The sequence below is a fragment of the Cannabis sativa genome, chromosome 3 (assembly GCF_029168945.1).
Source record: "Cannabis sativa cultivar Pink pepper isolate KNU-18-1 chromosome 3, ASM2916894v1, whole genome shotgun sequence".
Classification (NCBI taxonomy): domain Eukaryota; kingdom Viridiplantae; phylum Streptophyta; class Magnoliopsida; order Rosales; family Cannabaceae; genus Cannabis; species Cannabis sativa.
The window spans coordinates 42,769,433-42,839,116 of record NC_083603.1 but is presented as its reverse complement, the minus strand read 5'-3'; the positions used below and the strand labels follow the sequence as shown (position 1 = coordinate 42,839,116).

At 33.4% G+C, this 69,684-nt stretch overlaps 8 protein-coding genes, 2 long non-coding RNA genes and 1 other non-coding gene across 17 annotated transcripts; 3 read left to right on the top strand and 8 right to left on the bottom strand.

Annotated features, from left to right (window-relative positions):
* Positions 1 to 9,180: 9,180 nt before the first annotated feature.
* On the top strand, positions 9,181 to 11,118 carry LOC115711444 (omega-hydroxypalmitate O-feruloyl transferase). 2 transcript variants are annotated; one of them, XM_030639787.2, is made up of 3 exons: positions 9,181 to 9,484; positions 9,566 to 10,047; positions 10,158 to 11,118. In XM_030639787.2, the coding sequence occupies exons 2-3, from the start codon at positions 9,607 to 9,609 to the stop codon at positions 11,013 to 11,015; spliced, it is 1,299 nt and encodes a 432-aa protein (XP_030495647.1). In that variant the 5' UTR covers positions 9,181 to 9,484; positions 9,566 to 9,606; the 3' UTR covers positions 11,016 to 11,118. The 2 variants fall into 2 exon arrangements, with proteins under 2 accessions (XP_030495647.1, XP_030495648.1); XM_030639788.2 differs by lacking the exon at positions 9,181 to 9,484 and having other exon boundaries at positions 9,496 to 10,047.
* A 352-nt stretch (positions 11,119 to 11,470) lies between these two features.
* On the bottom strand, positions 11,471 to 13,717 carry LOC115711445 (F-box/kelch-repeat protein At3g23880). 2 transcript variants are annotated; one of them, XM_030639789.2, is made up of 3 exons: positions 13,529 to 13,717; positions 12,910 to 12,945; positions 11,471 to 12,813 (listed from the first exon to the last, which is right to left on the bottom strand). In XM_030639789.2, exon 3 carries the CDS (start codon positions 12,800 to 12,802, stop codon positions 11,594 to 11,596), a length of 1,209 nt encoding a protein of 402 aa, XP_030495649.2. In that variant the 5' UTR covers positions 12,803 to 12,813; positions 12,910 to 12,945; positions 13,529 to 13,717; the 3' UTR covers positions 11,471 to 11,593. The 2 variants fall into 2 exon arrangements, with proteins under 2 accessions (XP_030495649.2, XP_030495650.2); XM_030639790.2 differs by lacking the exon at positions 13,529 to 13,717 and adding an exon at positions 13,080 to 13,408.
* A 1,570-nt stretch (positions 13,718 to 15,287) lies between these two features.
* On the bottom strand, positions 15,288 to 16,776 carry LOC115708880 (F-box protein CPR1). The gene is given in 3 exon segments (XM_061112561.1): positions 15,288 to 16,300; positions 16,302 to 16,566; positions 16,645 to 16,776. Coding segments are annotated over 2 exon segments (1,233 nt in total). The 5' UTR covers positions 16,522 to 16,566; positions 16,645 to 16,776.
* Positions 16,777 to 26,508: 9,732 nt separating this feature from the next.
* Positions 26,509 to 30,533, bottom strand: LOC115709048 (G-type lectin S-receptor-like serine/threonine-protein kinase At4g27290). Its single transcript, XM_030637077.2, has 7 exons — positions 28,906 to 30,533; positions 28,696 to 28,815; positions 28,415 to 28,560; positions 28,100 to 28,310; positions 27,768 to 28,005; positions 27,535 to 27,685; positions 26,509 to 27,051 (listed from the first exon to the last, which is right to left on the bottom strand). The coding sequence occupies exons 1-7, from the start codon at positions 30,191 to 30,193 to the stop codon at positions 26,740 to 26,742; spliced, it is 2,466 nt and encodes an 821-aa protein (XP_030492937.2). The 5' UTR covers positions 30,194 to 30,533; the 3' UTR covers positions 26,509 to 26,739.
* Positions 30,534 to 31,190: 657 nt separating this feature from the next.
* On the bottom strand, positions 31,191 to 38,365 carry LOC115709795 (common plant regulatory factor 1). 3 transcript variants are annotated; one of them, XM_061111180.1, is made up of 14 exons: positions 38,160 to 38,359; positions 36,648 to 36,907; positions 35,363 to 35,535; positions 35,095 to 35,157; positions 34,899 to 34,994; positions 34,674 to 34,754; positions 33,636 to 33,671; positions 33,393 to 33,547; positions 33,156 to 33,204; positions 32,988 to 33,036; positions 32,475 to 32,674; positions 32,296 to 32,373; positions 32,064 to 32,189; positions 31,191 to 31,964 (listed from the first exon to the last, which is right to left on the bottom strand). In XM_061111180.1, exons 3-14 carry the CDS (start codon positions 35,423 to 35,425, stop codon positions 31,728 to 31,730), a joined length of 1,233 nt encoding a protein of 410 aa, XP_060967163.1. In that variant the 5' UTR covers positions 35,426 to 35,535; positions 36,648 to 36,907; positions 38,160 to 38,359; the 3' UTR covers positions 31,191 to 31,727. The 3 variants fall into 3 exon arrangements, with proteins under 3 accessions (XP_060967163.1, XP_030493871.2, XP_030493872.2); XM_030638011.2 differs by lacking the exon at positions 36,648 to 36,907 and having other exon boundaries at positions 38,160 to 38,365; XM_030638012.2 differs by lacking the exon at positions 36,648 to 36,907 and having other exon boundaries at positions 33,393 to 33,544; positions 38,160 to 38,363.
* LOC115711830 (small nucleolar RNA snoR83) lies at positions 36,011 to 36,150 on the bottom strand. Its single transcript, XR_004010700.2, has one exon. It is a non-coding gene; the product is annotated as a small nucleolar RNA snoR83 (small nucleolar RNA).
* On the top strand, positions 37,023 to 38,305 carry LOC133035366 (uncharacterized). The gene is made up of 2 exons (XR_009686611.1): positions 37,023 to 37,245; positions 37,392 to 38,305. It is a non-coding gene; the product is annotated as an uncharacterized LOC133035366 (long non-coding RNA).
* A 2,343-nt stretch (positions 38,366 to 40,708) lies between the features above and the next one.
* On the bottom strand, positions 40,709 to 42,197 carry LOC115710339 (F-box protein At4g22390-like). Its single transcript, XM_030638710.2, has one exon. The coding sequence runs from the start codon at positions 42,079 to 42,081 to the stop codon at positions 40,891 to 40,893; it is 1,191 nt and encodes a 396-aa protein (XP_030494570.2). The 5' UTR covers positions 42,082 to 42,197; the 3' UTR covers positions 40,709 to 40,890.
* Positions 42,198 to 51,079: 8,882 nt separating this feature from the next.
* Positions 51,080 to 52,444, bottom strand: LOC133035365 (uncharacterized). Its single transcript, XR_009686610.1, has 3 exons — positions 51,791 to 52,444; positions 51,544 to 51,690; positions 51,080 to 51,441 (listed from the first exon to the last, which is right to left on the bottom strand). It is a non-coding gene; the product is annotated as an uncharacterized LOC133035365 (long non-coding RNA).
* Positions 52,445 to 57,273: 4,829 nt separating this feature from the next.
* LOC115709732 (pre-mRNA-splicing factor ATP-dependent RNA helicase DEAH7) lies at positions 57,274 to 65,739 on the top strand. Of its 3 annotated transcripts, none has more exons than XM_030637914.2 (19): positions 57,274 to 57,611; positions 58,528 to 58,598; positions 58,911 to 58,965; positions 59,255 to 59,390; positions 59,528 to 59,749; positions 60,080 to 60,138; positions 60,401 to 60,689; positions 60,936 to 61,103; positions 61,187 to 61,332; positions 61,530 to 61,627; positions 61,753 to 61,861; positions 61,940 to 62,117; positions 62,239 to 62,468; positions 62,547 to 62,723; positions 62,876 to 62,947; positions 63,062 to 63,238; positions 63,423 to 63,484; positions 63,586 to 63,738; positions 63,823 to 65,739. In XM_030637914.2, the coding sequence occupies exons 3-19, from the start codon at positions 58,960 to 58,962 to the stop codon at positions 65,420 to 65,422; spliced, it is 3,882 nt and encodes a 1,293-aa protein (XP_030493774.2). In that variant the 5' UTR covers positions 57,274 to 57,611; positions 58,528 to 58,598; positions 58,911 to 58,959; the 3' UTR covers positions 65,423 to 65,739. The 3 variants fall into 3 exon arrangements, with proteins under 3 accessions (XP_030493774.2, XP_030493773.2, XP_030493775.1); XM_030637913.2 differs by having other exon boundaries at positions 59,252 to 59,390; XM_030637915.2 differs by lacking the exons at positions 57,274 to 57,611; positions 58,528 to 58,598; positions 58,911 to 58,965; positions 59,255 to 59,390 and having other exon boundaries at positions 59,588 to 59,749; positions 60,046 to 60,138.
* Positions 65,740 to 67,393: 1,654 nt separating this feature from the next.
* LOC115709734 (2-hydroxy-palmitic acid dioxygenase MPO1) lies at positions 67,394 to 69,122 on the bottom strand. The gene is made up of 4 exons (XM_030637916.2): positions 68,665 to 69,122; positions 67,982 to 68,044; positions 67,793 to 67,864; positions 67,394 to 67,695 (listed from the first exon to the last, which is right to left on the bottom strand). The coding sequence occupies exons 1-4, from the start codon at positions 69,007 to 69,009 to the stop codon at positions 67,579 to 67,581; spliced, it is 597 nt and encodes a 198-aa protein (XP_030493776.2). The 5' UTR covers positions 69,010 to 69,122; the 3' UTR covers positions 67,394 to 67,578.
* Between the last annotated feature and the right edge of the window lie 562 nt (positions 69,123 to 69,684).

Here is a 69,684-nt window from a genome sequence, read left to right as displayed (position 1 = left end):
GTCTTCTCCGGCGCCGGCGAGCTCCAAAGTTTTTCTACAGCCCGTTTCGATGCGTCTTTTCGATTGGAAAATATTCCTAAGGATCCCAGAACCTCAAAGGAGTCAAACACCACTGATATTTCGTCTCGAAATGGCCGATTTGAGATCGTCTTCTCCAAACACGGTACACCGGCAAAAATGGTGTCCAAAACTGTGATTTTTCGTTTCAGAGCCTTTTACCCCGTTTCTTCACGTCAAAACTGATCTTTGGGGTCCCATAAACTTAAACACAGCCTCCTTTGATCTCCGAAACAACTTAAACACATTCAAATTCGGGTCCGTTTCAAGAACCGTATTATTGAACGTAAATGATGGTGAATTCGTACAGTTTAATTTCCAACCTCTAAATCACATTCTAAAAGCTTTATGAGAGGATTTAGAATCCAAGAAACGATTTAGAGCAGCCCACAAACTCTCAAACGACAAACTCGAAATCGCACCTTTTTCTTCACGGTTCGGTTTCGTTCTCTCTCTCCGTCTCTGCCTCTCACCCCGTTTCTAAACCCTCCAAACCCTAAACAATCATATAAACATCTTATATATAATCCTAACCCTAATATAACCCTAGATTAACAACTCAAAAATTTAAAAACAAAAAAAATAATATATATATATATACATACCTTACGTTAAACAATAATATATAATAATAATAAGAATAAGAATAATAATAATAATAAGTAATAATGATAATAATAATAATAATAATAATAAATAATAATGATAGTAATAGTAATAATAATATTAGTATTAATAATAATAATAGTAATAATAATAATATTATTATTAATAATAATAAATTAAACTATAATATATTTACCCATATTTTTATTATTAATTTACCTACAATAATATTCACAAATAATAAAATATTAAATTATCTCCAATAATTTAATTATTTATCTAGCATTACACACACCATCAAAATAAAATAACAAAAATAAACGAACTAAAAATAATAAAAAAATATTGTCACTAAGAAAAAAATTCATACTCCACCAAACTCATAAATATTCAAAATAATAAATTATCCCCATTGACAAACAAAATAAACTAAAAGTATATATATAAAAAAAAATTAATCAACCAAGAAAGCGGATATTACAGTATAGAGTTTTGACTCAAGTTGCTACAGTGATATCCTGGATTCAAGCCTTACTCAGTGAGTTCAATTTTCCAATTTTAAATGTTCTCATCAGTTGGTGTGATAAAATGGGAGCAAGCACATTGGTAGCAAATTCAGTCTATCATACTCGGACTAAGCACATTGAACTAGATATGCACTTTATAAGAGACAAGGTGCTGAAGAAACAATTAGACATTAGATACATACCTTCTCATGATCAAATTCCTAACTATCTACCTAAGAGCTTAACAAGTCACAATTTTCATTTCCTCGGTGACAAACTTAAAGTGGTTGGGACTAGTTTGAGAAGGGGTGTTAGGAAATGAGCTTATTAGGATTATATCCTCACTATTCTTCCTGCTAGATGACAATCATGCTGACATTATATCGTTAGCACTGTGTAGTCCCAAAAATAACAAATTGTACAATTATCAAAAGTTTGTTACGAATATTCTCTCTGTAAATTCTGTGTATAATTCTTTTTTGGTAATTTTCATTTTTTTTTTGAAACAAAGATTGCAACTTTCATTAAAGCAAATCAGCTAACAAAATAGCTTCCAAACCAGAAGGGACAAACCCCCTACTGGAAATACGATCAGGACATGAACCAGAAGAACATGCTAACCAGTTAGCCGCTTGGTTCCCAGATCGTTTAACAAACTGAACTGAAATATGAAAATTAGAAAAGGACTGTATAAGATTAATACAATCCGAAATAATAAGACCAAGAGGAGAAAGAATGTGGCTCTTGCTATTGGTAATTTTCCTTTACTCTATTATGTACCCAATATCTTTCTATAAAATAAATTCGCTTGCTCTATGATTCAATGAGGTGAGCTTTTAATCATTGTGTGACTTTTTATCTTCTTTCTATTTTTCCTCTGTTTTCTCTGTTTTTAATCTAATATGACATTGTATTAAATTTTATGGTCTTAATAATTAATACAATATAATATTTTATCTAAATATAGTATTACTTGTTATTTAATGCAATAAGACTCTTATACAACCTACCAAACGATAGTCACTAGTTGTGACTAAAAATCAATATTTAGATATAATTGCATGCTAATTTGTTTTAGTTACTACAAGAATCACACAATTTATTATTTTTTTAATAGAAATTTTTTTTATTAAAAGGCACAAAGCCAAAAAGATCAAAAGATCAATACAAAATCAAAGATTATAGGCAAGGCGGTAAGCTAGGCCGCCAACACGAGATAATTCAAAAGATAAAGCCAAACGTGCAAGTGAATAAGCTATAGCATTTTGAGCCATTTTACAATGAGAAAGAGAAATGAAAGAAGAAGAATGTCAAACATATAAAATATCATGAATAATAATACCAAATTCAGTTGGACACTTATTTTTCATATTAATAGCTTGGACAAGACGAAGGCAATCCGTAAAAATAGTGATGAATTTTTACCCAATTTTTCTTCTTACGATAAGTAGCACATTGATGGAAAAGAAAAAATAGAATTCTTACTACAAGAATCACATTTTAATTACTTATAACAAATTATAATTTTTATGATTAAATTTTATATTTTTTTGGTAATGTACTTACGAATATATAATAGTGTATTTTTAATTAATCACAATATTTGTTTTTCACTTTTATAACAAATTTTGTAGTAGTGAAAGTAAAAATAATAATAGTGATATGTCATTCTTTGATAATTCACAATGGTAAAGTATCATCACAAAGATCGAACAAAACACAACAACAAAATTAATGAATCAACATGAAGCTATATTTAGAAAGCTACAATGTAATTGAATTTGTGTGTAATTGGAGGTGTTTGTCTAACTATGTAATTACATTATAACTGTGTAATTGGAAGTAATTGAGGGGTTCCAATTACACTCTCCAATTCTCATGGCCCCCGTGAGAATTGAATGTGTAATTACACTGTGTAATTACTAAAAACTTTCCATATTAAACATTAGCTACTAAAAAATATTATTTTCCCATGTAATTACTAACTATTTTGCCAAACAAGATATTAGGAATCTATATGTAATTACCACCTCATATCCAAACACACCTTGCATTTTAAAATATAGTATAATTACTAAACTGTGTAATTACCCTACCTAGTAATTACACAGTTACTTCCAAACACACAAGGAAAAAAAGGGGGAGACAAATTAATTTTCATGTTTGTTATGGAAAATTTTGTTTAATCAATTCCTTTTTTGTACAATTTTTCTTTCCATACTAAATATTCAAAATTATTTTTTTTAAAAAAAAAAAATCTACATTTTTTTTTATATTTCTTTTTTTTTCACCAAAATTTAACTTACAAACATTACTTACATTAGGATAGTTAAACATGTTATTTATTATGATCATGTGATCAATTATATAAATACATGTAATTAGAGTCTTGTGATCTGTAAGACGAGATCGAGTAAGTTGTACAATCCCACATTATCTAAAAAAGGTCAAATACTATGATATTAGACTATATAATTGTGAGACTACATAACTGATGAAAAATTAATGGATTGATGGGTATTAAGATGCATTTTCTTTTCGGTAGCTAATTACTTAAAAAATCAAAATTAAGTATGTTTTGACATTGAGCAATCTTAGAATGGATAATTTTTAAAAAAGTTTTTCCCGAGAGCGTGCGAATAAAACTAGTGTTAGTTTGAACGTGTAAATTAGTCGCTACAAATTTTGTAACCCCTATTCTTTATTGTTTTGATACTATTTATAAAGGTTAAATTATATTATTGTAGAAAATCAAATGATGAGACGAATAAATTAAGGGATAGTTACACGTAATTAACCTATTGATTTATTGCAATTTGATATGTGTCATTGTTAAGTGTAAATATGGTTAGTTCTCAAGTGGTCCTTAAAAATGGGATTATTGATCTATTTGCTTTTTTGTGTTTTCGGAAGGTAGATAGTTAATATTTTTTCTTTAATTTTTTATTGTATCACTTTCAAATAACATAGAAAAAAATTAGCATAAAATTTAATATACGTGCCTCGCACGTAGTTTTTGCTATATATATATTAAAAAAAAATAAAAATTACCATAATTTCTATCTTTGTAATTTTGTTTTTGGTTTTTTTTTTTAATAAATTATTATATAGATTATACTTATGGGATTTCAAAAGTTCTTATGTTAAATATGACACTTTTAAGTTTGACCAATTTATATAGTATTTTTTTATTTTAGGTCTTTTTATGGTATTTGATATGCCATATATATATGTAAATTATGTTTTTAAATCCCATAGGGAAATTTGATTTTCTATACTTAGAAAATCAAAAAATTTGATTCCTAAACCAATAATTTAAACCCTAAAAAAACTATACCTTTTTTTTTCAAAACCCCAAAAATACCCCCAAACTCTCACAGCATCTCTCTTTCTCTCTCTATCTCGGCCGGTCCCAAGAATCCCACACCCCAGGTCCGATGGTCGGACCATGGGGTCCGATGGGGTCCGGCCATCGGACCTCTCTCTTCCTCTCTCTCTCAAATCGCAGGAAAAAAAAAAAATTTCACAGACGGTCGGACCTTGGGGTCCGATGGGGTCCGACCAATCGGACCCATCGGACCTCTTTCTTCCTCTCTCTCTCAAATCGCGAAAAAAAAAAAAAAAAATTCACAGCCGATGGTCGGACCTTAGGGTCCGATGGGGTCCGACCAATCGGACCCATCGGACCCCAAGGTCCGACCATCGGACCTCTCTCTTCCTCTCTCTCAAATCGCGGGGAAAAAAAAAAAAGTTTCGGACGGTCGGACCTCTCTCTTCCTTTTTTTTTTTTTTTTTGCTTTCGATGGCCGAGGCGGTGAAGAGGGGGCCTGGGATTCGTGGTCGACGGGGGTGAGGGTGGTTCGGGTTGGGGTTGGCGTGGGTGAGGGTGGTTCGGGTGAGGGTGGGCGGTTGGGGTGAGATAGAGGGAGAGAGAGATGATGCAGAGAGAGAGAGAATATTGTGAGGGGGGTATTTTTGGGGTTTTGAAAAAAAAAGAATAGTTTTTTTAGGTTTTAAATTTTTGGTTTAGGGAAAAATTTGTTTGATTTTCTAAGTATAGAAAATCAAATTTCCCATCCCATATTTAATGTTTTTATTTGTTTAGGTAGTTTTATTTGTCAGTGGTGTAGGAAAAGTCGTCGGAGTTTGCTGCCGGTGCCGAAAAAATCACCAGAGTAGCTTTCGGTGCCAAAAAAGTCGTTGGAGTTGCTGCCGACACGAAAAAATACGTCGAAATTGGCATTGTCGCTGGAAAAATTACTGAAAAAATACCAAGAAACTGGTTTCTCGATGAAGAAACTGGTTTCTCGATGAAGAAACTGGTTTCTCGATGAAGAAACCACTTTCTTGGTGATTTTTCCAGTGACAATGCCAATTCCGACGACTTTTCTGACACTGGCAGCTACTCCGGCGATTTATCAGTCATCGACAACAAACTTTAGAAAAGTCATTAGAATTGGCATATTCGCCTAAAAAAATACCAAGAAACCAGTTTCTTGGTAATTTTTTCGGTGATTTTTCTGACGACAATACCAATTCTGACAACTTTATGGCATCGGTAGCAACTCCGACGACTTTTTTGACACCGATAGTTACTTCAACGACTTTTCCGGTACCGATAGCAAAATCTGGAAAATTCGTCAGAATTGGCATTGTCACTGGAATTGGCATTGGTGATTTTTCTGGTAATTTTTCTAGCGACAATGCCAATTTCAGTGACTTTTCGGTGCTAGCAAAAATTTCGGCGACTTTCCTAATGGCGTCAACAACTCCAACGATTTTTCTGGTGCCGACAACAAACTCCGGTGCCTTTTTCAGTACTGGTGACAATTTTGGCGATCACTGTAGTTTCATTTGTTTTTTTTTTTTAAAAAAAAAAAAATATGATGGGAATTTTAATATCTTTCATGGTAATTCAATCTCATATATGTTAAGTTTTTATTTTAAATAACTTATTTTTTCTATTTAAGTTTCCTTACCATATTTATCTAAACTAGCTTTATTTTTTTTCCATATTTATGGAATTACCCCTACTATATATTATAGTCAGGGCAGACCTTGAGAATATATGGACCTAAGGCAAATTTGATTTTGGCGCCCTCTAAAATATATATAAAAAAATAGGGTTAATTTCACAAATGCACAAAAACAACAAAAAAACAACAAAAATACGGTTTCACGGAATTTTAAATATTTTTACGATTTTTTTGATTTTATTTACATAAAATACGGTCTTTTTATGTTGAAACTTTGTTCATTTGTTGTTAATTTTTTGTTGTTTTTTTGATGTTATTTTCATGTTACTTTTATGTTGTTTTCTTGTTGATTTTATGTTGTTTTCGTGTTATTTTTTGGAAAACCGTAAAAATGTAAAAAAAATATTCTTTGAACGTAAAAATGTAAATATTTTACAAAAAATGGTGCCTTATGTAATTATTCCAAAAAAATATTGAAAAAGATTGTTATGGGATTCGAACCCATGATATTATATAATATGTCATACACCTTAACTAACTAAACTATGAATATTTGTTATTTACAATACACTTAATATTACTTAAATAAAAGCCTAATAATTTTCTTTTATTTTGGCCCCCAAAAGGTGTAGGCCCTTGGCACGAGCTTAGCCCGCCTATACCTAGGGCCGACCCTGATTATAGTTTAACTCAAAAAAATAATTTAGTCAATTTAAGCATTCCAATTATGTTTCTTGACAAAGTAAACAAGATAAATCACTATCATTTCATTTCCAAGAAGTTTTAGTAAACAACATATTACGAATATTGATTCCGATTATTTTTCATTTATTCTGTTACATTTTTTCATTAATTTATTTTGATTTTGAATACTGGACGGTAAACGTGCCACTAGTTCCTTTTATTACGATTCTTAATTCTATTTGCTTACTCCTCCCCTAGATCCCTACTATTTTTTTTTCTATTACCTAAATATAATTAATCTTTTTACTTTTTAAGAAATCATCCAATTTTATTAATAACAATCAATTAAAATAATAGTCTACAACCCAATCCCATTAAAAACACAACCAGTATTAGAATCAGAGAAATGAGCCAACTAATTACCGCTTGATTCTCAGATCGGTTTGACAAAAGAAACAAAAATAAAGTCAAATGAAAAAGATTACAACATTACAGTTAACCTTAAGAACACCTATATTCAATTTCCTCCACCGTTCAGAAGACACAACAATAGATCTGTTGCAGCAGTTTATTCAACCCTTTAACTTGAGTACTCAACTATTGTGCAAGGTACGTAACATCACTACTAACAACTCCTTTAGCCACAAATATTTTTTTTTTAACCACTAACAACAATTTGATGGCAACACATCAAAGAACAAAGAAGAGGAACCAACAACAAATAAAACAAAACAAAACCATGTCACAGAAACAAGACTAATCGCAATAACCTAAACAAAAGACACTCAAAATCATATCGCAGAGACAAAACTAATTACATTTGCAAAAATCTAATCGCAGTAACAAAATCACAGACCCTAGCCAAGCCACACCTAAGCCCAAGGAAGGCTGGCGAGCCTGTTAGAAAAATTAATAATAAACCCAAGATCTATTTGTATATAACATAGAACACAATAGTAATATATAATAATTAGGTATGTGTACCTGATTGATCCATAGCAATTATCTCTGTTTGATCCACAGCAGTTACTCCACTTTGATAGTGCAATACTATCAACTAAGTCTTCCTCCCTAGATCTCTAAATCAGAAGCAGTTTATTTATCTGATTATCAAAAGGTATACAATTGTGATGAGACAATATGTATTTATAGAGTTAGGGAGGGGACTTAGCTACAAAACCCTAGTTGGGTTGGGCCTGCTCATCAAAGGCTTCAGTCAACTAGAAAAGCCCACACTTCTGCTTCACCTAGACTTTACACACAGATGCTAAGCCCATTAACAATTGATCACTAACAACATGGGCTAACACAGCAAAGAACTATCCAATCAACCCAAGTTTTAATAAAACCAATAAAACTTAATGTGAGCCCAAATAAAAAGTCTAACAGAGCCTGATTGGAGAAAAAAACAACCTCAGGCGACTAAAAATTTAGAAAAATAAACTCTAGCAAACGATATTAAATATTTAAAGAAACTCTAGCACGAGATTATTAATTTAATAATTTTATTTCTATTAAGTACTAATTCATCTTTTATTAATCTAAAGGTAAAATGAGAATTTTTTCTCAAAAAAAAAAAAAAAAGGTAAAATGAGAATTAAATATTTGTTGACAACGACATAAAAACTACCAAATGTAAATAACTATTCCCTTGCGATATTCACAAGAGGAGGACAGTAAAATTTGGTATATGAGCAATATTTTGTCAACGATATATAGATGAATTATTATTAGCTGTTTTCATTTTATTGCCCAATGAATGTGATATTTTTGGAAAGTTGGATTAAAAAGTTTCAACAAAACTGGTAAACTATACATTTAAAACAAAACACTTATTTCTTTTTTGGAAAGAAAAATCAAATCAATCATTTAGTGACAATAGAAAAAGAGTTTTGTTTATTGTAAAAAAAAATGATCAAAACCCTCCATTTAATTGCTTCTTAGTAAAGAATATCTTTAGTCAAATTAATCAAAGGGTCTAATCTTAATATTCTTTTTATCCTAAGTCAAATATGATCAAAATGGTATATTTGTGATGTGTGCTACAACTACTACCTGAAACATTTCTATTGTGTAAAAAAGGGTGTATTTTTATTTCATTAGAAAACCATAAAAACAAAAAAGGTTTGGTTTTAAATAATCATAACAAGTAGACCAAGAAACCTAATGGATTTATTTTTGTATTTTTGGATGCCAACCACACCAACCAAACACCCCAAAGAAAAACTCATCATCTCTTATGCTAAACTCCTAAGCTGGTGAGGTTTTGGTTCTTTGGGCAGTAGCCTACCACAATCCATATGAGCTTTAGACATAACATAATAGAGAAGGACCATTGTTCAAAACCAGACTCAAAAGAAAAACCATATATACAAATGAATTAAAATCCAAATGCTGTCTTTTTCATGCACTACTCTTATGGTTAAGCCTTTTTTCCTAATTTGAAGGGATTATTATTTCATTATTATTGATTTATCTCCAATGAGGAATGAGCATCTGTACCCTCCCAAGTTTTAATTTTTATTGTTAACCAATACAAGAAAATGGTGGTCAAATTTTCAATCTTAGTTCTCTTCTCTCTATATAATTCCAGCTCCCCATTTATTAATCTAAAACACAACATAACATAACATAACATAACATCATTCAGTTCAGGTAAGTTTCATTACCATAATCCATATTGGCATTCTGAGTTTTCATACTTATAAAATTCTGTTATGTTCTTATTTTGAATAGGTTGTTTGAGTGTGAAGGGGTGTTCTTCTTTTCCTTTTTTAATGGAGAAAGTTAGTGACAAAACCTTTGAGCTTAATGTTAAGCTAGAAGAACCAACTTTGGTTGCACCTGCAGATGAGACAGAGAAGGGTCTTTACTTTCTCTCCAACCTTGACCAGAATATCGCCGTGATTGTTCGAACTATCTACTGCTTCAAATCGGATTTGAAAGGCAATGAGGAGGCTGTGAAAGTTATCAAGAATGCCTTGTCAAAGGTTCTAGTTCATTATTATCCTCTAGCTGGAAGGTTAACTATTAGTTCAGAGGGAAAATTGATAGTGATTTGTAATGGGGAAGGTGCTGTGTTTGTTGAGGCTGAAGCTAACTGTTCTATTGAAGAGATTGGTGACATAACCAAGCCTGATCCTGTCACTCTTGGAAAGTTGGTTTATGATATTCCTGGTGCCAACAACATACTTGAGATTCCTCCTCTAGTTGCTCAGGTTTGCATTTTTCATTATCTAGCATTCAAAACAGATAACATAATTGAAACAGAGTTCACTTTTTAAGTTTCTCTTAGTTTTTGTTCAGTGATGAATCATTGTATGTTTAGGTGACTAAGTTCAAATGTGGAGGCTTTGTTCTTGGGCTATGCATGAATCATTGTATGTTTGATGGGATTGGAGCTATGGAATTTGTCAACTCATGGGGTGAGACTGCAAGAGGCTTACCTTTGAATGTGTCTCCATTCCTAGATAGAAGCATACTTAAAGCAAGGAACCCTCCAAAAATAGAGTATTCCCATGATGAATTCGCCGAGATCCAAGATATATCAGAAACCAGCAAGCTCTATGAGGAAGAAATGCTTTATAAGTCCTTCTGTTTCAATCCTGAGAAACTTGAAAAGCTCAAGAAAAAAGCCATAGCAGATGGGGTTTTAGAGAAGTGCACAACATTTGAAGCACTATCTGCCTTTGTATGGAGAGCGCGAACCGAGTCACTAAAGATGCAACCTGATCAAAACACAAAGCTCCTGTTTGCTGTTGACGGGCGGTCAAGATTTGAGCCACCAATTCCAAAAGGATACTTTGGCAATGCAATTGTGCTAACCAATTCACTTTGCAGAGCTGGTGATCTATTGGAGAATCCTCTGTCTTTCGCAGTTGGCCAAGTTCAGAAAGCAGTTAATATGGTTAACGACAGTTACATGAGATCTGCTATTGACTACTTTGAAATAACAAGAGCCAGGCCTTCTCTTGCAGCAACTCTTTTGATCACAACTTGGTCTAGGCTACCTTTTCACACCACTGATTTCGGTTGGGGAGAGCCTTTATTATCAGGACCAGTTGCTTTACCTGAGAAGGAAGTGATTTTGTTTCTTTCCCATGGCAAAGAGAGGAAAAGCATAAATGTTTTGTTGGGATTGCCAGAATCTGCCATGAAGGTTTTTGAAGAACTAATGCAGAATTGAACTATATATACCTATGTATTACCTATGAAGTCTTATTATTCATCTATTTAATAATAAAAATGGATTACTCTCTACAACACCAATGTTCTGTGGATTTGCAAAATCATGTCCTTGTTTTGTAATTTTCTTCTCTGTCTAGTTAAACACACACACACACACACACACACACACATATATATATAGTGTCAATTATACTCTCTTATAGGCTAGAATAAAAGCTTTTACTCCAAACATTTTTATTCAACTCATAGGATTAAGTCTACTGAAGTATGATGAAATAGGATAATGAACCAAAAACAATCATAATTAGAAATTGTTCTTGAACCTGTTTTGTAGTTTCTATAATGAATGATACAGAAACATAAAAAGGGTAGATTATTGGAGCTTGATTATGATGTTGATCCACATATTAGCCTAGATACTTGTTTTCTACTTTGGATCAATCAAAAAAAGTACACAATTGTAAAACTTCATTATATAAAGAAGAAAACAAAAATATAGAAAAGTAAGCATGATAAACTAATAAACACAAAGTAAACAAAACAACACAACACTACTAGAATTAAGAGAAATAAAGTCTAACTTAGAAAGATACTCTCAGCATAAGTTGCAAAGTTGGGCTTGGAGCCTCGCTCTCCTTTGCCTACATGTTGGATAGTCTTACTCTTGGGATCATAAATGGAAGTATACCGGTCTTTTCTTAGCTCTCCAACACTTGTTGATTCAAGTAAGAGGTTACCATTCTGTGATACACCTAATGGAAAAGATTTCACTAGTTGGTTACCTAAGTCCACAGATATATATTTAGCCCAAGAATCACTCATACCATACTTCTTCATGACCCATATGTCAATACATGATGATGGACCTGGTGTTGTGATCAAAGATAGGCAGCCACTCAAGTTACAAATACTTGTATTCCAAATTCTTTTATCATTTAAAGTTGAAGGGGGTGTAATGAGCTTAAATTCCTCACTACTTAGATCAAACGCAACTATCCCAAGCTTCTCTACAGAAGAAGAACGTCTTTGTTCGAAAGAGATTAGCCAATGAATAGAGCCACTAACAACAACAGACACCATGTAACATACAGATGTAAATAACTTGGTATCGCCTTTGTCACCATCATGTTGATCGATAGAGAATAAATCAGGCATAACCAAACTTTTCCATGAGTTGTTTTTCAAACTATATACTGCAATTTGTTCACCTCTTATAAAGAACTTCTGAAACACCCAAAGTTTTCTATCATCCAACAAAATGTGGTTACCTTCACATGAACGCGCAGCCACCACTTTGAAATCATTGGTTAGAGGTTCGTATCCAAATCCAAACAAAGTCTGAGACTTACAAATACCCTTAAGAGGATGAGATTCGGGGAGTTTTTTATGATTTCCAATTGCAGGGTTCCAAAGGTAAACATGAGTAAAATTGTCTACCAAACAAACCACACCATGATCACAACCCACAAAGGCCATGTGTGGATTCTCCATCTTATACTTGTCATTAGGGAATATGTTTGATGAAATCTGATCAAAGTGTTTCGAGCTATGAGATGAGCACACCATTCCTCCAAATCTTCCAACAGCCTGGATGGTATGAGTTACTTGTCGTTTGTGGTGGTCTTTCATGAAGATTGGGTTGCTTATTAGGGATAACCAAGATTTGCAAACACACTTGAACCGTACCACAGATTTTGCCTGTGATCTTAACAGTATGCTTTCAATTATTTCCATTGGAAAATTGATTTCAATTTTGACTTCCGAATTACAGATCACCATAGCCATCAAGTATCAACCTACACAAAGATAACAAAACCCTAGCTGCTATTACCATTCACCACCAATGTATCAAACTCATAACTCAAAAGGCAAAACAGTAAAATTAAACATACCTTTGATGAACTGAGCAAGATTACCACCTGTACTAACTGATGCAAAACAGCAAATCAACCAATTAATAATCAATAATTGAGCAATAAATTTACTTAATGCATAAAAATAAATTCATGGTGCCAATGATTTTTTCTTGGATGTAATGTAAAAATGAAAAGGAAAATAGTACCAAGACAATATATTTAACGAAATGAAAGAACTTTTTGGATGTAAAAATGACATGTTTGAAGAGATCTTTCGTTTTTGGATATGATTGTGTATTATTAGTATATATCAATCTTAATTTTAAATGGCTGATCCAAAAACAAAGGAAAAATTTATGCATATTATACATTTCAATTAATATCACCACACAACCCTAAAAACTTAGCATTACTCTATATATTGCGTAAAACTCAATGCACAACTCCAAAATAATCTTATAAAAAATTTTATTAGCAAAATAATTTAGTATGATCGGAGAAACGATTATAAATTATATTGTGCGACCATAAACAACTGTTATAATCGCATAGAGTAAATTAAGTGAAATTATTTTATAAATTTTAATAATTCACATTGTTATTTTAATAAATTTCAGGTAAAATGGTGAAAAGTAATTGAAAGGGGTGTAAATACCTGGAAGAGAGAGACACCTCAAATCAAATACATGAAACTTGGGAGAGAGATGATGATGGAAGCTGAAAGAGAAGAAGAAGAGTTATGGTTAGAGTGTGTTTTAACTTGTTTTGTGTGCTTTTTCCTTTTACAATATAATACTTGTAACTTTAACCTTTTATCTTTTAATGGAAACATGTAATGTAACCTCAAGTTATCTTTTGTATTAATAATAATTATATGTGCAGTGTGTACAGTCACATGCACCGAAAGCATAATATTTTGCGTGCATATGACAGGGGCATAAATTGTTCACCAAATGTTTTTAAGAGTTTTTTTTTTTTACGACATTTTACACAGAAATCCGGATAACAAATTACTGGATCAATCCAAACCATAATTATTTTTTAAAAAAAAATTTAAAAAATAATATATAGAATAATTTCCCATATTTTTCATTCTGTATTTTTTTGAAAATTTGTTACATTGTAAGAAATTACTTTCTTTTTTTTTTTAATTTCAAATACTAAAAATAATAAAATTAAATATATTTTTGATAATACCACATTATTTAATTAGAATGTTTATTATAGTGTTCAATCAAACATCATAATATCATTTTATTATATTACCATTCATATTATCAATACTATTCTAATTATATTACATCAAAGCAAACATCACCAACTTTAGAGTATTGTTATAGTACCGAGAGTGTCTAGCAATATAATGGTCAACTATTTGCTGATCGTTTAACAAAAAGTAAATAAATATTTAGTAGAGAAGGAAATAAAGTTTTACAATTATTAATAATCAAACCAAAGACAGAGAACATTTGCTGATTACTACGTATTGCTTGAACGACAAGCATGCTATCAGTTTCAATCTCTACATCCTTCCACTTCTTGTGTTTGATCCAACTTAGAGTTTCTTTGATGCCCATAGCTTCGACAACTTCTGTCGAGTAGAGATCTCCATGGTACTCGGCTTCAATGCGTAAAAGTCTTCTAAAGCTATCTCGAGCTACAACCCCTAAACTATATAAGTTTTCTTTCTCGAAAAAGGCAACATCCATATTAATCTTGATGTGATTAGTGAATGTTTTATCCAAAGCTCAGTTTGATCATCAATGTCTCCAAGAAATAAAGATGATAGAATAGATTTATCTTGAGCTTTTCTCCAACGATCAAGAGTTGTGCTAGCCGATACAAGTACCTCGTCAACAAAAGATGATTTCTGTTTCTAAACTTTTTTATTTATGGCTTTCCACAAGGCCCAACACACCATAGTCACCCTACAGATAGTTTCAGTATCTACCTTTGAAATAGATTCTCCAACCAAGTACCAATCGTGAGAAAAGAGCTTGGGCCAATAGTACCAAAATTCAGCCAGCAAGAGGTAGCAAAAGGACAATCAAAGAGAGCATGGGAAGTTGTTTCAGGATGGTCTTGACAAATAGGACAAAGATGGAAAATACTCACATGTTTAGTAATATGATTAAGGCAAGTCGGGAGGCATTCGGTCACAACACGCCAAAGGAAATTTTTAGCCTTTGGAGGGATCTTAAGTTGCCACAAATCTATTATCTTTTCTACTTTGGATTAATGACACATTCTTACAAACAAAAATATAGAAATGTAAGCATGAACCAGTTTAATGAACCAAGAATCTAATAAAAACTTAAATAGAAGCCATAATAAAGTAATGAACTATATACAAAATACCAGGCACCAGAAAAGCAGTACTAGAATTAAGGTAAAAACTTTGTGACTCTTTCGTGTTAGCTTAGAAAGATACTCTCTGCATAAGTAGCAAAGTTGGAGCCCCTCTCTTGTCTGCCTATATATTGGACCCTCCTACTCTTGGGATCATAAAAGGACAAAGTACGAAAGTCTGTAGAAGGAGAAGACTCATCAAGACTTGGCTCATCAACAATTCGCTTGCTAAGTAAGAGGTTACCATTATGTGATACACCTAATGGCCAGATTTGGAAGAGATTTATTTGAGAAGATCCCAACGAAAGATGTTTAGTCCAAGAATCCCACACACCATATTCCTTCATCACCCATATCTCAATTTTAGTTGAATAGTTGAAAGTGAGCAGAGATAGGCAGTCACGCATGTTAAAAATCTGTGGAAAGGGAGAGTCTTTATACTTGAAAGATGAAGGGAGTTTAATGAGCTTGAATTCTTCACTACTTAGATCAAAAGCAACTACCCCATAATAATAATCTACCCCTTCATATCTACGGCTATAATATATTGACCAATGAATAGAGCCACTAACAACCACACTCTCCTTTTCAACAGTAAACACCTTAGGACAATTATCATCATTATCACTATCATTATGAGCATAGGAAGTAAATATGTCAGACATGAGCATAGTTTTCCATGAATTGTTTTTCAAACTATACACGGCAACTTGCTCACCTCTTTGAAAGAATGAACAACATTGTTTATCTCCATATGATGCAGCCACCACTTTGAAATCATTGGTCAATCCTTCGTACCCAAATCCATACAAAGTATGGATTGAATACTTACGACCTCGAGATGGAGCATATGGAGAAGGAGGGAGTTTCTTATGCTTTCCCATTTCTATTGCAGGGTTCCAAAGGTAATCCTCATTATGATCTTCTTCTACCAAACAAATCACACCATTATCACTACCCACAAACTCAACATTCCTACGGCAAACAGGAAATTCTATAGACGAAATCTCATCAAAGTTTTCTGAGCTACGAATTGAGCCTCGCATTACAATACCACCAACACTGTGTATGTCATCATAGGGAGAAGCCCAGTAGGGCTCGATGTACCTGGTTTTTGTGGTGAGCATCCATGAAACTCGGCTCACTTATTCGGGAAAACCAATGTTTGCTCAGACACTTTAGTCGTATCACAGATTTTGCATCTAATCTTGAAATTATCTCTTCAATTATCTCATATGATAATCCGGCACTGACATTGCTCGAAGACCCAATTTTGGATTTTGAATTACAGTCAGCCATTACTAAAACAAACCAAACCTAACCAGTGGTATTCAATTTAAGTCCCTACACATGAGAAATACAAATTAAATAAGAAAAACCAGAAAATAATATGGTTAGTGAGATTCCTAATGAATATATTACCTTAATATTAGCAAATAGTTGGAGATTTTTGATCACCGATTTCTCCTTTCCGCTCCTGAGTTCTGAGCCGGAAGAGATAGGAAGTGTCGTAGAAGAATGGGGTTTGGGGTTTTTGGGTGGGAAAATTTTCAAAAATACCCTATTTTATGTTTTATTTACAATTTTACTGTTTAAAATTTTTAATTATAAAAATATTTTTATAAAGTTTTAAAATTATAAAAATACATTTTATACAGTAAAAAGTAAAAAATACTTTATCACGATGTATCGAGCCTGCATCAGACTTGCCTAAAAAATGTATTTTCTAACCCAAAAATTACAGATTTAAATTTAGAGCCTAAAATCTAATACAAAACGCACATATTAGACCCTAAATTTATGGGGAAAAATTTACCATGGACGTGTTCGTCTTCATGGTGGGTCGACTGGATGGTGGGTGGAGTGGGTTTTCGTCCTCAGATGGTGGGTCAAGTGGTGCTCAGATGGTGGGTTTGGTGGCTCTTTTCCTTCGTGGTGGTGGGTTCGGTGGGTTCAACAGAGATCGAGAGAAAGGAGAGGAAGAGAGAGGGTCAATTTTTAGAATGAGAGGGGTAAAATGGGTTTTAGTAAAACTTAACCTATTTTACAAGTTTTGAATAATTTTAAATTAGTGGACCAATTTTAGTCCAATTAATGCATAAAAAATCAAATTTTCCTTTGAAAAAAATAGTTTAATAATTTTTTCTCCCAAAAATACACTTACATTTCAAAAGTCTCTCTCTCTCTCTCTCTCTCTCTCTCTCTCTCTCTCTCTCTCTCTCTCTCTCTCTCTCTCTCTCTCTCTCTCTCTCTCTCTCTCTCTAACTAAGTCTTATTGTCTCCACCCAAAGTCCCAAAATTCATGAACTCAACCACCCTGAAACCCCTGAAATCCCCATCGCTGGAGTTCTCAACTTGTTTATTTTTTACATTTTTTTTTTAGTTTTTGACGATATCGTGAAACACCGCTAAATGTCGCTATATCACGAAATGTCGCTAAATGTCTCTAATTCACAATATCACTAACACATCACTAAATATCGCAAAATTATACTCAAGTTTTTACGATGATTAGCGATGTGTTGTACCTTTTTTAGTCTCATATAAAAAATACATCGCTAAATATTGCTAAATATTGCTAAATACGCAAAACATAGCTAAATTTTATCCCTAATCTTAAATTTAATTTATCATTGCAAATAAATCATTAAATATCGTAAAAATCTGGAAAACTAAAAGAAAGAAACACTGAAAACGAGAGAGGCCATGAGAGACGACGACGGGGGCTTGTGACTGGAGTTCTATGTCTCTGCATGTGTTCGACGACAGGGGTTCTGTTGGTACCAAAAGTGGTACGTTTTATATTTATCAACTCGCAAGGGCACAAATCTTTATTGTAGTATGGAGATTGTGAAGAACGAGGTCGAACCCATGTGAATTGCGTGAGATCGAAAAAAATACTTATTTAATCTAAGCTATTAAAACTCTAACCTAATTCCAAAAATAGCGAGAATTTTGGTAACAAAATAAAATAAAGTGTTTTAAACAGTAAAAATGACAGTAACAGATAATTTTAGTGATATTTGAAGATATTATTAAGGGTTCAGAATTTATATAAGTGTATATAAAAATATTTATGTTTATATTGATTCTCATAATTCAATCAGTAATTAAACCAACTATTTTCTAATAAAAATAGATTTTATTTTGCTTTTAAAATTATAACTTCTAAGTATTAAATGTGAAACAATTTAATGTAAATACAAAAAATTAAAGAATATAATTTTTATAAAATGTAGAACTAAGCGTTAATAATTTTTAACTATAAACATACGTGATATTAAAGATGAAAAAAATTATTTTAAGAAGCGAAAACCATAAGCATATATTGTACTGAGAATCAAAATAAAAATAAATACTCTATTAAATACGCTAGGTTTCATCACCCGCCTTAATAATAATAGAACTTAGAAACCCATAAGAAAATTAACTAAGAAAAGCGGTAAACTAACACTAAGTGCTTAGAGCGTTTTTCCTGGATTTTTTTGTTTGAAAACTGAAACTATACTGAATTATAAAATCCTAAGCTTCTATTTATAGAAGGGTAAAACGACTAATGTGCAATTAAATTTATTACAAATTACATGTGGGTAAAAATGTAATTACCCAATAGTTGAATTTGGACCTACCATGTGTCACTCTCTCATTAGTTGCGTGTGGACACATGGCGAGAGGAGAGAAAGCCACATGGAAAGTGGCTGGGCTGAAGGGCCCGGACCAGACGAAGGGCCACTTGTGCGCCTGGCGCGTGCGGAGCACACAAGGCCCAGGTGGAGTCGTGTTGCTCACGCGCGAGTGGGCTGACGAGGGGGACAGAGGCGCTAACGGCCTGTTTGGTGCTTCTGCCGAGCGAATAGGAGCCTGCCACTTGTTGTGGCTTGTCGGGTGGAGAGGATTTTGGGCCCATTTGGACATTTGTCTTTGGGGTAGGTTGAAAAATGCCTCTTTTATTAATCAATTAACTAAATTTGCCTTTAATTTTATATTTATTTGAAACAAACCTTTTTTTATATGTATTGTACCCAAAATACCCTGACATAAGAGAGTCACATAGAGAGTATCTTGAAGTGACAGGGGCAAATTTGGTACAATGTTTAAAAAAAGAGGTAAAAATGATAGACTTTTAAAAAGAGGGTAAAAATAAAAGAGGATAATATAAAAAGGGTATAGAGTATAATTTCCTCTTTGTCTTTTGTGCTGTTATTGGGTCTCAAAAATGCCATTTTTTTTTCTTTAGGCCATATTTTCACCATTTTTATTTTCTTTTTCTTTCCATAAATGCTATTTTTTTCTTCAAACACAAACAAAATTAAATCAAAACAAAATATTTTTAACATAAAATTTATCACAATAATTTTAATGAAAATATTTATTTAAAATCTAATTAATTTGTATTTCATAAATAAAAATAATTTTTTTTTTAACTTTTTATATCCTTTTCTCTATTAAGCCATAAATACTAATTATTATTTATAAACAAAGATAAAATTAAATCTAAATAAAATAATTTCAACATAATAATATATTGCATTAATTTCTTGAAAATATTATAAAGCATTAATTTTATTTTGTATTTTTACACTATAAAATATGTAATATTTTGACATTTAACACAATTCTGAACTAATTTATTGCTAGTCCCTCACAATTCAAGCAAATAACAAAATATTACCAAGATAAACAAATAAATAAAAAAAAAATTCTGCCTAATCGAAACAAAATAAAATATTGGTGTAAACTCTAGAAAATATTGTTGGATTAAAAATCCTATGTGGGCACATATGTATAATGTATATGCTGTTATAAAGTGTGATACAAAATTAAGTGACCAATTATGTTATGGGTATCAAAAGGGTATTAAAGTGTCATGGAATTAATGTGTAGATACCATAAGTTAATTTATAATTTGTTGAGGGGCCAAATTATAAATACCCAAAACTCATTCTAAGATGAGTCTATAAATAGGTAGTGGTCCCCAAGAAACACTAGGGTTTCTGTATTCTCTCCTTCCCCATCAGAGAAAATACTCTAGAAAATAGTGTATTCTTGGAAGATCAAAACCTTCTCTGCAATCTCTAACAATGGCTTCAGGTTAGTGCTTCCGCTCATATTTTATCATTTTCTTCTTATTTAATTTAGCAAAGGCTTTATAGATTTATGATTTAGGGTTTTCTATATTAAAGCACTTTTAGGAATATGTTCGGATCTGTGATTTATATATTTCTTAAGTGTTTTATAAATCCTAACAAGTGGTACCAGAGCCACCTTTATTAAATTAATTGAAGATCTGATGATTTAGTTTATGAAATTTGGGAATTTTAAAAATTAGGGTTTTGATTTTTGTTTGAATAATATTGTGCCTTAATATTTTATGGCTTCTGTATATATGTCGTAAGTTTACGATTTATTGATAATGGCTTGAGGACTTTTACAGTTTGGTATCTGTATATTGGGTATTCGCCGTTGGAATTTTTTTCCTGCGGTTAAATTCCAGTAATTGATTAAGATATATACATATATAACCTCTTTATGTATGTGACCTTTCATTGATTGTATCAGCAAGACCGCAAGACCATAAGGTCATATATATATATTCTTTTGTCTTATATACTGTAGTTAGTATATGTATATATATATGCTTCGACTGGCAATTTTTTATTTTTTTTTTACTTCAGTGGCTACCATGGTTTTATATATATTAATCATTAATGGTATGATATGATTATACGATTATTTGCCGGTAATATATATTCATGATATATGGAGGAGACTCATGATATATATTTGAAAAGCCCAGCCAAATACTTCATACTGATATACATGTTTTGCTTATATTGATTTTATTTGTTGTGGCTTGAGATGTATATAAATAACTTCACTTTTATATGCATTTTTATTCTGGGCATGCATGGCTTTAGTGAAGTTAAAACTTTAGATTTTATTTATTGATTCGCTCATAATTTAGTTAAGATAATTTCAGAGAGTTGCATACATATAGTGAATTCATTTATTTTATTTCTGGATGGTAATATATGAAATTTTGTATTGATCTTATGATATATATATTGTTGTATGCCTCTTAAGATCATATATATTTTGGTTTAAACAATTTAATTCAAATTTTGGTGTTGGTTTATGACTAATATTTTGAGTAAATTAATTGAAACAATATGTCGCCAAAGTGACCTCTTTTGTGTAGATTAATTTATTTAAATATTAGGATGGTTGTGTGTTTGTAATTGATGCTTATATTGACTAGCCCAAAGGTAAGTGAATATTTCGCTAAATTTCAAACATACATGTGGCAATAAATGTGTGACAATTATAAGGTATTTTGTGTGAGCAATACGTTAGTCCAAAGATTAACCTATTGTTTGTCACAGTTTTTATTGTCAATATTTGATTGCTACACCAAGAGTACCGTTTACAGTTAATATTACTGTCCAAAGACTTGATATTAATGTGTGTTTGGTATCTTGAGATGGGATTAACCAATTTTTGAATTTATTGTTTAATTATGCATATTAATGTGAGCTTGTTTTATTTGTTCTATATTCAGCTTCTGCTGTCTCAATATCTGCTAATATAAATTCTATTCCTATGCTTAATGGGACCAATTTCAAGGATTGAAAAAGGAACTTACTTATAGTTCTGGGATGTATGGATTTAGATCATGCACTAAGGAATGAACAACCTGCACCTCTCACTAAGGAAAGTTCCCATGATGATAAAAGGGAATTTGAGAGGTGGGATCGTTCAAATCGCATGAGTCTAATGATTATGAAACACTGCATTCCAGAAGCCTTTTGGGGCACAGAATCCGAAGGGGTTACTATGGCTAAGAATTTCCTTGAACAAATTGAGGAACGTTTTGCTAAAAACGATAAGGTTGAAATGACAACACTTTTTGGTTCTTTAATGAACATGAAGTATAAGGGTCAAGGAAATGTAAGGGAGTACATTATGGAAATGCATCATATTGTCTCAAGATTAAGGACACTTAAGATTGAGCTTTCAGATGATGTACTTGTACTCATGGTTTTGTTAACGCTTCCTCCACAGTTTAACCAATTTAAAATTAGTTACAACTGTTAAAAGGAGAAATGGACTCTCAACGAGCTTATTTCTCATTGTGTGCAAGAGGAAGAAAGGTTGAAAAAGGACAAAACCGAAAGTGCTCATTTGGCCACTACCCCTAAGGATAAGGGCAAAGAAAAGGAAATTTGAGAATGAAGCTGCTAAGGGTCCAGTTAAAAAGAAACAACAACAGGATTCTAAGGGTTGTTTCTTTTGTAACCAACCTGGACATGTGAAGAAAGATTGTGCCAAATATCACGCATGGCGTGTAAAGAAAGGTATTAATCTTGCTTTGGTCTGTTCTGAGGTTAATTTAGTTTCAGTACCTAGAAACACTTGGTGGATAGATTCGGTGCTACTACTCACATAAGTGTTTCATGCGGGGTTGCCCGAGCTACCGAAAGCCAAGTGATGGTGAAAGATACATCTTTGTGGGCGATGGTCAATCGGTGGAAGTGGAAGCAATTGGGCATTTTAGATTGTTATTAGGAACTGGTTCTTATTTGGATTTGAAAGACACTTTTGTTGTGCCGTCTTTTAGACGGAATTTAGTTTCTGTTTCTTTGTTGGACAAATTTGGATATTGTTGTTCATTTGGAAACACCGCTTACTTTGTCTTTAAATTCAAATATTATTGGAACTGGTTATTTGAATACTTATGACAATCTTTATTTGTTAGAAACAATTGCATCCTATAATGAAACCTTGCATGTGGAATCACGAGGTACTAAACGCAAATTAAATAAAGAAAATTCATCGTCATTATGGCATAAACGCTTAGGTCATATCTCAAGAGGTAGAATTGAGCGTTTTGTGTCTGATGACATTTTAGAGTCTCTTGACTCGACTCAGATTTCAATATCGGTGTAGATTGTATCAAGGGAAACAGACCGAAACTAAGAGATTAGGTGCCAATAAAGATTAGGTCCCTACGGGGAGAAGCATTAAAGGTAGCGACTTACATTTTGAATAGAGTACCAAGTAAAGCGATTCTGCAAAAACACCTTATGAGCTTTGGACGAATTCGAAAGCCTAGTCTAAAGCATTTCCACATTTGGGGATGTCCAGCTGAGGCAAGGCCTTATAGGCCACATCAAAATAAATTGGACTCCAAAACAGTTAGCAGCTACTTTATTGGTTATTTTGAGCGATCTAGGGGCTATAAGTTTTATGATCCCACATTTGTCGAAATATTTTTGAGGCAGAACTCGCAACATTTTTTGAGGATGTTGAATTTGGGGGAGAAATAAGGTTAGAGACATTGTTTTTGAGGAGGAATTGAATTCAAACTCAGTTCCTACTATCATTTTAGACAATGTTCGGAGCTTCCACATGTCATTGATCAAGAAATGAATTTGGAACCTCAACAAGACAATGTTGAACAACTCCCAAATCAAGATGAGGCTATTGTTCTAGAAGAACAAATTCAACACCCTCAAGAACAAGAGCCATTAAGGAGGTCCACAAGAGAGAGAGAAGAAATGCTATTTCAGATGACTATTTTGTATTTCTTCAAGAACATGAGGATGAAATTGGAATGATGGAAGATGATCCAATCAACTTGCATCAGGCCATGAAAAGTTCTAACTCTCAAAAGTGGATTGATGCCATGGATGAAGAGAATAAGTCTATGCAAGACGATAAAGTTTGGGAAGTTGTCCCATTACCAGAAGGTGTAAAACCAATTGGTTGTAAGTGGATACTTAAAACCAAGAAGGATGAATATGGTAATGTGGTGAGATTTAAGGCACGTCTTGTAGCAAAAGGCTATACTCAGAAACAAGGCATTGATTATACAGAGACTTTCTCTCCGGTTTCATCGAAAGACTCTTTTAGGATAATATTGACACTTGTTGCTCATTTTGATTTTGAGTTACATCAGATGGATGTTAAAACAGCGTTTCTCAATGGCGACATTGATGAGACAATTTATATGGAGCAACCAGAAAACTTTGTGGTTGGTGACCCAAAGAATATGGTTTGCAAATTAAAGAAATCCATCTATGGACTCAAGCAAGCTTCTCGTCAGTGGTATCACAAGTTTCATCAAGTAATTATCTCATTTGGTTTTGAGATGAATATTATTGATGATTGTGTATATCACAAGTTCAGTGGGAGTAAATACATATTTCTGGTTCTATATGTCGATGACATATTGCTTGCTACTAATGATATAGGCTTATTGCACGAAACCAAGAGATTTTTATCTAAGCAATTTGAGATGAAAGATCTTGGTGACGCCTCTTTTGTATTAGGATTCAAATACGTCGAGATCGTTCTCGGGGTATTCTTGGATTATCACAAAAGTGCTATATCGATAAAGTACTCAAAAGGTTTGGCATGCAAGATTGTAGACTGTGTGATACCCCGTTGCTTAAAGGAGACAAATTCGTCTTAGACAATGCCCTAAAAGCACTTGAAATTCAGGGGAAATGAAAAAAGATTCCACTATGCATCGGTTGTAGGGAGTCTAATGTATCTTCAGTATGTACGCGTCCACATATTGCGTACATTGTTGGGATGTTAGGCGGTCATATTTAAGCAACCCCGGTATGGACCATTGGATAGCCTAAGAGGGTTATGAGGTATCTTCGAAGAACAAAAGAGTACATGCTCACAGACAGGAAATCAGATCATTTGGAGGTCGTAGGGTATTCGATTCTCGATTTCGCCATTTTGGATGCCAAGATAGCAGAAGGTCTACATCAGGCTACATTTTCTTGTTAGCTGGAGGAGCTATATCCTGGAAAAGTGTCAAACGGACACTTGTAGCTTCTTCCACTATGGCGGCTGAATTTGTAGCGTAATATGAGGCATCAAATCAGGGAATATGGCTGAGAAACTTTGTCACTAGGCTGCGTATTTTGGAGAATATTGAAAGACCACTTAAGATATTTTGTGACAATAAATCGCGATCCGTATTCCAATAACAATAGGAGCTCATCCAAGTCAAAGCATATTGACATAAAGTTCCTAGTTGTGAAAGAAAAAGTGCAGAGTGGACAGATATCCATAGAGCACATTGGGACAAACTCCATGATAGCGGATCCGCTCACAAAAGGATTACCACCCAAGGTCTTTCATGAGCACACTGCTCACATGGGTGTAGTATTACTTGAGGATATCATGATTTAGTGGGAGTTTGTATTCTCTTTGCTTTATGTTTGTTTAAGACATTTATGTATTTGGTTATTTTCTGATCAGAAATAAAGTTTTCAGTTTATTCACTCTGTTTTGTTATGTTTAAGTTTGACCTCACTTTGGTTTAAGGAGGACCAGTTGGAAATAGGCATGTTCGGTTCACATTGCATGTAATTTTCATGCTACACATCCATGATTGATCTATGTCATTTGGCTATATTTGTATATGTGACCATTGATGGGTTTAGTCATGATTGATATGACGAAAATCGCTTTGATCCTATATGGGTATAGTTGATGGACGAGATTGTTATGAATACCTTTACATAATAGCAAATTTTGAGCTCATAAGGTTATACATTTATCAGGTAACATATGTTGCCCAAGTGGGAGATTGTTGGATTAAAAATCCTATGTGGGCACATATGTATAATGTATATGCTGTTATAAAGTGTAATACAAAATTAAGTGACCAATTATGTTATGGGTATCAAAAGGGTATTAAAGTGTCATGGAATTAATGTGTAGATACCATAAGTTAATTTATAATTTGTTGAGGGGCCAAATTATAAATACCAAAAACTCATTCTAAGATGAGTCTATAAATAGGTAGTGGTCCCCAAGAAACACTAGGGTTTCTGTATTCTCTCCTTCCCCATCAGAGAAAATACTCTAGAAAATAGTGTATTCTTGGAAGATCAAAACCTTCTCTGCAATCTCTAACAATGGCTTCAGGTTAGTGCTTCCGCTCATATTTTATCATTTTCTTCTTATTTAATTTAGCAAAGGCTTTATAGATTTATGATTTAGGGTTTTCTATATTAAAGCACTTTTAGGAATATGTTCGGATCTGTGATTTATATATTTCTTAAGTGTTTTATAAATCCTAACAAATATTATATAAAAATTTACAATAGATATAATTCTAAATTTTGTATGTGTATGCTTCAAATCATATTATTTGCTTTAATCCATAACATAGATAATATTGAAAAATCTTTAAAGTAAAAAGTTTCAACTCCAAATTCTCACAATCACATGTATTGAAATATTTGAAAAGAGGAAGGGTTGTCACTCTTGGAATTCGAAAGATATATTAATTGACGCTCGAATAGATAAAAAATTTTAAGACGACAATGCAAACAATTATTGACCCATAGATAAGCTAAAACATCTATTTTAAAAAGATGTACTATAGAGTTACCTATGATTTGATACTACATGAAAGGATAATAATATTACAATTTTAAACAAAAAAAAATGAAAATTGTAATGTTTCATAGGTTTCAAAATCAAATTTTATCGTGCCTCAACATCTGATATGTTTGTATCGAAAGTGTAAGATGGTAGAAGTTTAGTGGTGGAGGAATGATGATCTTCCCACAAATCTTTGTGTGTGAAATAGCCTGGTGGTTTTGGCTGAGGCAAAACACTCTCACTACTCAACATCATAATAATAGATGGCACATTAGGCCTATCAATAGGGCTTTGTTGCACACATAATAGGCCAATGTGTATGCAACGGATTATCTCTTCCATGTTATAATATGAATCCCTTAAGCCCTTCTCAATTAGTTCAAATATGTTGCCTTCCTTCATCAAAGTAAATGCCTAACAAATATAACATTGAAAAACAAAAGATGCAAGTGTTATTCTACTTAGACATATTTAAGATTACTTTTAGGGTAAATACTATTTTGGATTCTGTATTTTGTAAAAGTTATCAATTTGACTATCTGTTTTGTCATATAATAAACTTGACCCTGTATTTTTCAAAATTGTACAAATAGGACCCTGAGCTGAATTTTCAACAATTTTATTTTTTAATATAACCAACTTTAAGACAATTTTTAACACGAACAGATTCAGAAAATATAACAATTTTTGTGATAACATATTTAGATTGGATTATTATTAAATTTTATTTTGACAAAAAATCAGTTCAAGGCCCTATTTGTACAATTTTAAAAAATACATAGTCTATTTTGTCATTTAACAAAATAGAGAGTCTAATTGGTAATTTTTACAAAATACAGGGTCTAAAATGATATTTACCCTTATTTTTATTATTATATATTGAATGTGTACACTTACATATCCGATGAGGGTGATGCCGCTCTTTTCGTAATAAAAGCCTCTGCTTTTCTTTCCACTAATAATCTCCAATATCAATGTGCCGAAGCTAAATACGTCAGATTTGATTGAAAATAATCCACCAAAAGCGTATTCAGGGGCCATATAACCGCTACATTTGTAGAATATTTTATTTACACAAGAAACTATATTGAAATAATTGATATACATATGGTTTTAAAGTAAAGACTTACTAAGTTCCTACTACTTTGTTTGTATTTCCTTCTATTTGGTCTCCTCCAAAACTCTTGGCCAGGCCAAAATCTGAAATTTTTGGATTCATCTCTTCATCAAGTAATACATTACTAGCTTTGAGATCTCGATGTATAATTCTCAATCTAGAATCATGATGGAGATACGAAAGTCCCTTAGCAATTCCACATATAATTTGAAAGCGCTTAGGCCATTCTAACAGTTTGCCTCGACTTTCATCTGAAAATTTTGATTTTGTAATTAGGAAATAAAATAATATGTTGGTGAAGATATACTACATAGAAACAAAGTAAAAAAAAAAGTAAACTCTAACCAAATATGAAATAGTCAAGGCTTTTGTTGCTCATATACTCATAAATTAACATTTTCTCTTCTTCATGAACACAACAACCAAAAATTTTGACTAGATTTCGATGTTGAAGCTTGGCAATTAGTTTAACTTCATTTCTGAACTCGTCTACTCCTTGTCCAGACCACATTGCTAATCTCTTCACTGCAATTTCTTGACCTTCCTCCAACGTACCCTAAAATTATATGACATTTAATAATATTGTTTTGTTATTTTAAATTTGTCTCTCAACACCAAAATTAAAAGTGTTTTTGCAAGTTGGGTTCATGGAAGGCTTACTTTGTATACAGGTCCAAAACCACCTTCTCCAAGCTTATTGTTCTCTGAAAAATTATTAGTGGCCATACTAATTTCATGTAGGTCAAACAATGGGAGCTCCAACTCTTCTTCCTTCCCTTTATTTCCATTATTAATAACGTTTCTATCTGTTTTTGTTTTCCAATATATGAAAACAATGACATTTTAGTGACAATCACAATACTTAGAATAAAACTTAAATGTTAGCCAAGCTAAAAATATCATAGTAACATAGATGAAAAATGAAGAGTAGAGAATATTACCATAAAATTTTCTCCACTTGCAAATGTAAAACCCAATTAAAATCATCCCACAAGCTAATCCAATTACAATAGCTGTAATTATCACTGCTCTCTCCACAATCTTAGGATCATCAACTCTTGCTTTCTCACCAAAGAAAACCAAATATTAATGAATGGTAATAAAAGACAAACCATTTGAACTAAAAATTTTCAAAAACAAGTAATTTGTACCTATTTCTGAAGCCGAAATTCGAACAAACAAATCTTGCCCACCTGAAGGAAATTGTCTAATATCATAAAGGTTTCCAAACCAGATGACACAACCACTACCTTCTCCTCTAATATCTGAGTTTGTATAAGCCATACAAGAACAATTTCTAAGGCATTTATCCTTACACTCCCTTAGATTCATACCCTTATTCACCCATGTATATTGAGTATCAGGCAATTTCAAACCAGAAAATTTCAAAAATCCATCTTTCCCTTTACCATGGCAACTCAATGGTTTACTTCTTACACACCCTTTAGACCAATCCATTGAATTCCAATCCTGTAGAGACTTGGGCTTAAAACCTTTTAAGCATTGACATATTGGATTCTCTGTTATTATACACTCTGCATTTGCCCCACATTGTCCATACTTGTCACACTGGTCTCTAGGCCCTGAATAGTAAGGCTTCCAAATTTTCTCTGTTTCAATCCATATCAAACGTTGACGAGAATTTGTTGTTTGGTTTATGACAACTTTGGTGATCACAGACTTATTTTTAAGGCTATAAGTGTAGTAAATTTCATCATCAGTGTAAACAAACTGGTAATCGTAAAGAGTGTTTGGTCTCAGCTCAGGACACCCACTGTAACGTAGGCCATTCCATGGACCAGTTCGATAAAATTTTGCTGACCCTTTTCGAAGAATTGGTTCAGGGTATGTATGGTGTTGTTCATTGTACTCAATCCCATAACTGAAATCTCCATTACAAGGATCATTTAAACTCTTCCATGATGACAACTCCCAAGTGATTCCTCTCTTCAAATCCAGTCCCATTTTCATTCCAGACAAAAAAGTATCACCAGGGTAGTCAAAGCTTTGCCACAAATAGTTGTCTTTGTTCTCATCTTTCTCATCTCTTACAACCAAGTTACCATTTTCCAAGAGCTGAAGCAATGGTTCTTGGGCTTGTTTTGACAAGTTTGTAGACCAAATAACACTCTTGTTATTGTGTACCAAAAGCTCAAGATTTCCTGTGTTGTTTAGTGTAAACAATCCAGAGGAATCGTTGATCGGTTTACACCGGTTTGCGACCCAAACTACTGTGGAATCTGGTATGTTTCGATACCAGATTCCCAGATAACGATTGTTTGAATTGCCTGGGGTGAAGAAACCAAGTTCAAAGGTTCCTTCACTTGAAATCAAAGTTGTGCCATCTCTCATAAATTGAAAAGGTTTAAGGGTATCAACTACTTCACCTAAGGTTGGTCTAAAAACAAGAAAGATAAATAGAAAAGAAATGAAGCCCATGATTATATCTAGAATCTATAGTTCATGTCATGAGAGAGACACAGTTAAACTCTCAAGTCTCTCTTTGCTCCTCTCTTTCTATTCTTCACTTAGTTTTTAGTAAAGAGGTTTTGTTTTTCATTGAGTGGTTTGTGTGCTATAACTTTGGAGAGAAAATTGAGTTGTTTTGACTTGTGTGTAGCGTAAGTATTTGGGAGTTGAGTTGAGTTCTCACTTTGTGGATGAGTAATAAAAAGTAGTAGACTTTGGGGGAGTTTGAAAAATTTTCATAGATGAAAATGATGTTTGTTTCTTCAAGAAAAGTCTTTTCTTCACAATTTTGTTGACTTAAAAAATGAATAAAAAAATTATAAAGGTTATAGAATTTTACTAGTTAAAAATTCCCAATATCTATTCACATTGTTGAAATATAGAGATTTTGCTAAGTTTTATTGTCCCATGTGTGTGTTTTGGCTTGTGTGTGTCATTATCACGTATGTGTCAAATATATAGTTTAAATAAAAATTAATTTAAAATTTAACAAATCTATTTTCTTATCAATTATTGTTATATATAAAAAAAATTTAAAATTGCAACATGTGGTAGTGTTATGACAATAACACATATTGTGTTAGGTACATAGTATAAAATGTAGAAAAGTCAGCATTGTAAATAGTTCAGATAGAATTTTTTATAAAAAAAATACCTCTCTCTTCCATCTCAAAACACCCTATTCAATCTAACTCACATCTCTCTCTTTCTCTCTCATTGTAAAAGGGACCCAGCTAGACCTCTAGAAGAAAACTATTTTTTATTAAGGATAAATTTCATCAGTAACACTAATAATTATTAATGGATCGCTTGTAATATCCAAATTAATCTTTTCTCTTGTTTAAATTTCAGTAAGACTTTCGAAAACATATTAGCTTGTGAAACTGTAAAATCCTAACATTCCCACTTCATAGATTGCAACATTCAACACTTGGTAGCGTTTGATTAGAGATAATAAAATAGAATATAATGGAAATAAAATAATCTTCATTACATTTCTTTGTTTGTTCGAAGTATTAGAATTTAATTTGCAAAATGTATCATACTATTACTTTTTCAAAGAAAGCCTCCACATTTGTCATCAAACATCAAATGAGAGAAAACAATAGAGTTTGCAAAATACCCATTGCATGGTGATGGCATGGCCTTCAGTTCAGCCTCTCACATTATATCACCACTAAAATAAAATAAAATTACACCACAACAAGACACATCCAAACAGTTTCTTACCTACTCTACCCTAAATCTTTATCAAGTTAAAGATCCTCTTCAATATACAACTACCTACCTTTCAGAGGCCATCTCATCTCAGCACTCTAAAACTCTAATAATTAGAAAAGCATCAGTTCTTGCATGACACCTAACTCTCAAGTAAAAATTAGAGAAATCAGTTTTTCTGTTGAGCCGTTTCATTCTCCTCCTGCTTATTGTTAACAGTAATTTTGGGCTTCAAATATGCCAAAACTACATAATTAAAGAGACCGCCCAAAAACTAGTCCCTTGATCATCCCGCAACGACAGCATCAGCCCTCGGATTTGCATCCAGGAGTTGATGTAGCTTGGTACCTGGGTTTGAGTTTTTCTCATACGTGCCGTTGTCTTCCTCTGCAGTTCTATCAATGGAACCAGAGTTATTAACTCTGGACAGGAAATTTTCTGTACTTATAGGTTGAGTCCTCTTGTCGACCTTGTTCATTACAATCTCTTCGGTACGCCCAAGTTTTGCTTCTTCCAGCTTACCCTGTTTATCAAAATGAGACTCGAGTAATAAGCATTGATATAGTTGGGAAAATTTATCAGTTCTTTGAAGGAGTAATTCAAGAAAAGTACTAGAACGTACCACTAGTTTAGTGTTCTCAAGCCTCAGCTTCTCCGAGTTTTCTGTTACTCGATTTAATTCTACTTTAAGTGCTAAGTTCTCAGAAGTCAACGATTCAACTTGGCGTGCAAGATCTTCAGCCTCAGCCTGAGCATGAAATAAAAAAATTAAGCCCCGTAAACAAGAAAAAAATAATAGTCATAGAAGACTAGAATATATAATCTAAGAAGCCAATTCCACGTTTATCTCATACCTGCTTCCTCAACCTTGACCTCCTAGCAGATTCTCGGTTAGACTGTTTCCTTCTTTCACGCTTCAGTTCCCGATCATTCTGAAAACATTTTCCCATAACTACACAATTAGGATTTTACTGGAAATGGTGATAGAACAATATATATATATTGACAACAGAAAAGCATATCCAGGCAATACCGGCACCCAGGAGTCCGAAGGCAAGACCGTACAAGTTTGGTTGGGGCTCAAGTTACTAGGGTTTCTGAGATCAAATGCCGTGGTCATACCAGGGGAAACTATAGGTCCGACTAACTTTGCTGATACGCCAGCAGCAGAGAAAGATGCACCCATTGTCTTATCAGAAACTGAGTTGATCTGCTTCTCAGTTTTCTCATCTCCTATTGTTGTATATTACCAGATACATAAATCAGAGCATTCCAACACAACAAAATTCCAATTCCAACAAGGTTCAAGTACTAGTATTAAAAATCCATCCTTGTGGACTTGTGTATAACCAACTAATCCCCCATTATAATGCCGGGGGTTCAGAAAGACCAAAATTTGATAAAAACTACCACTCAAATGCAAGGTGTGATGATCATATTTGCCATTGCACCAAGTGGTAATTTGTGTAACTGGATAAAAGGTAATGATAAAATACCCTTCATGTTATTATTAATAAAGATATAACTGTAAAGGGGGAAAAAATACCTGTAGTTGGTGTCTCCTCACGATTTCTTTTTCTACTGATTTGATTTGCCTGAACACAACACAAATTAAAATTATTGTCAAAAAATTCAATCCATCACCAAATTATATATGTTCTACAATAATTGATAGAGTCAAACAGAGATGTTAATAAAAAGGGAAATCCCTCACCCCAGAAGTATTCCCATCACTGCCATCACTTGAACCTTCTGTCTCCGTGCTGTAAATTATTCATATAAAATCAAATTAGCAGACGAAGAAAGAAGAAAAACATCCTACAAAGTGCCATTTAAAAAAGAAAGAACTCCTGGACACATGAAGTCTTCCAGTTTATTGAACACCACCAGACTAGCCGACAACAAATCATTTATGATATCAAAATTGGGAAGAGATACTTTTTGAACAAACCTTTGTGACAGCATCTGTTCAGCCCTACTCTCGACATTACCATTGCCTATTGACATGGAAAGTGAATCAAAACCTTTCATCTTTTTCTCCAACTCTTTCTCTGAATTTCCAGATGATTTTGTAGGCATTTCCACACTTATAGGAGTAACAGCCTGCTGCATTGTATAACAAGTAATTCCACATTTACTAAGAATGCATTCAATGTACAAACATGAAGTAACTAAAAGATGAGGATATACTTACAGCAGGCAATGATGGAACCCCTTGACCATGTGCTCCCTAAATGGAAAGGAAAATTGCTAAGTAAGAGGAACTTGAGGATACAAATGCTTGAAGTTTATTAGGCAGAAAAGAAACCAAAGGAACAAGAAAATTGGGGTAAATCAACAATGAGGGAACAAAGCATATATCTATTTAAAGACTTCTGGTAGATATGCTAGTTTTTAGAGAAGGGGAAAGTTACAGACTTTTACACTCAAACTAAGAACACCTAGGGGATAGTGTCTCACCCTTAACAAAAGAAAGAAAACAGAAGTACCCATATCCTTTTTTTTCTTCTTTATGGAAAACTCTGTTTTTACTCTGATAGACTCTTCAAAAACTATTTGTTTATCTCTAGTCCATTTTCATTTACTTATCTCTCATTTATTTTTTTATTTTATTTATTTCATTGTTTAGTTCTTAGGTTTAATCAACTTTTTATCATTTGTTTTGTTCCAAATTGTTTAGTATTGGTTTTTGCATAATTATTTGCTAATCAATCCCTGTGAAGTGTGAAGACGATACTCATCACTTTATTACTTGTTCGCCTATTGTGTAAACTTGCACATTTAGGGCTCGTTTGGAACGTCGTATTAGGTCGTATTGTATTGTATTATATTGAATTAGATTATATATCATATTTTTATATAATACTATGCTAAACTTTAATTTATACTATAATATTAAATATTTAGGTGTTCATAAAAGTTAATACCACATATAGTAAAATATTACATAAAATACAATTCAATATAATACAATACGACCTAATACGGTCTTCCAAACGAACCCTTATATTGCTATCTTATACGCAAACTTCTAATAAAGAGTATTACATAGAAGTGATACAAATATCGGGAGTCAATGCCAAACTCCAATAGAATAACTCTTAATTCTCATTCATTTCATTGATAATCCATTTGAGAAATAGCATTACATATTTATACTAGCTAGGCAATACTAACAATTTACTAATTTATATCACTTCCATGTAACAATTATTAGACAACAAACACTTACAAGAGGGACTCCAGGATGTGGATAGACATTGCCATGTGGGTAGAGTGCCGCATAAGGTGTCCCAAAAGGGGGCATTATAGGCTGGGAAAATTAATTGAAGAAGTCGGATTATTAATCACAACACGAAGAAAAAATGATAAAACAAAACATTCAAGGAGAGAACTTCAAGAAGTCAGATGATAATCACAACACCAAGAAAAACTGATAAAATGCTTTGAAAAATACCTGTGGTGGACCCCATAGATAGGGATGAGGAGCATGGCCAGAAGCTACAGCTGCGTTGTAGTATTGGGGGAGAGCAACTCTTGGACCATAATATGCCTGAAAATGCAATAAATATTACTGAAATGATTACTAGGACCAATGCACATAAAATCTACTAATAATTAAGCGATACATGAAAGGCAGATAGATAGATAACCTGCATAGCAGTCCAATCAGGGTATACGTGAATATTGGCCTGATTAGTAGGAGTAGTCTGATCCTGGAGATACAAAAAGATATACCAATAGTAAGAAAAAGTCTCAATTAATCATGCACCCAGAATAAAAGAAACCTAGATAATAATTAAGCAAACCACCAGCCTACAGCTCTTTAATGTTTCAGATATGTTGAGACAATTAAACTCATAACAAACAAGACTGATGCTTTTTGTATATCGGAAGGGAAAATTTCTGGCCTCAACTTACCGGGGTTGCAGGCGGAGAAGTTTTCTCAAATTTAGCAGACTTTCCCTCTACTTCATTTCCCATAGTCCAGTACCGACCTGGATTGTTTCAAATACAATTCAAGGGTATGTCGGAGATTTCTTGATAGATGAATCACACTATTATACTGATATTTTGAAGGCCAGCCTAGCTTCCTGCATCAAATGGTACACATGCCGACTTGTAAGAAAGAACAAAACCAAAAAAACAAATGATATTAGAGTTACATTTTTTAAAACAGATTTATTGATCAATATTAATTCATATGCTAAATCACTGTTAATTTTTGTTTCAAAACCAAATGACCAACATAAGAATAAGCTCAATAATACCGTGACAATTGACAAGCAAAGTAATGTTTGTGAGAAAATATAATTACACCAAAGAAACATGAACCGATCGGGTGTTTCTGCTGTAAACACAAGTTCACAGCAGAAACAGCTGATCCTAATGTTTCCACAACTTCTCAATTGGTGTCTCAACACTAAAGGCGAAGCTTATATCAGTGTAATATGAATTGATAGACATGCCCAACTGATTCGAAATCACAAATACTATGACACGGATTATTATAAATATATACATATACTAATTAAAAAATTGCAAAAGCAGTTGGTATTAGCAGTATCTGGATATGCGGAAAGTTACTAGTAAACATCTAAAATAATGAGTAAGATATAGGCATTTATCAGTGAAACTTCCATCAATCAATATTGGGCTCCCATGAATCAGATAAGCACATATTTTCAGATCAACTAATTAAATTGAATACTAAGAAGAACGACATTAACTGAACCAGTGGCGAGAACTGACTCTCTATGCTCTGATTTGACAGCTGAATTTGTAGTTATCGGATATGTGGTGTTAGAGACTGACTATGAGGTAGGTGGCTAACGCAACAGGGGTACACAAAAGAGTGAGAATTTCACTACAACATGTAAAGAAAAATAACCAGATACATAATAACCATCTAAACAATCAAATATATCTTTCTTAAAGAAAACGGATATAAGAACAAACAACAAACATTGTGTCGAAATCTCAAATAATAAGCAAATTATTTAATTTTCCATGGTGGTTTTATGCTTTTTATACTTGGATAGTCCTTTCCAGTATACTTTACCATTGTGTCGAAGAAAAGGTTTCTTGTTGAAAGGGAAGGCTGGAGAATTGTGGATGTCAAGTGCTGTGTTCTACAGAATGTGTCAGATTTCATATGGCTGAGAACAAATTGAGAGTTAAACGAGAATTGGGCACAGCTTATCACCTGTGGAGATTCCATAACATGGCAGAGGAACTAATTGTGTTTTGTACAGAGGCTGAAGAGAAGAAGTTTAAGAAAATAGTGAGCTCAAATCCTCCCTCTCTTCAGTAAGTGTTTCTGGATTGAAATTTGTAAGACCTTTCCAAGTAGGAGAAAGGCAGATTTAGTGAGCTACTACTACAATGTTTATCTTTTGCGTCTTAGAGCACTTCAGAACAGGTTTACCCCGAGTAACATTGACAGTGGTGATGAAGAATCAGAACCTGCTTTAAAGACCAAAGGTTTTGGGCAGGAAACACCCCTAATCAAACACCATAAAAAGTAACAAATAGCTTCTAGCCAATACAACCAACCATTCACACCCTTTTGAGACCTGTAAAGCCTCTGTTTTTTTCTTTCTTTTGTGCTTTTCAATGTCAATTTTGGATATCAACACATCATTTTTCCCCTTGCACAAGAAAAAAGTAGTCATCACTCTTCACTCACTCACTCACTCCTGCTTTCAAAGAGGAAACCAACACATACAATTGTGAAGATTTTAAGCTGAAAGCCTATTTGCATTCTGCTTTCAAATTTTGAGATCCATTCTCATTCTTGATCAGTAATTCAAGTAGTGGCACTTTTCAATTTGCTCCCTTTTTGATTTTTGAGAGTAGAGAGCCACACATACAATTGTGAAGATTTTAAGCTGAAAGCCTATTTGCATTCTGCTTTCAAATTTTGAGATCCATTCTCATTCTTGATCAGTAATTCAAGTAGAGGCACTTTTCAATTTGCTCCCTTTTTGATTTTTGAGAGTAGAGAGCCAAAAAGACTGAAAGGAAAGAAAAGCTTAGGAATGCCTGGGGAAGCAGTTGGAGGTGGATGAGTCAGAATACATTAACCTATTCTGAATTGCATATAGAAGATTTGTGGCAAGGGAATTAGAATTGATTTTTGAATATGGTATAGAATTGTTTTTGCATACAAAAATAAAAAATAAAAAATAAAAGCCCCAATTTACTTGGGTTCATCTAAATCTCAAACATTGTAAATCGGGAGATAAAGAAATTGATAGAACAAAAATCATAGAAAAATAAAAGAAAATTACAAAGATGGAGAGAGAGAATTCATAACGTTATAGAGATGGAGCGCGTGAAATATGAGCAAAAGCCCTAGAGAGAGAGGTTTAGCTAAAGCAAAGTGTTTATGTAAAAGAAATTAGAGCTGACCAGCATATATAGAACTTCTCAAATGAACCATGGACAACAATTTTGCTCTGCTTTTTTTTCATAATTTTTGTTTTTCTTAACTCTGTTTTTCAAAAACAAAGCCAAACATGTACAAAATTTCTTGCTCCCTGCATTTTTGTCTTTGAAAATAACCAAAAATCTGTAATTTAAACTCTTCCAAACATACTTCTCACTTCACTTTCATCAAATTAAAAAAAAAAAAAAAACTCCCAAAAAGGAAATAAAGTAACAGAAAATCGCGGCAAAAGATTATACACTAAATCTACAAGAAAGAACTTCATACCTCTGACTCTAAATTCCAAAGATCTCCGTCTCCGAATCAAATTTCCTGAAAAATATTATTCCTTAGAGCTTCAACTATCCGTGAATGGCGAAATCACTGTTCACCGAGCTTCATAGCCTCAAGCATTTCTCAGTTTCTCTCTGTACAAAATGGAATGAAGTGAAGAAGAAGAAGAAGAGCGCCACGCCAACTTCCACGTGATCGTACACGTGTCAACTGTAAGCGGTTTTACCGTATATACGAGGGGCATGGGGGTTGTTGAGGTGGCCCATCGATATTCGCGCCTCTTTAAAATTGCTTATTTTGAACCGTACACGTGTTCGTCGATTAGTCGATCTACGCGTCCATGGGTCCAACAGATTCCCACCCGTCATGTGGCTGACGTGGTCCTTGTCATTAAATTAATCCTAGTCTATTAAATACTATTTATTGCTTTTTTATTTTTGATAAAACAAAAATATTTTATTAACTGGAATTAGTTTGGCCTTTGGAATCCATGTCAGGCCACCCACCATCCAGGGATTGTTTCGATATTTTTATTATTTATTTAATTATTTATAAACTTCTTTAGCAGCGAAGAATAGTGATTTGGCGGATTTCTTTTTCATTTTTTTTGGTAGTATGATTTGGCGGATAGAATTTTAACACAGTGAATATATATTCTCTGTCTTTGTTTGTATGGTTTTCACACGTGTTACATGTACCATCAGATTCAATATTTATTATTGTAAAAATAAGTGAGGTGTTCATCAAAGAGTCTTAAATTGTACAAATTATTTAGGAAAATTTGAAATTCTATACTTACATATATCTAATATTTTTTTCCTAAACTAATACTTTTCTACATTGAAAATATATAACCACTTTTCCAAAAGCCCAAAAATACCCCTCTCAAAAACTCTTTTTGTTTTCAATTTTTCTAGGCTTTTAAGGGGTCGGGTCCGATGGGCCCGATGCCCGTCCGATGGGTCCCCGATTCCCCGTCCGATGGGTCCCCGATGCATGGGTCCGATGGGCATTTTTGAGAGTTTTTGAAGTCGGGTCTGATGGGCGCGATGCCGTCCGATGGGTCCCGATGCATGGGTCCGATGGTTCCGATGCATGGGTCCGATGGGCATTTTTTTGGGGGGTTTTGAAGTCGGGTCCGATGCCCATCGGACCCGACCATAAAAACCCAAAAAAAAAATTTCTTTGTGCGCGCCATCGGACCTTCTTCTTCTCCGGTGGTCTTTGTGTGTCGGTGCGTGTTTACGGTGTTGTGGACAGTGGTGAGGGGCTAGCGTTTTGGGCGGTGGTGAGGGGTCGGCGCTTTGGGCGGTGGTGTGGGGGATTGGAGGTTGTGGTTCGGTTTGTTGAGAGAGAGAGAGAGAGAGAGAGAGAGAGAGAGAGACGAAGAGAAAGATGGTGAGGGGCCGGCGCTTTGGGCGGCGGTGAGGGGATTGGGGGTTGTGGTTTTGGGCGGCAGTGAGATGTGGTTCGGTTGGTTGAGAGAGAAAGAGATAGACGAAGAGAGAGATGGGGAAGAGAGAGAGATGGGGTTGAGTTATGAGAGGGGTAGTATCGGGTTTTAAATAAAATTGTCACATATTTTCAATTTTCATATGTATCAATTAGGGAAAAAAATTATCCCTCAATTAATGCATAGATATTCAAATTTCCCATATAAAAAAAAAAGGAATATTGACCGTTAAAAGGTTCCGTTTCTTCTATATACCTCCATCTAAAAATCACAGTTAAGTGTCACGTGGACTGTCCACGTGTACGAGTGATAAATTTTTAGTGATCCAAGTAATATTAATTTTAAAAATTAATTATAAATATTTAAAAAAATTAAAAAATTAAAAAAAAAAATTGTTTTAATAATTTCAGTTTGCGTATAAAAAAAATTCAAACTAATTCGAACTAAATCATTTGAGATCAGATTAAATAAATTCGTTGTGAATGATTTGATCAATTCGGACCGTATTAAATTCTCTGTTTGGTCACGCTTTTAGAAATCTCGGTAGCGATTCAAACTAAACTAATCCGTATAATTATTGTATATAGTTGATATATTTTTTTTTTGGACAAAATATTAATATTTGAGAACAACTTTATGTTAAATATTGATATTGAATTTATATTGTTACGATAATAATTTTTTATTCTTATTTATGTATTATAAACTTATTAAAAGTAAAAACAAATAAAAAAAATAATAAACAATTATTAAAAGAAAAATAAAACGAAGAAATACAAATTATGGTTCGAACCAAATTATAATTTGTTTTTGAGTGGTTTGGTTTGATTATTTTATTAGTTTGGTTTGGTTTTGAATTTTTTAAAAATTATAGTAATGGTTATTAGTTTGAAAAAATTAAAAATTTGGACTAAATCAATCAGTAAACACCCATTTGATTATTAAGTTAATATACTTATTGTTATCTGTTTATAAGTAGAGTCTATAACTTATTTTCTAACCCAAACTCTCTCTTTTTTCTTTACTTGAATATCAATTTGTTGCTTTTAAGTGCTTAATAGTTTACCTCAATGATGAAAAAGATAATAGAAGCAGGGTATGATGATTGGAACTTGATTATATAAAACATTTAAAAACTATTCATATTCAACACTAATGATCAAATAAGTATATAAAACTACTAATTAAACACCATATATTATTCAAAAACTAAAAACTTACATATCAATAAAAACCTAAATATAAACTAACAAACTAAATCTTACCTTACTTTTAACTTAAAAAGATACTCTCGCGATAATTAGAAACATAAGAAAACCCTATTTGTAGTTCTATATTTTGGAGAGTCTTACTCTTTAGATCATAAAAGTAAAGAGTATTCTTTTTATGCATGTATGGTTGAAATAAGAGGTTACCATTATGTGTTACATGACCAAATTCCCATATAATAATATCTGATGCACATTGTAGCATAGGTTGGGTACCCAAGTCAAGAGAGTAATATTTAGTCCAAGAATCCCAAACTCCATATTCCTTCATAACCCATATTTCAATAGATGAAGTTGATGATGATTTAGTGAGTAGAGATAGATACCCAAACAAGTTACAAATACTTTTAATAGAAAACCCTTTAGTTTCTAAAGAGGAAGGAAATTCAATGAGCTTGAATTCCTCACTACTTAAATCAAAAGCAACAACCTTAGTAGTTAAATCACACATAATTTCTCTAAGGCTATAATAGATTGCCCAATGAATAGAGCCATTAACAACAGTTGAATTTTCCCTATTAGGGATTTCCAAAGTAATTTGCATCTCATCATGATCTTCATTAGAGAATATGTCAGGCATGTCTATAGTTTTCCATGAATTTGTTTTCAAACTATACACACAAATTTTTTCACCTTTTCGAAAAAATCCACCATTGAGCCATTTTGGAAACTGTTGACCACCACATGCAACAACCACTTTGAAATCATTATTCAATGGTTCGTACCCAATTCCATACAATTTTGTATATGGACACGAAACATAAACAGGAGATGTAGGAAGTTTCTTACACTTGTCAATAGCTGGGTTCCAAAGATTAATAGAATAATAAGGATATTGTTGTAGCCAACAAATCACCCCATTATCACTACCCACAAATTTAATTTGCCTCTTGTTGTTATAATTGTTCTTGTAAATAGGGAATCGTTTGTATGAAATTTCACTGAAATTCTCAGAATTACGAACTGAGCACAACATTCCATCATTAAGTTGAAAGCATAAGAGTGTACGAGGTAGTTGTTGTTTGTGGTGAAGAATCATGAATTTTGGGTTGTTTATTTTGGAAAACCAATGTTTGTTCACCCATTGAAATTTTACCAAAGATTTTGGGTCCAACCTTAACACTATTTCTTCAATTATGTCCATTGGTAAATCTCCAAAATTCGATTCCAAAGTAGTGTCTGCCATACCAACCATCTAACAAAAACTCTTTCTAATGAGTAATGATAATGGAAAGAAAAAAAAAATCTAAATTTGATGAACCTTAACCTAATTTGATCAACTAAATCTATTTTATATGTTGCTATTTTTTTTTTTTTAATATTTTCGTATTTTTTTAATTTAAATCTGAATTCAATGATAATTAGTATAATTAGTTAGTCGTATAAAAAGGGTAATAAAAAAGATATTTTCGTTTTAATTACCGTATTAATTGATATTTTGTTGGTATGTTTTTTAATAAAACGAAATCATCATATACTAAATTTAATAAAAATAGGCCAGGTGAAAATAAAAATACTAAATATGATTATATAATAAAAATTGTTGTTTTTTTTAAACATTACAATACATATCTCTTTATTTTTATTATAGGTTTGCTTAAATTGTTCTTGAGTGTCTTTTTGAGATGTTCTCAAGTTGTTTTTGTTTAAATTTATGGGATAACTTGGTTATTTTATTTTGTAGCGATTCATATTTTAATTGCTAGATAATTAGCCAGCTTGTTATCTCATGACATCAATAATTGTCATTTTGTGATTGAGAGCACTCTATCAAAATATATATATATAGTAGGTGATTGTTACGTGTCAAGCCACATAGTGTTAGTTTTATTTAAGTATAATTATTGAAACGATTTGTTTTATAAAAATAAAATATGTGTCAGTATATTATCTTTTCTAAACATTTTATCTATATTTTTCTTTTTTAAAAAATAAATAAAAAAAATTATTAATATTCTCCCAAAATAGGTTTGTTAGAGAGAGATGTGGGTAAGATAATTTTTTTAATTTAAAAAGAGATTATTAATATTTAAAAGATTGTTTAATTTTTTTGTTTAATTATTGGGTTTATTTGTTAACGGGAGATAAAACGTAATCGTTAAAAATATTAAAAATTGATAATAGGTATTTTCTACTTTATTTAAAAGTGATATTAAAAATTAAAGAAAAAATATTATTAGTTATTAGGTGAGATTATTATTAAAAATATAATAATTTAAATATAATAGATGAATGTTACGTGTCAAAAGCCATGTATGATTAGTAATATTTAAGTTTTTTTTGAAAAGAAAATGTTAAATGTAATTTTAAAATAAATAATTTATGAATGATAATTGTAAAAAAAACATAATAGTAATTTGATAAAAAAAAAATAATATATTGTGCAAAATTTTAATAAATAATAATTAAACTGAAAATGTTAGTAAAATATAACAAATAGCAATAATATTAAATCTATGAAATTAAAAGCTAAATAATATGTAAATTGTTGATATTTTTGTGAAAGAAACAAATCTATATCATATTGTTAAAGACAATAAATTATGGAGATTTTCAAAATTAAAAAGAGACATATACAATTGAAAACACTATTGAAAAAGCCCCTCTAAAAACTTCCTCTCGATATAGTCCTTTGACTGAGCTTGTTAAAGAATGAATACTTTAGCAATATTTTTGCAGAAGGGAGCCTTAAATAGTCTTTTATCAAGCAAGAAGCAACCATTTGCCTAAAGCTCTAAAGAAAGACACCAAAGAGAAAGAAGCTCATTCACATGTATAATCATAATGAATGAAAAGTATAAATAAGATATTAAGAGGTAAAGATCATACATTAGAAAACATATCATCCGAAGGATTAGTAACGCAAGGAGGTCCACTTTGCAGTGTCATTAGTAGTATCTGTTAAATAAATTAACAATTAACCCAAGATCTATTTGTATATAACATAGAACACAATAGTAGTATATGATAATTGAGTATGTGTACCTGATTGATCCATAGCAATTATCTCTGATTGATCCACAGCAGTTACTCCAATTTGATAGTGCAATACTATCAACTAAGTCTTCCTCCCTAGATCTCTAAATCAGAAGCAATTTATTTTCTCTGATTATCAAAAGGTATACAATTGTGATGAGACAATATGTATTTATAGAGTTAGGGAGGGGACTTAGCTACAAAACCCTAGTTGGGCTGGGCCTGCTCATCAAAGGCTTCAGTCAACTAGAAAAGCCCACACTTCTGCTTCACCTAGACTTTACTCACAGATGCTAAGCCCATTAACAATTGATCACCAACAACATGGGCTAACACAGCAAAGAACTATCCAATCAACCCAAGTTTTAATAAAACCAATAAAATATAATGTAAGCCCAAATAAAAGTCTAACATTCTCCCACTTGGGCTACATTGATTTTAATACATATATATTATATATCAAAATAATTTTGTTTGAAAACGACTCATGGGTTGAACAACAAGAAAACATTTGTGGCCACTTTAAAAAAACTGATAGTTCTCTGATAGCATCTCAACATACCGGTCCAATTTAACCTTTGATAATGAACTATGACAGTCATATTGTTTTTAGCTCAACAAAAGACATTCATAATCACAAATACCAAAGTATTAAATCGACATGGTCAATAAGTCTAGTAGTGTGGTAAGGAATTATGTTCAACATGTGATCAATATAAAATAACATAATATCCTTATCAGTCCTCAATTTCACTGATACCGTGATGCTTAATAAATAAGCCAGTGAAATTAAACATACACCACTTAAAATAAGTAAGTGTCACTAAACTTGCTTAAAGAATTAAGCCAACAACATATCATTGTCAATAAGCAAATAAATTTAAAAGACAATGATCACAACAATATGAACCACATGCTTTCAATTCAATCATTCTCGAGAATATAACAAAACATAATTGAAAACATATCCATTCAATAATAAAAAATATTGAAACATAAAATGTAGTTCATAACTTTATTCAGAAAATTATAAATAATAATTTCTAAAAACAAACAGAAAACAAAACTCCCACTAACCCAAAAGATCAAAAGATTCTAAAATGCCCATATTAACAACATGTTTATTAAACAGCACGGCACTTAACCCTTTGGTTAGAGGATCAGCTAACATCGACTCGGTCTTGCAATTTTCAATAACAATGTCTCCTTTCTTGACCAAGTCTCTGACAGTGAGATACTTTATTTCCATATGTTTAGAAGCACTACTAATCTTGTTATTCTTTGAAAAGAAAACAAATAAAGATTATTATCACAATAGATTAGCATAGGTGTGGAAATAGAATCAACCACTCGTATCTCCGAAATAAAATTCTTCAGCCACAAAGCTTGCAAAGATGCCCCATAACATGCAACAAACTCAGCATACATAGTAGATGACGTGATCAAAGTCTGTTTGACACTCTTCCAAGAAATAGCAGCACCTGCCAAGGTGAAAATATAGCCAGAAGTTGACTTTAAATCATCTACACAACCACCAAAATCCGAATCTGAATAACCAACAACTCGAAGATTGTCAACATGCTTATACACAAGCATAAAACTCTTCGTTCTTTGTAAATATCTCAAAACTTTCTTGGCTGCAACCCAATGATCAAGGCCGGGATCGGATAAATATCTCCCAAGAACATTGACTACGAAAGCTATGTCAGGTCGAGTGCAAACCTGAGCATACATCAAACTCCCTACTACACTTGCATAAGGGATGTTCTTCATTGCTCCTCTTTCCAAGTCGTTCTTAGGACATTGTTGCTTAGTGAACTTGTCCCCTTTCAGAATAGGAACAGAACCAGCTTTACACAAATCCATGTTGAACCTTTTGAGCACACGATTAATGTAAGCTTCTTGAGATAAGCCAAGAACTTTTCGATTCCTGTCACGATGGATCTCAATCCCCAAAACATAGGATGCCTCTCCAAGATCTTTCATATCAAAATTGGAAGACAGAAAATTTTTGGTCTCATTTAGTAGTGACAAATCACTGCTGGCAAGTAAAATGTCATCTACATAAAGAACAAGAAAAATATAACGACTCCCACTGATCTTCATATAAATACACTGATCAAACTTGTTCTCTACGAAACCAAACGATGTCACAACCTTGTCAAACTTCAAGTACCACTGGCGAGATGCCTGTTTGAGACCATAAATGGATCGTTTCTACTTGCAAACCAAGTGTTCTTTTCCATTCTCCTTGTAGCCTTCAGGTTGAGACATATAGACTTCCTCATTCAATTCTCCATTCAGAAAAGCAGTTTTAACATCCATTTGATGCAACTCTAAATCAAAATGCGCAACTAAGGCCATAATAATTCTGAATGAATCTTTAGTGGAAACAGGTGAGAAAGTTTCAGTGTAATCAATACCTTCTCTTTGAGTAAAGCCTTTAGCCACTAAACGCGCTTTAAACCTTTCAATCTGTCCCTTTTTATCCCTTTTAGCCTTTAAAATCCACTTACAACCTATTGGTTTAAAACCATCAGGTAATAACACTAGCTCCCATACACCATTTTTCTTCATGGAGTCGATCTCATCATCCGTAGCTGCTAACCATTTTGAAGATTGTGGACTATTAAGTGCTTCACTAAAAGTGACAGGATCCACAAAATGATCAATATCATATTCTCCTTCTCCAAGATAAACAAAATTATCATGACACTTTGTTGACTTCTTTTGTCTCTGAGATCTTCTTAGAGGAGGTACTTCTGGAATAACTTCTCTTTGTTGATCATTGTTTTGAATAACATCTTCCACAACTGGAATTTCTTCAATAACTGAATTCTCATTAACAATAGGAGCTTCATCATTAATAGGCCCTTCATCAATAATAGGACCTTCATCATCTTCGATATCGGGAGCAATATATTCATCAACAATGGGAGCATTACCAACTGGAGTAGGATGGAGACTACTATAATCATCTCTTGAAAATGACATAGGAATACAAATTCCTTTAGATGACTCCCCCATTTCAAGAGATGTTGAAGGAATTTTGTCAGCAACATCAAATTCCAGAAATTTAGCAGTCTGAGATTCAACAATTCGCGTACCACGAGTGGGACAGTAAAAGCGATAGCCTTTTGAGCGCATTGGATAACCAATGAAATAACAAAGATTTGTTCTCGGATCTAACTTTTTCAAATTAGGATCATAAATCTTTACTTCAGCTGGACAACCCCATACTCGAAGATGATTAAGACTAGGCTTCCGCCCAGTCCACAACTCAAAAGGGGTCTTGGGAACAGATTTGCGGGAACACGATTTAAAATATAAGTTGCAGTCATAAGTGCTTCACCCCATAAAAACTCTGGAAGATTTGTTCTACTCATCATACTTCTAACCATATCCATGAGAGTGCGATTTCTCCTTTCAGCAACGCCATTTTGCTCAGGTGAACCAGGCATAGTGTATTGAGCAACTATACCATTTTCTTGTAAGTACTCTGCAAAAAGCCCCATGTGTTGTCCCGATTCTGTATAACGACCATAATATTCTCCTCCACGATCAGAATGAACAACTTTGATGACTCTTCCTAATTGTTTCTCAACCTCATTTCGAAAAATTTTGAGTTTATCAAGGGCGTCAGATTTTTCTTTAATTAAATAGGTGAATCCATAACGAGAAAAATCATCGATAAAAGTGATAAAATACTTATTTCTGCACAACGTGGTGGAATAAGGACCACTGATGTCCGTGTGGATAATTTCCAATAAAGATTGACTGCGGTTTGCAGTCTTCTTTCTTGTTTTAGTCAGTTTTCCACGAGTACAATCAACACAAGTATCCCAATCAGAAGCATCAAGAGGAGGAAGTATTTCAGATTTAATTAAACGATCAACCCTTTCTCTGGAAATATGACCCAATCTTTTGTGCCATAACAATAAGGATGTTTCCTTAATATGAGGTCTTTTACCCACAGAATTCACAACATTAAAAGAGGAATTTAAAGGAGCCAATGACAACTTGTAAAGACCATCAGAATAAAAGCAATTTCCAATAATTCGAGATTCAAGCATAATGTCAACATTATCATTTGCAAAATGAAAAGAATATCCTTGTTTAACCAAAAGCGGAAGCGAAACTAAATTCCTTTTAAAAGTAGGAACATAAAAAGTATTGTTCAGAATAATCTTATCACGAGACTGTAATTCAAGAATAAATGTTCCAACATAGATAACGTCAACTCCAACATCATTGCCAACTTTAAGCTTGGACTCCCTCTCACTTGGCTTCACCGAGATCCCTTAGCCCCCGTAAGGAAGCGAAACATGAACGTAGCACCACCGTCTAACCACCAAGAATCAATAGGAACATCAACTAGATTAGATTCAAAACAAACACATGCCAATGGATTACCTGATTGTGCTTGCTTCTTTTCTAACCAAGTCTTAAATTTGTGACAGTCCGTTCTCCGATGCCCCAATTTTTCACAAAAGTAACACTTCACATTAGAGTATTTGGACTTTCCGTTGTTATTCTTCTGTTTATTCTTATGCTCCTTACCATTACCATTCTGTTTAGTAGCACCATCATTTTTATTCTTGAATTTTCCTTTTCCTTTGTTGGGCTTGAGGTGAGAAACATAGTTAGCAGATTCATTCTTCTCCCTTTTAAGCTTGCTTTCTTCAGCTACACACTGAGAAATTAGGTCGCTGATAGTCCATGTTTGATTGTAAGTGTTGTAGGGTTTTGTCTTGATTAGGTGAAAGAGGCGGGAAGAGCATGAAGAGCTCGATGAATAATGAAAGAGTCAGGAAGAGGAATATTATGATCTTTCAACTTGGACTGAACATTCACCAATTTCAGAATAAAATCTCGCACTCCTTTTAATTCATCATACTTAATGGTTGTCATTTCATCCATAAGATGTCCAGCTTCAGCGTTTTCTCCAGTGTCGTATAATTTTTCTACAGCATTGAAAAACTCTTTGGCATTTGTAGTGTCTGGCAAACCACTCAATAGATGTTCAGGAATGGATCTTTTCATAGTAAGAAGACTAAGTCGACTTGACTTTTCCCATTGTGCATGATGAGTTCTCTCGGCGGTACATCTTTGAGTCGATAAGATCAGCAGGTTTTTCTTCTCGTAGGCACAAGTCCAAATCCATTATGCCTAAAGTAAATTCCACATCTCGTTTCCATGTCTTGTAGTTGGAAGCATTCAAAATATGGATGGAAGCATTATTGTTGTTCACAGAAAAGGAGACTGTAAAATTCAAAAATTAAAACTTGAATAAGCAATATGAGCAATGTATTAGAAAATATTGTAGAATCAACTGGTCATTATAAACTCCCCTTTGGGGTGAGAATATAACACACACATGATCTACCTTCATGAAGTTAACAACAAAGAAAAAATACATATCATTTAAGAATTTTATTACCTTTGGGCAAATAAATTTCTTAAAAATATGTATTAATTCAAGCAAAAAATAATAATAAATTTATATATTTAAATTATTACCTTTGGGCAAATAATTAAAATATATACATTTAATATTAACTCACTTCATGGAATGTGAACTAATATATGTAAATACTACCTTTGGGCAAGTAATTACACATATAGTCAACCAAAAATATAATATTTTCTTCAACATGTGAAATTTGGTGATAAAACAATCATTGAAAATTAATAATTTTCAACCAAATTTCCAAAAGAGATATATAATTGCTTTTATTATATTGATAAGCAAAAAATAAAGTGTCCACCATAACACATTATTTTTGTATCAAACAACCAAGTTTTATAACTTTAGAACAACAATTAATGGAAAAAAATGTGAAATAAAGAATATTGGTGGAGATTACATAGTCAAGATAAACTAAACAAGAGAGTGACTATGTCATATGGGACGAGAAGAAACCCAAAAAATTTTCTATGATTGACAAATTTCGAAAAATTATCAAAAATTATTTTTAATAATTTTTTAACTGCATAATTATCATTAAAATAATAATAATTATTAAACGGAGTCAAAAAATTAATTAAAAATCATAGAAAAATCAGAAATTGAATTTTAAGCACGCTGGAAAAAAGAACGTCGAAAACCGATGCCCCACGTGGCCTCACGCGCCCCCACGCGCCACCTGCGCGAGTGGGCTTCGCGGCCTGCTGCTTCTTCTTCTTTCTGGGCGGGTTTCAGTCGGGTCACGCGACCCGTTTTCCTCCAGTCGGGTCTGGACGTGTTTTCCGGCCAAAAACTCGACGAAAACACCGGAATTTGGATGGGTTTTGCTCGGGATTGAATTTCTAATTGATCTATGCTACTAATTTCGGTTATTAAAGTCTAAAAAACAATAGATCTAAAGAAAAGCAATCCAAAAAATAAAGAGCATAAAAAAAAAAAATGATATGGAATATCAATCTTAATTACAATACAAAATTAATCATTTAAGAACATTCATAAACAATTAATAATGAGATATCTATAATCAATTTTAGATTAAAAACCATAAAATCAAAATAAACAATTATAATTTCACATTATAATCATATAAACCCTAAAACTTTAAAATTAAAATTCTCTTAATATAGACTATGAATTCAAACATATAATATATCAATTGAAAGAGAATTTAACGATCAATAAAAACCCTAAAGTTTTAAGATTTATAAACAAAAAATTACACATAAAATAATAACGAAATTAATATGAAATTATGGATAATTAATATATACAAATTAATTATACTAATTATAGGTTCTAAATCATATACAATAGGCAATCTGATACCACATGTTAAATAAATTAACAATTAACCCAAGATCTATTTGTATATAACATAGAACACAATAGTAGTATATGATAATTGAGTATGTGTACCTGATTGATCCATAGCAATTATCTCTGATTGTCAAAAGGTATACAATTGTGATGAGACAATATGTATTTATAGAGTTAGGGAGGGGACTTAGCTACAAAACCCTAGTTGGGCTGGGCCTGCTCATCAAAGGCTTCAGTCAACTAGAAAAGCCCACACTTCTGCTTCACCTAGACTTTACTCACAGATGCTAAGCCCATTAACAATTGATCACCAACAACATGGGCTAACACAACAAAGAACTATCCAATCAACCCAAGTTTTAATAGAACCAATAAAATATAATGTAAGCCCAAATAAAAGTCTAACAGTATCTACTCACAATTTAAAAATTGGTTCAGATTAAACTCTATTCGTAATTAAAGTGATTAGAGTCTAATAAATTGAGCAAGCTATGCACCTTTATTGGAGGGTATCTTGAGAAAGGAACATGACCATGAGCAAGCTCTCTTGCAGTTATACCAAAAGACCCTAGAGAGAGCTAAGACCCTGAATTGATTCACTTAAGTGTGCATTCGTTACAAATATTAGAACACAGTTAGACCAGCAAGATGTCCCAACAATCGTGTTCCTTAAAGACCAAGGGGGCGGCAGTAATTTCACAGTTTTTATCTTGGTTGATCTGAGAGTATCGATAGATTTACACCTCCTGAATCACTTCATAATGGTGGCAAAAATTTGAATCTGTATTCTTGTATCTGAACTTTGTAAACACATAACAAACAGAAGAATGTTCAAAAAATTTCCAAAATATATACAACAATATTTTTTCTCTTTAACATAAGCTGTATGAAGATAACCTTTTCCAGAATTCTATATAAGTTGAAACAAGGGACCTTCTTTGCCCATTAAAATGATCTTGGTAACTGAAAACACGAGCATGATCATGCTCCTTGGAAAACTTCATCGCTTCCTCCTGCCTAGGAAATGTAGACCATATTTCCCTACTAAACACACAATAACACTCAAGTTACAACTCACTGAAATGTGACTTAACAGAAGTAGAGATATCAGTAGCAATGTAATAGGAGAAATACAAAGAAACACCTTGAGCTCAAAAAGATCCACACGAATTTCATTCAACAATCGCAATAGCAACCACAAGTAAATACTTTGTCAATGGAAGATTGTATTTTGGGTCGTTTCTTGAGTTTTTGGGATTGTAATTCTGGAGAAAGAATTGATGGGCATGTAGAAACACCATGCCTCAACTTTCTTTTACTTGCCTTTCTCTATCCTACATCAGATTCCTACATTGAAAGCACATAAGAGAAAACCACACGAATGAGAATGAATTTCTAACACCCTTTCGCCCTAACAAACAGAATCTTTAAAAGACATTGATGAATGAAAATGAAAAATGGATTGAATAGATTGAATGAATGAAATGATGATAAGAAAAAGAAATTGCCAAGAGTAGAAATGCCGCACTTGAAGAGGCTTCATAAATTTTTATATCTGCTATAAGTAATAATAAAAACACCATCAGTATAAACTTTTTTTTTACATAAAGTAGTGAACAATACATGATTATAAACCAATTAAAATAGCAGCAAAAAAATATTAATGGAATAGAATGAGTATCATATGAACCAGTAAAAAAGAGAAACATTGCATTGCAATCTTATTTATACACCAGTAATATTCCAAATTTACATCTTTGTATAGGGTGATACAAACTTGGAATGACTTAACCTCGTCAGGAAACTTATCTTCTGCAAGTGTTGCCACTAAAATATAATTTATGATATAAGGCTGATGTTTTCTACTTCATAAAAGTTCAATTAATGAGGATTACTATGATTCTCATGATTCTCAACCTCGTCTTCAATCAGCAAATGATCCCAAAATTGAATTAAATATGTAAGTAGTAAAAGTAACTAAATAATTAGTAAGAAACTACCATCTATTCCGTATTTTTGAAAACCAAACAATCATAGTTTTAATAATGTCCCATTTAAACAGAACAAGGAAGCAAGACAAATCAAATTAAAAATTTAAATAATCCATACAAAGATCAAGTGTAAATTGGAATTCTTATCTCTTATTTAATGGTGATTTGATTTGATTTGATGAAGCACTCAATTGAAGATGTAGATATACCTAAGAAAAAGGAAATGTGAGATTTAATTCAGTCATACCCAATTGAGAGACTATAAAATTTTTGAAAAGAAAAGCAGAAACAATGGTGAATGAAGAAGATGAAGAAGAGAGTTGGGCTGGACTGGCTGGATTTTTTTTGAATCTAAAAAGGGACGAACTTATATGGGAAATAATCACGAAGAAGAAAATAATCTACCAAATCAAAAAGAAAAAAATTAAACATGAAAGTCGTAGAATAAAATATTAGATTGATTGATTTTTGAGAAAAATACCAGAAACTTAGATTTCAATTGAAAAAGGATTTCTTAAATGAAAAGAGGAGAATCAGCCGCAACAAATGCTTGAGTTATTGTCACAGCCCGTGGTTGAGGAGTGAGATGAGAGGAATGCTCGATTTAAAAAGTTACCAATAGTATTTCTGAAATTTATTTTATTATATATAATAAAAAGTGACATAAATTTTTCATAAATCATTTTATTTTTATTAATAAATTATTTTATTTTTAATATAAATAAAAAGTTACCCAGAATTTCTCAAAAACCAAAAATTCTGTTATATAAGTACACTTTATATAGAATAGATATATAAGATATAAAGATATATAATTCTATTATTGTTTTCTTTTTAAACAATATAATAGAAAAATTATTTATGTTTCTTGAAGAATTACCATTGTAATGTCATTGTAGTTACACAAATAAATCTTTCTATTATTATTTTATTTTTTAAAAATAAAATAAAATAAATTCTATTATTATCTTATGCTATTTTGATGACTTACTCACTTCTTTTGACGTGAATTATCAAGCACTTGAACATACACTCTCTGCCATGCCTCTCTCACACAACCTTACACAAGCAATGAGATTTTTGAAGCACTTCAAACTATGAGTCCAGACAAAAGTCCAAGAAGTAATGGCATGTCTGCCATATTTTATCAAACTTATTGACATATTGTTGGTCCAACAGTGACAAATGTGGTTCTTAGAATTCTTAATGATGGTCATGATATGACATTGCTCAACAAGTCAATTATAACGCTCATCCCTAAGGTCAACACCAACTGGTATGGGTGACTATCGTCCAGTGTGTGCAACGTCATTTACAAACTCATATCAAAAGTGGTTGTTCTCAGATTCAAATAAGTTCTAACAGTCTATTTTTCTCTCAAATCGTCTCATCACATATAACATTCTAGTAGCGTTTGAGCTTGTCCACCATTTAAGGCACAAAACACAGGGTAAGAATGGTTACTCAGATCTGAAATTAGACATGAGCAAGGCTTTTGATAAAGTCGAATGGGCATATCTTGAGGTTGTGATGCTAAAGATGGGGTTTGACAGTTGTTGGGTCTCTTTGATCATGAAATGCTTACCCTCTACTAGTTTCTCATTCTCTCTCAATGGGGAAGTAGTAGGTACCGTACAACCTCATAGAGGCTTGCGCCAAGATGATTGTTATCTCCATATTTTTTTTGTGATTTTCTCTGAAGGCCTTTCAAGATTATTACAATATGAAGAAGCGGCTGGTAAACTTGAGGTGCTTCGTTTGACATGCCACTCTTCTTCAGTCTCACACCTTCTTTTTTCCAATGACAACCTTTTATTTTGTCGAGCTACGAATAGTTATGCTTTGGCCATTAAAAGTACACTTGACATTTACCATAAATCATCGGGCCAATTCCTCAATAATAATAAATCGGTAATGTCTTTTCCCCCAACACAGATGTGGTTGCTCAAAATTTTACACTCAAACTCTAGGAATATCTATCAATGAGTGTCATGAATGGTACTTAGGACTGCCTTCTTATTCTGGGCGAGATAAAAATGAGTTGTTTAACAATATTAAAGAGCGAGTTTAAAATTTGCTTCATGCTTGGAATGACAAACTTTTCTCAATTGGAGGGAAGGAAGTATTTTTGAAGGCGGTGGTTCAATCAATTATAACTTAAGCTCTGAGTTGCTTCAAGCTCACCAAGAATTTTTGTAATCAACTTGAAAGCATGATGGCAAACTTTTGGTGGGGCGCTAATCAAAATAGATCTAAAATTCATTGGAAAAGATAAAAATCTTTGTGCAAATTTAAATTTGAACGTGGTATGGATTTTCACTCTTTTGTTTACTTTAATCAAGTTCTTTTGGCTAAACAAGTTTGGCAGATTTTTGAAATGCCAGATTCTTTATTAAGACGATTGCTGAAATATAGGTATTTCTCAAACTCATCTTTTTTGGATGTCAATCTTGAACACTCCCCATCTTCAACATGGCAAAGTATCTACTGGGTAAAGAATTATTGATTAAAGGACTCAAATTTGAAGTTGGCAATGGTCTTCACATAGATAGCAGATGAGATCCATGGATTCCAGGTCATAATGAGTTTACACCGCTAACTTATATAGGACCTCCATCTATGTCTGTCTCTAATTTCATCACTAACAATAGGGAATGGGATTTTTCTCTGTTGAATACCTATTTCAAGTCTATTGATATCGATCAAATCATGGCGATTCCTCTGAGTTTCTGTGCAAACTAGGACTCACTCATATGGCATTACACTTTTGTTGGTGTATATACTGTTAAATCCGGATTCCACTTGGCGACTTCGTTAGAGGAACAACATGTTTCCTCTACTTTAGACCCACAACGTGATTGGTGGAAGTATTTGTAGTGCTTGAATTTGCCCTCCAAAGATCAAAATATTTACTTGAAAAGTTGTACAAAATGTGCTCCCAGTGGCTGCTGCACTTTATAAAAAAAAATTATAAATTCAGCTGCTTGCTTGTTGTGCGCAACTGCTTGGGAATCGATTGGAGGGGACATGCCCTGTTTGGTTGCAAACATGCTAAGGCAATATGGAAGCACAACAAATTTTCCATTGATTATGGCCAAGCTCGACATATGTTAAATGGTGATTACTTGTTGCACCTTTCCTCTCTACGTAATTAAGTTGATTTATAATTAATCATTTGTATTATGCGGGCTATTTGGAGTGATAGTCATAGAAGTAGAGTTTTTCATGGTGGGGTCGATAGGGAGAGTTCCTCAATTGCTACTTATGCAAACACCTATCTAGACAATTTCCTTAAGGCTAGGAAGTCTCATCTGCCGCCTGTTGCAACTATAGTTTATGCTACCTCAACACACAGAAATGACATCCTAATAGAAGGTGTTCCTTGAAAACCACCAAACCACAATAACCTGAAGTTAAACATTGATGATGTCGTGAACGATGAAGCAAAAATACTTGATGTAGGTGCTATCATTCGAGGTCATGATGGCTAGGTAACCCTTTCAAAAGCTGCACAAGGATGTTTCAGATCAGATGAGATGGAAGCAAAAGCTCTCTTCTATAGCCTTAATTGGGTCACGCAATTACAACTCCCGATAACCTATATTAAAACAAATACTTTGCGAGTATCCAATACTTTAAATGCTACATCTTCCAATTTATCATGCTTTATAGACTTAATTTTTAATGTACATTATTTTTTATCTTTTTTTTTTAGAATTATCGTTTCTCATGTTAACAGAACTGCTAAATGGATTAGCAAAATACGCTCTAACATTAAATGGAGACACTTATTAGATGGGAGAAATTCTCTATCCAATTTCTTCTCGTTGTAAATAATTTTTAATTTGAAATAACAGTAAATTTTCTCGAACAAAAAAGTCGGTTAATATATTTCAATCAAAAACTTGTGTACTTTATTTCAATCAAAAACTTGCTATGATTGGATGGAGCATATGGAAAACACGGAATGAGGTGCAATGGCAGCAGAAAACCAGACCAGTTTTGGAAGTTGTTCAGTCGGCAAAACAAGTTCTTAACCAATGGAAGATTGCTAAATTTCAGTCACCTAGTGTTTTATTTGCTACGAGTGACATCTTGAATAGCAATAGATGGCGTAAATCAGATGATTTAACGGTTAAGGTAAATGTCGATGGGGCAATTTTTGAAACTCAACAAAAGTTTGGTTTTGGTTGTGTTGCGCGTAATAGTCATGGCAAGCTTATTGAAGCTATTTCGGAGAGTAGATGGGGCTGTGTTCTTCCTGAAATAGCGGAGGTTATTGGAATAAAGGAGGCGTTAAGTTGGATAAAGCGCAAAGGTTGGGATAAGGTGGTTGTTGAATCTGATGCGTTAGTTGTAGTCCAAGCAATTAATAGCTCAACTCATATGCCATCTCAGTTTAGGTTATTGGTGGAGGATTGTCGTTTAATTTTAAATACTTTGAATAATTTTTTCATTTCTTTTGTTAATCGATATGCAAATAAGGCTGCCTATAGTATTGCTAGGGAGTCTTGTTTCTCGTCATGTTGTACGTATAATAAACTGAATGCTCCGTTTTTTTTGTGTGACATTATTATGACTGATGCCAGTTAATTTAATGAATTAATCTTTTGTCAAAAAAAATAATAATAATTTTTTTTAAAGATTTTGTTACTCACCTTAAAAGATTCGAAGGAGTCCGTTCCCAAAGACTTGATTTTTGAAGTCTATTAGTATTACCTTACTACCTTTGTCCTCTACCAACAACTATCTTCAGCTTTGCAGATATCTTCATACTGATTTTGCTTTAGGGATTTCTATTTGAAATTTACTGATTGATTTTGGGTTTCAACCTTAGCTAGGGTTTAGTGTACAAATTTGGGTTAAAAGCTCAAACTTCCGTTGTCTGCCTGAGATTGAAGGCCTCGTACAGGATCAATCAGCACAACCCAAATCCCATCGGGTTCGGAGGCCTACTCCGCTCCTTCCTTACAGGTATGTTCTTCATCTCCATCCCATTCAGTTCTTTCTTACTTCTATTTTTCGTTATTGATGAATTGTTTCACCAAACCATACATAGTTTCTTAAGAAATTTTACTTGGTCGAAACCTGTTTATAAAATTTTAGGGTTTATATCCAAATTTTAGGATTTACTTGATTACATAGAGAATTCAAAAGAGGATAAAATAATCATCAGTGATTTAGATATTACAGAAAAATGTGATTGATTTTTCTTTGGTTTTGATATTTTCTGTATATGTGTGACTAACTATTCTAAAAGATTTTCTTTATTTTAAGTAATTGTGTCATTAAAATGATGAACTTGATTTTTTTCTTCTTCTTATATGTGACTAATGTAGACACAGTCTCCTTATCTTTTTCTCACAAGAGATTGAATTACAATTGCCAACTTCCTTTATCCCCTTAATACATAATATCCTTTCCTCTTTGTTTAGTTTCTTTCTTTCTCTGCTTTTGTTGATAAATTTTCATCATCTATAATGTTAAACACTTAGCACATGGACTTTTCTCACACACATATAAATATATATTAACAAAGCAAACCATATAGCTCTTGTTTGCATTTCATTTTGTTATAGTCTTGTTTTTAAAGGATAGGTTTATTTATGGGGTTAATATCAATGCAAACTAAACCATGTATATTAATATTAGCTGCAATAGAAGAAGGTAATTCGTTGGAGTAGAGTACACCATTATATCTATGAGGTGTCAGTAATAATTTTAGTATTGCCATGATTTTTTTTCCCTTTCTATGTATTGTTTCTTTAAGGAAAATCAGTTATTTATTTTTTTAATTTAAACCAGTCCTGTCATCTTGTTTTTATGTTTCATGCTTGCCTGGTTTTTCAAATCTTGCATTGGCTTAATATATCTTTCATCTTTATTGTAGATTCCTAAGCAATACAAATCAGGAAGAGTGAACCCTGTCGAGACCTGTTGTTGTTGTTGCCTACCTTCTGAGTAAGTACCCCATTTATATCTCTGCCTATATGCACTTTGTATTTGAAATTTACTTCTTTTTCCTTTCGATAATTATATTTTGGGTTTCAGTTAAGTTTATATTTGGGTTTAGTGTAGAAATTTTGGTGAAAAGCTCAAACTTATGCACGGATTTAACATTTGAAATGCTTGAATTTATCACTATATGTGAGATTTTATGCTGATCAATTGTGTAAATGGGTGTCTAAGGTTTCTTTCAATTCTGTTACGTTCGTTTCCCTGTGAACTATAAGCTTTGCAGTTAGTTATACTTAATTTTTGCATCATTTGCAGGTGGCATTGTTGGGGTTTGGTTTAGTATAGTGTCTCTTCAACTTTAGCAATGGAGGTTAGTATTTAAATTAGTTTTGAGCTACAGATGGAATGCTTGTATGATCAATTGGCACGTAAATATGGACTTGATTGAGAAGTTTTCCCTTTTCTATCCATGGTTGTTTACTTAACCCATTTCAAGCACAAGATTTCGAACTGTGAGAGGGGATACTCAATGTTTGATCTGTCCCATTTCTCTTCAAATCCTTTCCCTTAAGATTTTATATATTTACTTTGTTTATTACGTAAACATGCCCTATTTGTGTTTTAATTATATTTTGGTCGGTTTCTTTTTGTTTTAGAAGCGTGCAAATACTGAGCTTGTTGACGTAGACAAGATAACAGAAACAATGGAAGCTGAAAACGCCAGCGGAGGCGGTTTATACCTTCCTGGGAAGGATAGAGTGGTATTTAAACCTCCAGAGAGGAAATCCCTCTTAGGTATGTATTGCATTAACATGTTTACATATTACTAGATGTATTCAGCTTCTGCTGACTTCCTTTGATGCAAGTTAGAAGAATGGTTCATGATTTGTTTATTTTTTAACTGGTGTTAGTTTCTGATTTGTGAATTATAGGGCTGGATACACTAGCCAGTGCAAAGAGGGGGGAGTCTAAGGCTGATGGTGGGTTCAAAGCCCCTAGAGAAAGAGTTGTTTCTGTTGCAGCATCCATGGAGGAAGAGGAGAACTCTGTATCTGTTGTAACAGATGATTCTAGGAGTAATACCTCCACGAGCATGCGGAATCCTTCTAGGAGACAATATCGTGAAGTAGCTGCAAATGAGACAACCTACAGAGGTATGGTTTCGGTTATATTTTGTTATCTAAGAATATATTTCTAGGATCTGTATGGTTCTCAGGTTCAAGTTTATTAATTCTCCTTCTTTTAAGTGCTTGAAAGAAGAGTAGTATGGCTGAAAATGCATTAGATCAAAAGGGTTGGCTTTCTACAGATTTATGTGATATATCATTTTACAAGTAAAACAAATAGATTGGTAGTCTTTAATTTTATTTTTCATTTCTTGACTTATAAACTGTTAGATTCTCTTAGTATTTAGTTTTTTCTTTTATTTATTGTTCTTTAACATTTTCAGCGGTTGAGTAAAATTTGGAATTCTTCTACTGCAGAAAGTACAGATGATGATGCATTTGGCTCTTCAAGTTTCAGAGAACGTCAACATTCAGATGTAAGTTTATCTTCTGTGCAAGTTATTTCATCACTGGTGTTAGTATCATGTGTTCAGGTCCATTACTTGTTACTCCAAATGTTTCTTATTCAGTTCAACTTTTCTTTCCGGGTTATTGGTCTTGCTTCATCTTCTTCTAGTTTTTTTATTCTGGCCTCTCTCTCTCTCTCTCTCTTAGTGCGTTTTTTTTAATGGTGAAAGCACTTCTTCAAAATGCTGATTATCAGTTCTGTATGCTTATAATAATACGTTCGATTTGCAGGTTTCAACCATATCTACGCGAAGCTCCCAGAGCATCCCATCTAGAAGCCCTAGGTATGATAGGGATGACCGTGTTCGTGACAGAAGAGAGCATAGAGATCATTATGATAGGGATGACCGTGATGGTGGGAGAAGAGACTACAGGGATGACAGGAGGGTAAGACAAGGACATGGTAACGGCAGTAAAAATCAATATTATGGAAGAGAATCATCTGATCGTTATGAACCAGTGTATAGTGGAGATAATGAAAGAAAGAGAAGTAGATATGAAAATTCAACAAGGGGGTCTGGTAAGTGATCCTTTTGCATGCGTGTGCAACGTGTAATGTTGATTTTCCTAAATGAATAAACATAATGCTACAAATACAAACATGTCTTTCTTTTTTTGCCACTATAGTCTTGCCAGTGGTTTGTAATGTTTGTTATCAAGACTGGGTTAATGAGTACTCTTTACTGGGATGATTTTGTACTATTTTGTGGAAATACATGTTTATTACTGTTTACTGACTTAATGCTGAAATGGGCAACTGCTTCAGGCAGATCAAACTGGGATGATGGGAAATGGGAATGGGAGGACACACCGCGTCGAGATAGTTATTCTAATTCCAGCAGGCGCCATCAACCGTCCCCTATGTTTGTTGGGGCCTCACCAGATGCAAGGCTTGTTTCCCCATGGTTGGGTGGCAACACCCCCCATTCCAACGGTATGTTATACGGACCATGGAACCTGCTGTTATTTCGGATTATCGTATTTTAGGCAGATAGATTGACTTGGGAGTTTTTGCAGGCTCTAATGTTTCTTCCTGGGACAATATCTCGCCCTCACCAGCTCCCATACGTGCTTCTGGATCCTCAGTTAGATCTTCAAATTCTAGACATAGTGGGAAGTCTCATCAAATCACTTTTTCTACAAATAATTCACAATCGAATGAGGTAATATAGTTTTGGACTTCTGTTAGCTTTACAACTGAGTTAGTATATTTCTTTAAAGTTTGATGTTCTGCCTTCTGCGTTTAGTTCAGAAAGAACAGACTTGTAGGGCTGTCATCAGATAGCCAATTAGCCATGAATGGTCTCTTCACATTCTATTAGCTTACCATATTAATTGTGTCCACTGTCAATGACTACAGGATGAGGAAGCTGAGATGACTGATTTAGCTGAAGAGCAGAAGTACGAGATTTCTGAAAGCATGCGCCAAGAGATGGAATACAATTCTGATCGTGCCTGGTAATTTAAAAGATGGATTGTTTTGTTTGTTTTCTTGCACTAAAAATATGATCTTAAGATAATGGGGTGCCTAATTCCTTGAAGGCAGATTTATCATAGCCGACTAATACAATCTTTTTGTATAGGTATGACCGAGAAGAAGGTAATGCTATGTTTGATGCAGATAGCTCATCATTTTTCTTTGGTGACGAGGCAACTTTACAAAAGAAAGAAGCAGAGCTAGCCAAAAGGCTGGTATGTCTTGTTATATCTTAAATACTGTTAGTCTGCATGTCAGAACCCTCTTGATATAAGTTTATAAATCTGGTGCAGGTTCGAAGAGACGGCACTAAAATGACACTTGCTCAAACCAAAAAATTGTCTCAACGCACTGCTGATAATGCTCAGTGGGAGGACAGGCAACTATTGAGATCTGGTGCTGTTCGTGGCACTGAGGTACAGACTGATTTCGACGATGAAGATGAACGCAGGGTTATTCTTCTTGTGCATGGTAAAAACATTTGCAATGAGCTATCTGAGTCATTCAATGTTAAAAATCATTTGTAGCTTGGGCAGAGACATGGATTGGATACTGCAAATTATCTAACTTACCTTTAATGTTGTTTTTACAGATACAAAACCTCCTTTCTTGGATGGGAGGGTTGTTTATACCAAGCAAGCAGAGCCAATAATGCCAATTAAGGATCCCACATCTGATATGGCTATAATTTCACGCAAAGGATCTGGTTTGGTTAGGGAAATCCATGAGAAACAAAGTATGAACAAATCACGGCAACGCTTTTGGGAGCTTGCTGGCTCTAAACTTGGTGATATCCTTGGTGTTGAGAAAACGGCAGAGCAGGTATTTTATTTGAAAATTACACTGTAAGTATGATTCACACTCATAAGTTAGATGCTAATTCTTTCAGATTGCTTTTAGATTGATGCAGATACTGCTGCAGTTGGTGAAGATGGTGAAATTGATTTTAAGGAAGAAGCAAAGTTTGCACAACATTTAAGGAAGGAGGAAGCTGCGAGTGACTTTGCAAAGACAAAAACTCTTGCTCAGCAACGGCAGTATCTGCCAATCTATTCAGTGCGAGAGGAATTGATGCAGGTGTGATTTCTTTCTCACTAGACTTGAATGTTATTATTTTTCGAGATTGTTATGTCTTTGATATACTTGTGAGCATATATTAATATGAGTTTAATTTCTTGCACTTTTGGGTGGTTTCTCAAATCTTCTTTGTTTTGAATACTATTGTACAGACAATACGTGAAAATCAAGTTGTTGTTATTGTTGGAGAAACTGGTTCAGGAAAGACAACTCAATTGACACAGGTTCGTTTACTCTTTATTTTTATCACCAAAATGATTGTACCATTACTTTAAAGTAGCAAGGATAATTTGTGTATCACATTGGTTGGCATTTAATTATTTTGCTTTGGTTTACAGTATCTACATGAAGATGGCTACACTGTTAATGGAATTGTAGGATGCACCCAACCTAGGCGTGTGGCAGCAATGAGTGTTGCGAAAAGAGTTAGCGAAGAGATGGAGACTGATTTAGGAGATAAAGTTGGTTATGCTATTCGTTTTGAGGATGTGACAGGGCCAAATACTAAAATAAAGGTTTCTTCCTCTCTCTTGCTTTCAATTATTTGAATTGTATATCTTATGGCATGTAACCATACAAACACTCATTGTTTATGATGGTCATTGAAATATTAATATTTCAGCATACATTCTGTTTTCAAGTGTTCTCTAGCTCCATATGCGAATTTTATCAATTTGCTTATCTAATTTCTGATTACAGTACATGACAGACGGAGTACTTCTGCGTGAGACTCTTAAAGATGCTGAACTTGAGAAGTATCGGTATGTGAAGTTGATTTTTCTATATTTGTCTGTTCTACATAATTATGTATATTTGTGTACATATCAAAACCATTAACTTTCGCTGTTGTTTTTTATTGTAGTGTCATTGTGATGGATGAAGCCCACGAGAGGTCTCTGAGCACAGATGTTCTGTTTGGAATTTTGAAGAAGGTTGTTGCTCAACGTCGCGATTTTAAGCTCATTGTGACATCTGCTACTCTCAATGCCGAAAAATTTGCAGATTTTTTTGGAAGGTATTTTATATTTTCATGGATTCTGATCATTTCATCATCTCTTACACAAGCTTTATTAATTCTTCTTTTTTTCTAATACTGCAGTGTTCCAGTTTTTAAAATTCCTGGAAGGACATTTCCCGTAAATATACTGTACAGTAAAAGCCCATGTGAGGATTATGTTGAAGCCGCCGTTAAACAAGCGATGACTATCCATATCACCAGCCCGCCGGGGGACATTCTTATCTTTATGACTGGCCAAGATGAGATTGAGGCAGCCTGCTATGCTCTAGCAGAGCGTATGGAACAACTTATCTCAACAACAAAGAAAGGGGTTCCGAAGCTCTTGATACTTCCAATATATTCACAACTTCCTGCTGATTTACAAGCAAAAATATTCGAAAAAGCCGAAGAGGGAGAGCGCAAGTGTATTGTGGCCACCAACATAGCTGAGACATCTTTGACAGTGGATGGAATATACTATGTCATTGACACCGGATATGGTAAAATGAAGGTGTACAACCCTAGAATGGGTATGGATGCTCTGCAAGTTTTCCCAGTGAGCCGTGCTGCTGCTGACCAGCGTTCTGGACGAGCTGGAAGAACTGGCCCAGGAACATGTTATCGACTGTACACAGAGAATGCATACCTCAACGAAATGCTTCCCAGTCCTGTGCCAGAGATTCAAAGGACCAATCTTGGGAATGTTGTCTTGTTGCTCAAATCTCTGAAAGTTGAAAATTTACTAGATTTTGATTTCATGGATCCACCTCCCCAAGACAATATTCTTAATTCTATGTACCAGCTGTGGGTCTTGGGTGCTCTTAACAATGTTGGGGGCTTGACTGAACTTGGGTGGAAAATGGTGGAGTTCCCATTAGATCCCCCACTTGCTAAGATGCTCCTAATGGGGGAACGGTTGGGATGCTTAGATGAGGTTTTGACTATTGTATCTATGCTTTCAGTGCCATCAGTATTTTTCAGGCCAAAAGATAGGGCAGAGGAGAGTGATGCTGCACGCGAAAAATTCTTTATCCCAGAGTCTGACCACTTGACTCTCTACAATGTGTATCAGCAATGGAAACAACATCAATACAGGGGAGACTGGTGTAATGACCATTATTTGCATGTTAAAGGGTTACGGAAGGCGAGGGAGGTGAGGTCGCAGCTGCTAGATATTTTAAAGACGTTAAAAATTCCCTTAACAACTTCATGGCCCGATACAGACATTGTGAGAAAAGCTATTTGCTCTGCATATTTTCACAACTCAGCCAAACTAAAGGGCGTGGGAGAGTATGTCAATTGCAGGAACGGTATGCCTTGTCATTTGCATCCTAGCAGTGCTCTCTATGGCATGGGCTGCACACCCGAGTATGTGGTTTATCACGAATTGATTCTAACAAGCAAAGAGTACATGCAATGTGCTACGGCAGTGGAGCCCCAATGGATGGCTGAGCTAGGACCCATGTTCTTTTCTGTTAAGGACTCTGATACATCATTATTGGAGCATAAGAAAAAGCAGAAGGAAGAGAAAACAGCCATGGAAGAAGAGATGGAGAGTTTAAGAAAGGAGCAAGCCGAGGCAGAGAGACGGAACAAGGAAAAGGAGATGAAGAAGAGAGCTAAGCAGCAGCAAGCCGTGTCTCAACCGGGGTTGCCAAAGGGCTCTTCTACCTATCTGAGACCGAAGAGGTTTGGGTTGTAAGTGTAAAACATTATTTATTTTAAGTTCCTTGAATGGCAAACCTGTTGTATTCTCAAATCATAGAACATAAATTTTGTTCCTGGTTTAACCAAAAGTGGATGAAGCAAAGGAAAATAAAATTCATTCCTTGTCACGATGGGCATATACAGTGTCTTCTGTTCTGTCAAGCAAAGCAGAGCTTGGAATTTGTAATCACCCAAAAATAGTTATAAAGAAATTATTGCTAAAGATGTCTGTAAATGACTCTTTTATTTTCTTTTAATTTGTAAGCTGTAATCACCCAAAAATAATTATTTTCATCACTTGCTGTCGTTTAAGCCTAAGATGTTGGTTAACTGCTGATTTATTAATATTATAAAAAGTTGTATTATACATTGTGGATCCTAAGAGGCAATGAGTTTGGTCTAAATAGGATAGGACATTAGAGCTTATAATTCGTAGCAGAATTAGGATGCAGCATCTAAGGATTTTCTTCTTTTGGAGTTGTGATTAACAGTACTACTACTAGTGGTGGTGTTTATTAAAGCTCTCACAAAACAACTCAAACAAAAGCTGTTTTCAGAGGTTTTTGGTATGGTGTTGATCTTTGATTCATCTTTGTGAAAGGATTTATCTAGTTGAGGAGTATCATTTGTAGTAGATGGGGGTAATATCTGCATAATTTAAGTTATAATATAATAATAATATATGTATTTATCATTTGTAAATTTTATATGTTTATGACATATTAGATGTTAGAAGGGTAGTTAGGTTGTTATTGTTAGTTATACACGTGGTATCTTTATTGTTAAAGCTATTGGATTTCGTTATGCAATAATGTATTCTCACTATTTGGCAATTCATTCAATGAGAATTCAATCAATTCATTCTTCTCTTTTCTCTGAATTACGAAACTAATATGGTATCAAATTAAAACATGCTCTTTTTTTTTTATCATTTTCACACAACAATCGCAAAACCACACACCAAGAACTCTCTCAATGGCGAGAATGGAGACACCTCTGCTGATCTCATTCCAAATGCTGAAATCACTTCTGCTCCAGCTCCACAAGCTTTCATGGAGTCCCATGATCGACTTGCTCACGAGGACTTGTCCAGTCCCTATTTCTTGAGCACAGGAGATCATCCAATTCTTGTTCTTGTCAATTGACACTGAAATAGTCTAGTCTAACCAATCAAGCTTGAGAATCAAAATATAATAATAGTGCAATACAAAAATGTTTTGAACCATTTTTTTTTCTTTTGTAGCACTAGATTAGAAATTTGAAAAAAAAAAGCTTAAATTCAAATTATGTTGAAAAAGTAATACATCATCAAGATCACTCAATTAAAAAAACACGAAAAAAAATTACTATTTTTACCCTTAAACTTATGACATTATCAAATAAGATCTCAAATATATAATCCTGATAATAAATATCCTTGAAATATAACATCTAGGTGGTCTTTGGTTTGAGGGAATGAAATGGAATAGGATTTGTAGGTTTCTAGATTAGCCTTTGTTTGTTTTTGGCTTTTTCCCTTTCTAGCACATGCCACTCATGCTCATGTAGACAAAGACATTGTCATTGTTTTCCAATATGTTAGAAGTTGAGAGACCAGACAATGTCCCTTTCTTGGGAGTTTTGTCTGCTTGTAGCCATGGCCGGTTGGTCAGCAAAGGTAAGTAGAAGCTACTTTGATATTATGAGCAGAGACTACAACATCAAACCAACCATGAAACACCGCGGATGTATGGTGTATATTCTGGGACGACACGGGTTGTTGGATGAGGCTTACATCTTTTACAGTTAGAACCAGATCACAGCAGGGAAGTAGAACAAAGTTATTAGCTTAAGAAATTCAATGAAAGATCGGCAAGTTCAAAAACGAGAACCTGAGAATAGCTTCATTGAAGATTCATCATCAGACCAGATTTAATATGAAATTAACTAGAGACTACTCAAACGAAGGTATAATGCATTGCATAGGGCAGACCGGACCAAATCTGCTCATTTCTTGTATCAAATTTTACTGAAGCACTATAATTTTTGGACCTTGGCATAGATTGCAAAGGCACATACATTATTAACATGAGAAAAAGTGTACAATCAGTTGGCTGTTCTTAATCATCTAAATGTATTAAACATGTCATCTAAATATGTTCAACCCCATTTTTAAGAGATTTTCTTATTCTTGCTCTCTTGCCACTCTTGGATATTAGCACTAATCCTTGCTTCCACAGTTGAGCGAAACCCCGGATAGGGTTCATAGTCCAAAGACGACTGAAGAACCTTCAAGAAACAAAATGCTCATAACATTAAAAATAAATGGTAATCAACAAACCATATAAAAAAATCAATTAGCAGCTCCGAGTGCAAAACAAGTCACCTCGAGCAAAACAAAGAAAGGAGCCATCAAGAAGGCTTGAACAAGGTTGTCCAGAAGAGCTGGTGCACGTTTCTACAACCACATCAAAACATGGAAACAGAAAAATGTAATTATTTTAGCATAGAAAGTTGCAATATGTTCAAAATAGAAGAAGTTAATTATAGTTCTGTGTACAGAGCTAATATCAACCTCAAACACCCCATGTCCTATAAACTGCCCTGTCCAACAGAACAATTGAGCTGCCAGCCCAACCTGAAACAAAATTTTCGAATTAATGCGGATGGAACAAAACAAAACACAAATCTTGATCTTGGGGACATTGTTAGGCCTCCAACAAGTAAAAGAATTTCAAACTCATGGAAAGGCTCCAATTAAGATCTATAACAATGCAGTATGTTTCTTTATTTTCCTAGTAAAGAGAACTAAGCTTAGCAAATCATTTCATACTAATATAAAATCTCACATTTTAAACAAAATTAAACATTAGTCTCCAACTTCCATAGGAACTAATCATATTTTCTTAACCAGCCATAAACATTAATGGAAATGAAATTACATAACTCCCCCCCAAAAAAACAGGCAACCATAAACTAGTCAAAACAAAATGCACTTGATCCAACAGCAATATCAATTAAAAATAGCTCCCCTAAACAAAATTAAGACAACAGAGTAAAACCCATATCAAAATTATCCATTCCAGAAAATAAGCCCCTTTAAATAGTTGGTAATTACTTCTTTTGATCTAAAATTTTCTATGCTAATCAGATATGTTATACACGACTCTAATTAGAAAATATGTACATAAATTTTTGCTTTTTTTTCAAAAAAAAAAAGGGAAAAAGTCATCTAACATATGATTTATGGGGGCTTACCTTCCATGCTACTGAGAAACCGAGGTGTTGAGCAAGAAGACTGGCTCCGACCCAACAAAGAAAACAGAGCAAAGCAGCCAAAGAGCCAGCTTTCTTGTCCAAACATATATAGAACAGACTATAGATAACAGTCAAAACGAAACCCAAATTCAAAATAAGTCCATGGCCATGGTCAAACCCAGATGGGAAATCGAAAAAAGAGGGCGTGAAGTAGACAAGAAGAAGAGTAGAGAAAAGGATTGGCCACACAAAAAAAGTATGTATCAATATATTAATTGGGTTGCTATGATATGCACCGTAGAAGGCAAAATGCTTCTCCAGATCAAATAACCCTATCCGACCCATCAGCGCCAAAATTTTCCTGGAAAATGAAAAAGAGAAATACAAAAGAGGAGACTTTAATCAACAGAGACGGAGAACACGGAAATCGATTCCACGTTTGTATGATTAACGTTTTTATTTTAAATTTTTAGGTGATTCTACGATGCACTCCCTTAAAAGGGATGTATTGATACACTCTTAACTTGTTTCGGTCTTGAGAAAATTTTGTTACTCTAATTTTAAAATAAAATAATCACGCATGTAATACACTGTTTGAACGTAGTTTTCGGCGTGTTAAATTTTTCTAAATTTCTTAAAATTTTGCAGAATGTCTTAAATAACTATAACGTACATGACCATGAGAAAAAATTTGACTAAAAAATTATTTCGGGTTTTAAAACAGATAAGAGTACATCAATATATCTATTTTAAAGGGTGCATTATAAAATTTCACTAAATTTTTAATAAGTAAGTTATAATTTTAAAATTTATGTAAGTATTCAATTGTGACGTGGCAGTCTTTAATAAGTCTAACTTATTAAATTTTTTATTTTTTATTTAAAAATTAATTTAAATATACTAACAAGAAAATGATATGTAGATAATGACTTCACATTTAATTGCTACAACAAGTATTTATAGAAGTTTCATAAATATAACTTAAGCATTATTACGGTAAAAAATTAAACTTAGAGTTAA

What these genes read in the sequence shown, in the direction of transcription:
- LOC115711444 (XM_030639787.2), top strand. Translation starts at nt 9,607, where the DNA reads ATGGAGAAAGTTAGTGACAAAACCTTTGAGCTTAATGTTAAGCTAGAA. An exon ending in TTCCTCCTCTAGTTGCTCAG is followed by an intron (nt 10,048 to 10,157) that starts GTTTGCATTTTT and finishes TTGTATGTTTAG; the next exon opens with GTGACTAAGTTCAAATGTGG.
- LOC115711445 (XM_030639789.2), bottom strand. Translation starts at nt 12,802, where the DNA reads ATGGCTATGGTGATCTGTAATTCGGAAGTCAAAATTGAAATCAATTTT.
- LOC115709048 (XM_030637077.2), bottom strand. Translation starts at nt 30,193, where the DNA reads ATGGGCTTCATTTCTTTTCTATTTATCTTTCTTGTTTTTAGACCAACC. An exon ending in CCTTGACTATTTCATATTTG is followed by an intron (nt 28,006 to 28,099) that starts GTTAGAGTTTAC and finishes CAAAATTTTCAG; the next exon opens with ATGAAAGTCGAGGCAAACTG. An exon ending in AACAAAGTAGTAGGAACTTA is followed by an intron (nt 27,686 to 27,767) that starts GTAAGTCTTTAC and finishes CTACAAATGTAG; the next exon opens with CGGTTATATGGCCCCTGAAT.
- LOC115709795 (XM_030638011.2), bottom strand. Translation starts at nt 35,425, where the DNA reads ATGGGAAATGAAGTAGAGGGAAAGTCTGCTAAATTTGAGAAAACTTCT. An exon ending in CACATCCTGGAGTCCCTCTT is followed by an intron (nt 33,672 to 34,673) that starts GTAAGTGTTTGT and finishes CTTTCCATTTAG; the next exon opens with GGAGCACATGGTCAAGGGGT. An exon ending in GGGTTCCATCATTGCCTGCT is followed by an intron (nt 33,548 to 33,635) that starts GTAAGTATATCC and finishes TATACAATGCAG; the next exon opens with CAGGCTGTTACTCCTATAAG.
- LOC115710339 (XM_030638710.2), bottom strand. Translation starts at nt 42,081, where the DNA reads ATGGTTGGTATGGCAGACACTACTTTGGAATCGAATTTTGGAGATTTA.
- LOC115709732 (XM_030637913.2), top strand. An exon ending in GGTTATTCTTCTTGTGCATG is followed by an intron (nt 62,118 to 62,238) that starts GTAAAAACATTT and finishes TTGTTTTTACAG; the next exon opens with ATACAAAACCTCCTTTCTTG. An exon ending in GGCCAAATACTAAAATAAAG is followed by an intron (nt 63,239 to 63,422) that starts GTTTCTTCCTCT and finishes TTCTGATTACAG; the next exon opens with TACATGACAGACGGAGTACT.
- LOC115709734 (XM_030637916.2), bottom strand. Translation starts at nt 69,009, where the DNA reads ATGGGTCGGATAGGGTTATTTGATCTGGAGAAGCATTTTGCCTTCTAC. An exon ending in GTTTCTCAGTAGCATGGAAG is followed by an intron (nt 68,045 to 68,664) that starts GTAAGCCCCCAT and finishes ATTTTGTTTCAG; the next exon opens with GTTGGGCTGGCAGCTCAATT. An exon ending in CTTTCTTTGTTTTGCTCGAG is followed by an intron (nt 67,696 to 67,792) that starts GTGACTTGTTTT and finishes TGTTTCTTGAAG; the next exon opens with GTTCTTCAGTCGTCTTTGGA.